This window comes from Simochromis diagramma, unplaced genomic scaffold, assembly GCF_900408965.1.
Source record: "Simochromis diagramma unplaced genomic scaffold, fSimDia1.1 OVJJ01000669.1, whole genome shotgun sequence".
NCBI classification, from domain to species: domain Eukaryota; kingdom Metazoa; phylum Chordata; class Actinopteri; order Cichliformes; family Cichlidae; genus Simochromis; species Simochromis diagramma.
Genome location: NW_024387458.1, coordinates 5090062 through 5162150, shown reverse-complemented (window position 1 = coordinate 5162150; position 72089 = coordinate 5090062). Strand labels below are relative to the sequence as shown.

General features: G+C 40.7%; 2 protein-coding genes across 9 annotated transcripts in view; one reads left to right on the top strand and one right to left on the bottom strand.

Annotated features, from left to right (window-relative positions):
- The first annotated feature begins 24983 nt into the window (after window positions 1-24983).
- etv4 (ETS variant transcription factor 4) lies at window positions 24984-64713 on the top strand. 8 transcript variants are annotated; one of them, XM_040014007.1, is made up of 15 exons: window positions 24995-25111; window positions 25321-25440; window positions 25597-25682; window positions 28412-28519; window positions 29124-29214; window positions 29358-29405; window positions 35883-35936; window positions 52020-52149; window positions 53568-53750; window positions 53847-54265; window positions 57965-58033; window positions 58597-58644; window positions 60084-60256; window positions 63418-63519; window positions 64191-64418. In XM_040014007.1, exons 4-15 carry the CDS (start codon window positions 28463-28465, stop codon window positions 64416-64418), a joined length of 1602 nt encoding a protein of 533 aa, XP_039869941.1. In that variant the 5' UTR covers window positions 24995-25111; window positions 25321-25440; window positions 25597-25682; window positions 28412-28462. The 8 variants fall into 8 exon arrangements, with proteins under 8 accessions (XP_039869940.1, XP_039869943.1, XP_039869941.1 ...); XM_040014006.1 differs by lacking the exon at window positions 25321-25440 and having other exon boundaries at window positions 24984-25111; XM_040014010.1 differs by lacking the exon at window positions 28412-28519 and having other exon boundaries at window positions 24996-25111; window positions 64191-64713.
- Window positions 64714-70224: 5511 nt separating this feature from the next.
- The window catches only part of dhx8 (DEAH (Asp-Glu-Ala-His) box polypeptide 8), a 9672-nt gene continuing 7807 nt past the window's right edge, over window positions 70225-72089 (bottom strand). The window contains exons 20-23 of the mRNA XM_040014005.1: window positions 72074-72089; window positions 71457-71653; window positions 71164-71343; window positions 70225-71062 (exon numbers count right to left, since the gene is read on the bottom strand). The exon at window positions 72074-72089 is cut by the window's right edge and continues 113 nt beyond it. Coding sequence (XP_039869939.1) covers window positions 70843-71062; window positions 71164-71343; window positions 71457-71653; window positions 72074-72089 — 613 coding nt within the window. The 3' untranslated portion in view covers window positions 70225-70842. The remainder of the gene's footprint in view (window positions 71063-71163; window positions 71344-71456; window positions 71654-72073) is intronic.

Below are 72089 nucleotides of genomic sequence, written 5' to 3'. Positions count from 1 at the left end.
GATTTTATACTGCGTGGACCATTGCAACAGACTTTATGACGGATTAACCGACTGCAGTTGGTCCAAAATGCTGCAGCTCGACTTTTAACTGGCACGTGCAGGCAAGACTACATTACTGCCATCATACTGGCTTCTTCTTCACTGGTTAATTGTGCGGTTTAGAATTGATTTTAAATGGACTGGCACCCCACTATCTCAGTGATCTGTTGACTATACACACACCAGCTAGATCACTAAGGTCTGCTGACAGTATCTTCTTGTCGTTCCCAGATCCAGGCTGAAACACAGAGGGCAGAGGGCTTTTGCAGTAGCTGCTCTGAAACTGTGAAATAAACCGACCCTGCATATTAGAACCTGTCCTTCCTTTTAAAAGCTCATTTAAAACCCCATTTTTATTCACTGGTCTTTAAACCTCCCTTACAGCGCTTTGGTCAGCTCTTGTTGTTTTTAAATGTGCTTTATAAATAAAATTGACTTGACTTGAAATATTTTGAGATTGATTGTTATCTCAGCTGGTTCATATAAAAAAGACGAGTGAATAATGAAAAAAAGTGGTAATTCACAATCGATATAGATGTTTTCATAATGTAGCCCAGTTTTAATTCCACTGTTATCTTGGATTTAAGTGTATGTGGATATCTTTTATGTTGTGTCTGAGTAGTAGGTGACTCATACTGCATAAACATTCATGTGCAAGCCTGCAGGAAAATCACGCTCTACTATAAGTAGCCTCACGGTGGCGCCTCTGACTACAATTTGACCTGCACTGACTGAATAACCGTTCAGGTCATCGGCCCCTGTTTCTTTTGAAAGGCTTATTACTGGAAACAGCCAGCAAACAATAACCAGACCAACATCATAGAGATGCTGAACATGTTCCACAATCATTAACATGAATATGACAGACTATCACGCAGCTACCACCATCCATCCTCCAAAAATATTTACTCAAACCAAACATGGCACCAGCAGTTTATCTCTCACACGCTGTGTTGCCGGGGGATGTCACCAATAAACCTTATCGTCTTCTCTCAGTTGATCACCTCTGCCATCTGCTCTTGCTCACATTTTGCATTGCCAGTCACTTTCTCAGGTAGCTACATGGTGTTAAAGTGGATTTAAGTAATCACGGTGTTGTTTTATGCCAATCTTTTTTCCATTTCTTTGGCACTTTGTGTTGTGTTGACCTAGAAGCTGCACTGATAACAAGAAAGGAAAACACAAAGACTGCACGTCCACATCTTCCTTTATATTAAAAGTGAAATGCAGTACTGTGTTAGTATGACAATGATCACACTGTGGACAAGCATGCCTAGATAAAAAAACAGGCACGGACTGACCTCCCCGGGGCCTGGATCTCAACATTATTGAAGTGTTTATCAAATGCAAGGTGGTCTTAGCAAATATTAACATTCAAGTTTTTTGCCTAATGTCTGCATGTTTCAATAAACCACTGCACCCATTTCTCATTTTCCTAACAAAGTATAAAGAAATGAGGGATTGCTGAAAGACTTACAGTGGGATAATGTATTAAATAAGACTTGAGATCAAGGAAAAGATAAGTTTATGTTACTTATAGGTAAATAATGTTATACGTATCTCATAGCCAGCTATTATATTGTATCTTTGAAATCAAATCTATGTATTTGAGTTTTGTTTTTAATTTTAAATAACAGCACTTATAAAGGGGGTATACCTGATGCTTGCTAGCTCAGCCACAGACATCACAGTGATATAACTGTGTAGTTATTTTACTACTTGGGGCAATGGAAATACACTGACTCACATTTTCAGCTGATAGCAGCAGCATTACCATTTATTTGGAGTCATGTGTCTGTCCACAGGCAGATAAAAGTCTAATCTTGTTTACACTCTTCTGTTCTCCATTAACTCTCGAAGGAAAAGTCAGGTTTAGCTGCTCAGTATTTAGTGACTCTGTTCTCCCGTGCAGTCCAACAGTCTTCCAGCCGATGATTTGGACTCACTGCTTTGATGTAGGCCAAGTTTCTTTTAGCATTATCAAACATCTCCTAACATATGACACACAAAGGGGAGTTGACATGCCCTGTCCAGCTAAAGCCAAAATAAAGGTAGCTGTCGCAACTGTTTTCAGCAGCTTTTTTTCAACCTATAAATACTTACTCTCTTTGCCATCAGTTTTTAATTCATCTGTGACAAACCCAACCCTAACCCTACTTCTACCTATGACCCTAGGCAATCATAATAAATCGTTGTTGTTTTTATTAAATATCAGGGAACAGAAAATATCATTCTGACACACATCAAACACTAGATCAGTTTTTTCCAAAAAAGTCAGTTTTGCCTTTCTCCGAAGTACAGGCTTAAGGTTTGGAGGCTTTGATTAAACAAGCCTAATTCCCAGTAATATCTCAAACTGTTATAATTGTTAATATCTCAGAAAAATATGAGGTGCTTTTTTTGTTTTTGGAATAGAGACTATGCATTTTAATGACCCAGAACACCTGAAATCAAACTGAATCACTTGTGGCCAGTGAACCGAAATTGGTTTGAGACCCCTCCTTCACTTAGGGGGAGGGGTAAAGCATTTGTAGAGCAATGCTTAGTCTTTTTAAATTCAGTTCTAGTTCTCTATAAAAATAACTCTAGGCTATAACGTGTAGTTTAATTTCTGTAGCTGTGATGCTGTTGAATATAAAGCTTACTGAGTCAAGTCAATCAGTCTTTCTATCTTTATCACACAATCAATTCCCATGTGAAACAGGACTCCAAGCCAGATCAATCGGCACGGCTGTCAAAACAGGTCCTCTGAAGATCTTAAATAACAAGTGCCTGAATGACTCATTTAGAATCACTTGTGATTATGCAATGGCATGTGTAACCGAATAGCACAGGGAAAATGTTTTCACTGAACTAGACCCTCCCGTATCAAGTGTACTATGTGTCATAATATGGCGTTATTAGTTTAAGGGATATTGCAAGTTTGTTGTTTTTCACATGTCGTACAGTGGTAGGTCAAAAAGAGAGGTCACTTAGCAGCTATAAAGGCTCAGTGTGAGGCACAGTCCCACAGGATTCATCCAATGGGGACTATGAATATCCAGGACTGTCTATAATGACACGTTATTTCAGTTTGAATCAAAATAATGACTGGTACTGGCATCCATAGTGCTAGACAGTCAGTGCAGGGTAATAAATGTAGTATAACTAAAGTATAAATCAGAAATGAAGAAAAGTATATGCTTGAAATAATGGGTTGAGCATTCTTTGTCTCTGTTTACTTATTAGCTGCATCACCCATGAGAAACTATAACGTGAAAGATATACAATACACCTGCACTTGGATTATACGTATATGTCAGGAATGTGTGGGAAAGGCTGTGAACAATACAACCAAATGTATGGTTCAGCTGAAAAGGAGGAACTTAAGTTGTTGTTATAGACATTTTCGGTGTACATCCTGTTCACATTGGCTCAGTAAAATATCACTGAAGACGTTGGGTTTCATCCGCTGGGGACTAGGAATATCTGTAGCCAACAAATGTCATGGCAGTTCATTTAATATTTGAGAGATTTTGAAGTGAAGTGATTAAAAGCTTGGGTAAAATGTTCCTATTCAAAAACTAAAAATCATAACTCAACTTCCAAAGTAGAAATAAAAGCAGGGTTTGACTTGTCTGTCTCGAAACATCAACTCTGTCAGTGCGCCCCAGGGCAGCTGTGGCTACAATGTAGCTTGCCATTGCCAGTGTGTGTGAATGGGTGAATGACTGCATGTAGTGTAAAGCGCTTTGGGGTCCTTAGGGACTGAGTAAAGCGCTATACAAATGCAGGCCATTTACCATTTACCATAACTGCATCTCCCATGTGAAAGTAGCACTAAGGACACATGATATACCTGCACTTGTATTATACATATATGACAGGAATGCGTGGGAAACACTAACAAACCATGAAGCAATACAGGCTGTGAACAAAACAACCAGCAAATGTGTCGATTACCTGCGAGAAAATAATCAGGTTTGAAAATGTTATCCATAAATTTTGACTCATAAGTTTGTCAAAAAAAAAAAACATCTTCTGCAATATCCTAAAAGCAAAGGTTCAATTTTAGTTCTGCTCGGTAACAATGAGTGGGATCCCAGTAAAATCCCTCCCCAGTGTTGCCAGTAAGGTGATTATGGAGTATCATTTCCTCTAGCTGTGGAAACCCATTTTCTGGGTCAGTGGACCCCACCAAAGGACTGATTGAGTCTTAATAGGGGCTCCCTCAAGCATACATTTGCTCTCCTTGTATTTGAGACAATGGGCCCAACGCAGCAGTTGAGCAACAGCACCCTTACTGTGAAATGCTGTAACATCAGAAGAATAGAGCACAACGCAGCAATCTCATACAGCCTCAGCTGGATTTAAATGTTTACATTTTAAAGTGAATTAATGGAAGATTTTCAATTTTAAAAAAACCTGAATAACCAAATAATATTTCGAGCATTTTGCTGAATGGTTCAAATGTCCACCTCCAGGTGGCAGACAGCGTGATATTACCATATGGAGGTTGCTCCTAGAACAATATCATAGTTGCTCCAGAAGCATCAGCGCTTCTGGTCAGCGGCTCAATCTCATTTAGTCAACATAATTTAATTTTAAAGTAAAGATGCTTTTAAGGTTAGATAAAGAGTTTAGGATGAGGTGAAGGTAAGGGTGAGACTGGGTTTAAGTTAAGGCAGGGTTTCTCAAGAGGTTAGAGCCTCTGCAGGTGCGGCGTGAAGGAACAGAAGGAGTGAAACTGAGCTGAAAATATTTTTTAACCTCAAGTATAAGCAAAAAAAAAAGGTTTATCAGCATTTATTTCCCTAGAATAAGCCTTCTTTATTGTTCATTTGTGATTTAAAGTAAAGAGGGGGGACGTGAACTTCATCACTTCTTAAAAATTGGTTCATTTGAGAGCCATGCAGGGAGCAGATTGTGAAAAACAAAGAGTAATACTGACTTTGTGTACTTTTTGACTTTTAGTTTACATTTTTTGTATACTTACTGTATAGTTGGATTAGGTTTAGGTCTCACTAGGTGAAACTGGGACACATTTTTCTCTAGTGAAGTTGCCACAGGGTCACCAAGCCTTAGGAAACTCAACTCTTGGTTGGGTTTAGAAAGCAATCGTGAACTGTTATGGCTCCAGTGACGGAGCAGGTCAGTTCTCCCCTTTACTCTGAAGTGTCCAAAACACTAAAATCAGTGTTGTTCCTGCCATCCATGGCAGACCAGTGCCATGGATGGCGGTTCCACAGTGTGACTGGGTGCATCGGGAACACATTGTAAAGTGCAGACCAGTTACGGTAATGGTTTGGACTGAAATTGACCCTTTCACAGCTTTAAATATGTTTTAGAAACCCTTGGAGGCAAATATCCCACATGTGCTTTTTCTCAACAAGTCACAAATTTATAACATCAAATGACCAGCATGGATTTCTGCTGGATGTCCTATGTAGAGCTTTACAGACCATTATCTTCATGTTGCAGCTATCTATCAGCAGTAATAGTGTTCAAAATATGTGGCTCAGCTGGTCAGTGGGCTTCTCTTGATGGTGTTTGCGGTGCTATTGGTACTATAGCTTAGCTCAGCTGCAAAGAAGACCAAAGTGAGAATACAGGAAAGGATATAATTTCTTTTTCACTTCAAAATTAAACACATAATTTTGCTTGAAATGTTTCCAAATTTATTAAAAATCAAAAACTAAAATATAACATTTACATAAGTATTCACAGCTCAGTACTTTGTTGAAGCAATTAAAGCCTCAAGTGTTTTTGAGTATGATGCTACATGCTTGGCACACCTATTTTTGGGCGGTTTCTCTCCGTCTTCTTTGCCGAACATCTCAAACACCATCAGCTAGGATAGGGAATATCAGTACGAGGCATTTTCTGATCTCTCCAGAAATGTTCAATCTGGACCAACACCGAAAATTATCTATGTAGCAAAATATCTAACCAAACAGACACAAACATGACATAATGAAAGTCATGATGTTGTAGGCAAGAAAACCATGACGAACTATCCATTCTAGAGCAGAGGTTAGATGACAGCAAACGTCATTTAAATATAAGATTTATAAGATGCTACAGTAATTAAAAAATTCAGATAAAAATAATAAGAAAGTCAAAAATAAAACATGCTGGTGCTTCTTCAGAAAAAGTCAAAAGACCACAACCCAAAAGCATTACAGCAACTTATTCAAGGTCTGGCTTTATGTCAGTGTGGCGAAGACTGCGTTTGACCTCTTTATTTTCTTCTCCATCTACTCATGATTCGCCCTCAGAAGCACTCACGCATGGCATCAGCAGTGGAGGAGGGAGGAGGAGGAAGAAGGGAGGGATCCGTTGCTCCCTGTGTAACGAGATTCCCAGCTAATCAGTGACTTTCCTACCTTATCTTTGCTATCAGGACACTCGGGAGGCCGAGTAACCCAGGATGAGCTGATGTCATGCCGAGATGGGTACAGAGGGGGGCAGGAGTGTGTGTGTGTGTGCGCAACCCATCCATTTGTGTGTGCCAAGGCCATGTTTCAGACATAGTTTGTGTCTGTGTGTGTGTTTCTCTGAGATCAGGAGATGAGGTTAAGTCATATGACTAACGGTGCCCCCATGGACCTCATGATGTAACACAGTCAGACCTGGTGAAACGTGTGTGCGCGCATATGGTTCAAACCACTGTGAGGACATTGCTACCATGTGGGGACACTTTGGCTGGTCGACACAACATCAGCGAGTGTCCTTTCAACAAAAGAAGCAGTGTGTGCGTGTGTGTGTGTGTGTGTGTGTGTGTTCGGCCAACACTGTAAGGGTTTTGTTTCATTTTGTGTGCTGCAGTGTGCTCTCAGAGGTACTGTAAATGCACAGCCAGGCTATGCCTGTTAAAGTATGTCAGTAACTATGCATGTCCTCAGTTTACTTTCAAAAGTAACTTGTTAATTCAATTCAATTCAATTTTATTTATACAGCGCCAACAGAAGGAAGACAGGATAAAGACATGCTGTGGAAGAGAGCCAGAGATTAATAACAAGCATGATTCAATGCAGAGACGTCTATTAACACATAGTGAGTGGAAAAGCCGACTGAAGAACACAAACCAAACCATACAATATTTGTAAAATTTCAACTATAAAATCACATGTACAGAAGTAACAAGTAACAGCACAAATCTCAAAAACAAAAACTTAATAGGAAAAATGGCACACGTACCACTTCAGATAGAGCTGCTCTCATTTCTAGATATTTGACTTATTTATTAAATACCCCAAATCATGACTGTCCAGAGTTGGGACCAGGGAGCAGAGTAGCAGTCATACATGCTGCTCTGCAGATGTCCCCATCCCCATACAGACTGTTTCTGCTCCCATGAAACCAAAAACCAGCAAAAATAAAAGTAATAATAATTAAAAATTCACAAAGAACAATATGACATCCTCAAGTCCCCCAAAGGGTAAATCAGTTACGTGTACACTATTATTCATACATTCGATCTCTCTCTTCTAAGTGCTTCAGAGTTTCTATCTGATTTCTGACTTTAATCACATTTCATGCTCGGTTCTGATAAATGAATTGTTGCAGGTGATTTTAAGTACAGGTTGAAAATGACAGTCTTAACATTATTTATTAAACTCAACAAGCTACTCTCAAAATGTACCCGATCCCATTCATTGTTTTAATCATACTCTGGATCCTGTTCAGATATACGTCATAGAACCTGAGCAACCTGAAGTAGATGTCTTTGTGAAAGTGCTGTAACTAAATTAATGGAAGTGACTCCTCCGCCGTTATCTTCTTCAATGCCACGCACACAATGCGGAGCAGCTATCTAAACTCTAAAACCACAGAGGTCGAATATCTTGTTAATAGAGTTACATCCTCACTGCATACAATTCTGTTTAGTGTAGTTCCTTTGACAGAGAAGGCAACAAATCAGAGACGCTTGACTCCCTGATATAATGCTCAAACGTGAACAGATACGACGTAAGCTGAAGAGGAATTGGTTGAAAGATCTTCATTCAGCCTAAAAAAAAGAGTGTTTTGTGCTGTAAAAACACTTTTCTTAAAGCTAGGACATCTGACTATTCCTCAATGTAGCTAGGCTGGCAAAGACGTTCTGTTGAGCAAAGTATCCCTTTAACCTTAACTAGTAATGACTTCATGAATTTCTTTCCAAGAAAATGTAACCATTAGAGAAAAGAATATTCACAGCCTTCACACAGATGTATCCTTAAGTACAAAAATTTTAATAATGGCTTTACTTGGAGTCTTTATTGAGTTTTCTCAGGTATCTTCAATAATTTCCTCATCTAAACCATCAATGTGTCTTTTAGACCCCCATCTTAAAGACTGAAGTTTTATTATTAATTAATGCTGCAGTTTAAATATGACGTTGATCTTTATGAAAAGGCTAAGTACAAGGTGGCAGCAATTAAACGATTACTTGAAAAACCTTACTTCATCAAGCTTAGCTAATAACAAATTAGTTTCTAACCTTTTTACTTCAGAAATTCTTGTAAGAGTAGTTGCACAGGAACTGCACTAGTGAAGGTTTAACATTACCCTCTTGTGGCCTCTGATAATGCCTGCTTGTCTCTGACATCCCTGCTTGTCCTGCTAGACCTTAGAGCAGCATTCGATACCCTTGACCAGAGTATCTTACAACAGACATTAAAACACATGGTTGGTATTAAAGGAAATGTGCTGCAGCTCTTTGAATCGTATCTTTTTGGCCATAAATGAAAAGTCTTCTTCACACACAAAAGTTAGTCACCAAGTTCGACAGAATTCTGTGTTGGGACCATTACTTTTTTTATTATACAAGCTTCTCTTAGGCAGTATGATTACAAAACACTGTATATGTTTTCATTCCTATGCAGATGATACCTACATTTATTTATCCAGGAACACATAAAGACAGAATTCAACTAGTTAAAATACAGACATATCTTGAAGACATAAATACCTCGATGAACTCTAATTTCCTGCTTTAACTTTAGATAAAACTCAGGTTAGTGTACTCGGTTCTAAATATCATATCTAACCAGATACTTTAGATGGCATTACCTTTGCCTCCAAAAACACTGTGAGGAATTTGGGAGTTTGGAGAAAGTTTCTTTGTTTTGTTTTGTTTTTAACCAGGCTCTGTCTTTCAGTGAGCACATCAAACAAATATGTAGGACTGACTTCATTTGCGCAATATTTCTAAAATTAGAAACATCCTGTCTCAGAGCGATGCTAAGAAGCTAGTTTGTGCATTTATTACTTTTAGGTTGAACTGTTGTAATTCATTATTATTATGTTGATTTTAAAGTTATCTGAAAAGCCATCAGTTGATCTAAAATGCTACAGCGAGAGTACTGACCGAGACTAAAAAGCGGAACCATATGGGAGGCAGAGGCTTTGGCTTCCAGGCCCCTCTTCTTTGGAACCAGCTCCTACTTTGAATTCAGGAGACAGACATCCTCCCTACCTTTCAGATTAGGTCTAAAACTCCTTTTTAGAAGTTCTAAAATCTTTTTCCTACATTTCAGTTAAAGTAGAATAGCTGTTACCTAGCTCAAGGTGTCGGCTCAGTTTCACTCAGCAGTGGATTTACAGTGTAGACACACGGATTTAATACAGTACAATAGCATCAAGTCTAAGTTCATATTTACATATCTAATCATATTTACAATTTCAAGAGTGAACCATTTTTCTTATTTGTTTTTGTGTTGTTTTGTATCTTTTTTTGGTATCTCTGTAGGTTCTCTTTGTTAGATCATAGAGCATGTAGTACATACAGTATGTGCTTTCATTGAATTACCTCAAGCATTAGGTATTTTAAGGTCCACAGTGTATGTCGAATGATACGCCCACAAAGACCATTAAACAAAGAAAAAGAGAAACTAAAACCATGACCTGCATCGGATACGCGCCTCGTGTCTTTGGAATGAACTGAAAAAGAGTTACTTTCAGGCAGACAGCTGCAAGCAGACAGGCAGGTAAGTAGAAAGGCAGGTAGACAGGCAGGTCGATAGAGAGACAAACAGGCAGACGAGCAACATCTCCCTGATTGCCACAAGAGGTGTCCCTTACATTGCCCCACTCTCCAGTCAATGGAAAAATGATCTCACTCCTTCAAACGCCTCTGACTTCATACCCTGATGTTAGACTGAGAAAGGGCTGACATCAGTGCAGCTTTACCTGAGCAGAGCAAATAAATAATAATGACATGAGTAGGGAGTGGCCACTTCAAACCAGGCCGAGTTTTCTCAGGGGAATGTTGTTTTTATTGCATCATGTTGCATGGTGTTATACATGCAAACATGGGCTGGGGAACAATTACAATAAGGTGACATGAAACATGAAACTGCTCAAAAACTGTTTCAAATGCACGTTTCTTAAATACATGGCCAGGCAATCTTTAAACAAGGACTCTGGGGAAATCTGGTATTATAGTCCTAAGTTGTTCTTATTTATTTTTTGTTTCGATTTCAATTAACTTTCAAGCATGTGCTCCAAGTGCTGGTTGTATTAATACATTCAACCAAGATGACAAATACAAACTCTAAAGACATTAACTGTGGGCTTTTATTTTCTCACGTCTTTGATTTCTTTTCACTTCAAGAAAACTCCAAACAAACCAAAGTGCGTCACCGCAGTGTGAGAACGTTAGTCTGTTTATTGGCCAGATACGTCTGTGGCGGGAGCAACAAAAGTAAATACAGGAAGAAGATGCTCTGTTCTGGATTTACTCCCAGCATTTAAATTTATCTGGCAGTGCGTACTCTTCATGTCTATGGTCTGTTGCATCCCACAATTCAAAGCATCTTCAGTAAGGTGTTTAGCTGAAATTTGAAGTATTCACCTAGTAGTGGGGTCAGCTCTAGGTTACATTCTCACCATAAAAAAATATTTTTGAAGTAGACCAAGACCAATTCCTCCAAGGGGTCTCTGTGAGGTTGTTTGGGTCCACACCCAGACCCCGAGTACATTTGCTATATTCAGATTTGCACAAATGGACCAGAGTTTAAACAAACTGAACAGCAGAGATGTGAAAGCACCTTTAATTTTATAAGGGCTGTAGCAGATTTCTTGTTTTAAGCTTTTATTTTATTTCAGGATAAAATAATCTTGTGGATCTTTTGTGCAAGCTATTTAGGGTACCTGTTAGCAACAGCTGAGTAGACTGATGCGAAACGTGTGCAGGTGTTGTCCTATATTGATGTGGCAGAACTCGGAAAACTGGAGGTCTACGATTCAAGGTTACTAATAAATATTTCTACTTAAACCATCTCTTCTAGCTTTAACCAAGCACAAAACATCAGCTTCCTAGCTAAAAGTCAAGTGTGCACCTTTCAAGCACTGCATTCTTCCCTCTTTTAAAGTGTAAATACTCGTAAATGTAATTTACAATCTTAAAAATATTAGGAGCAAAACAACAGATATGACGGTTTAGATGAAAGTCTTGAGAGAATTTTGTCTATTTCACTTTTTTACTTTTGCTTTAGCTTCCAAATATGTTTAACTAACTACGTCACTTTAATAATTATTATTATCATGAATATGTCCGTCTATCTAATCAGTTGCAGTCCACGTGAAATCCAATCAAATATGATGTCGGGTATAGACAGATGTGTCCTGATAAATGACAAACCCTGATTAGAATTGAACATGCATAATGTCACATAGAGCTCTATTTAGAGAAACTGTTTATAAGTTGCGCACTTACTTCTGGGGACAAACTGTTTTACTTCACTTGGAATTTATTGTATCAGGAAACCCAATAAGTAAACAGTATATGTTTATTGGTTACACTGGCTAAGCACATTTTCAGTATCAGGTCAAAGTCCCAAAGTCTACATTCATACAGCCCCTCCTATCAAGTCTCAGACAGCTCAAGACTGTCCTGTGAAATCAGCAGGAGCTTAAATGCTTCTTAACCAGTTATAAACATTGCATAGGTTCATAGAAGACAGAAGTTAAAAGTTGGCATTGATGGACCCCAAGTTATTAATACCTACGTACGTCTGCAAGCATTCATTTTAACAAGGCTTTATTAGCTTAATATCGATTTAAGCTGATTTGACACATGCATTGCAGACCTGAACTTTTTTGTGCATGATCCAACTGAGCTGCATGGGAGAGTGCAAAAGCCTGATTCAGTTAGATCTAACATAAAATGGTCTTAAATGAACTTAGTACCCAAAGGCTGTGTCATGTTAGACTTTTGTAATCTAAGAATAGAGCAGGGAACTGTCGTCTATTCTTACATGGCCAGTAAATTCACAGCAAGCATGTAGGGCATCCTGTTTCCTCCCTCCTGCATGCTCCGTTGATGCAGCACCCTCACCAAAATCAAAGGAAATATTACCAGTAATATTAGTATTGCATTTAATTCATTTTTGTGATGACTACTTTGTGGTTATTTCAACACTTTTCCTAAATTCTGCTCAGTGTCTTGCGACACTAACAGCCTAAAATAGAAGCCCCCAACTACTAGAAATTCATTTTTATTGTTACTGACAGGCATCCAGCATGTGTCAAAGAATATTTTTCATTGATGCAAAATTGTAGAATCTCCACTCCCAAGGACAAAGCTTATGTCAGAGGCCCTTAAACCACATCCTATCTGCTCCTGGACAATCAGACCTACATACAGTGCATACTCCTCTATCAAGGGCAGTCATTCACATTCCTGCTCTGGTGATGGCCCAGATGGCACAGGATGGCGTGGGTGCTAGTCTGACATAGCCTGGTGGAGAACTTCAAAGACAGTGTGGCGTGCCAGGCATTTCATACATGTGGAGCATTAGCTGATTCTTACAGGTGCAAAAGGTCACCTTGTGTCTTTGGACTTCCTGTGACAGTTGTTTGCAGGGTGTGTGTGAATGTGTGTTTGAAGAGGGGCATCTCTGTAGTGATGGTAGGGATGTCTCATGTCATTTACTTTTTAACTATAGCTGCAACTTCCATGTTTAAACATATTTAATATCTAATAATACTTTATTTGTCATTGTTTGAAAATAAAGGCAACATTTGATCTAGAAACATTACGGAAGGGTTTTAGATAAAGAACATCAGAGTGAAATATCTCGACAACTACTGGATGGATTGCGATGAAAATTTACAGACAGTTATGGTCTCCAAATAATAAATCCCAACAACTAGAAGGCTGAAAGAGAGGATTTGGTTATGTTCACATATTTCACGCATGTTTCACTTATGGAACTAAAGAAATTGTTGGGAGAATTAGAACGGGAAGTTTCTTTTGCTTGAATGTAGCTTACAAGGGGAACGATTCCCTGGAAATATTTCGGGATCATCTGCCTCCATCTCACATGTCCTTCTTTCCTACATCCACAAATCTTCTCTATGGTCTCGCTTCCTCCTGTCAGGCAGCTCCATGTTCAGCATCCCATGCATTTAGATATTTAAAAGTCATGGTTGCACACTGTTTATTTACCATACACCTTTTAAATGAAATATTATTGTAAAATGTGAATATAAATTTTGATGTTTTTGACAGGACACAGGCTGAAATGTTGAAAAGTATGGTTGCCGAGTACACTACCAACCTATGAGGTATAATGTTAGTTGCATTATGTTAGCTTAACCTCCTAGGACCTGGCGAACCACATTTGTGGACATCACATTTTGGGTTATTTAGACCAAAATACTCAATTTTGCTCAACAAGGGCCTGATATCCACTTAAAAGGACATTATAGTGCTACTGTTCTATCGAAATTTAAAACAAATATCCTCGATAGTGGCTCTCATTTTTCTTAGAAACAAAAATTAGGTAAAAAAAATAAATAAATCTGGTAATTCTTTGTTTTTACATTTATCAGAACCCCAAGCAGCCCAAATTTCAAAGAGAAATTAAAAATGCATGCCGCGGAAGAGTTCAGGTCTTAGGAGGTTAAGCATTTATATAATGTTAGCAGACACTGTCAGCAGTTTAACCTATGAAGCACTGTTGATTAGGACAGACCATCATCCACTTGCAACATTTGCAGAGGATAGACGAGGACATTTTCAGGCGAACCATGAATTGTAGTCCACCGAAAAAAAGATTGGTGCTGTCATAAAACCCGTTACTTATTTCCATCTATCCTTTACATTACAGTCATATTGTGGCAGCAGTTTGCTATTGTCACTAAAAGCACCGCTTGCCACTGTACTTACTGAAACTGTAGCTGGCTCCAATTTACTGGTGTGTCCATTCACCAGTAACAATGACTTGTGCTTATTTTTAGCAGTGTGCACATATCCATTGTGGATCAACCTTCTTTCAAAGTAAACTAATGGGAGACCAGCGTGCGAGGGAAGCTGTCACTGGTTCTACTTTCACTTCTCTGAGATTAGTTATGATCTGCGCTTTGTTTCAAAACCCATTTAGCTTTAGCAAATAAATGAGCGTCAGTGATTTAGCATTGCAACAGATGAGTTTCCTCTTGATAACCACAACATGTGTGATGTAGAGGAGATCGAGTAATAAAACTACTTTAGTACATCATCAAGGAAATCTCTGACAATGAAAACAGAAGCTAAGTCGGCCAGGTGCAGGCTCAGCAGCACTTTCAGATTAGCATCTGTAAGAAATCACTTGGTCCAGCAGTTTTTATAAACACTCCCCCGCCAGTGTTCACCGTCACTCCCTTGTAGATATTGACAGTCACACACTGTGTAATATGGATGATTTTTTAAATTAATATATTTTATTTTATTTTTAAAATCAAGATTTAGGCTAGGTTTTGTTGTTTGTTTTATTGTTTTTGTTTTCAGAGCTGCATAATCCTCATAGGACAGCAACAAACATGATTTATAGGATATGATGCTGAACATTAAACAGAATATAAAGTATTTTAAATGAGATAAACTTTAAATATATGCAGGAGTAATATTGATCATTTAACACTGATGTGGATCTTTTTTCTGCAGAGGAATTATTTTTACTTTGTATACTTTATGCACACGTTTTGTGCGTAGTGAAGTGTAGTTTAAATAAAATTCCTCCACTACTTGTTGCTGTCAGCTACTAGTCAATAGTTTTTGGTAAAATAACAGGTGTTTATTTAGCTATACAAGTAATTAATATTTTACAATTCTTGACTTTCAGGTTTTGAAACTTAAATAAGTCTATCGCTTTTTAACCAAGCTCCTTAGACTACCATAACCTGGATGACTGAGAACCTACACAGAGATATCCAGCCAGGAAGGAGTGCAGAAAAATGAAGATGTCCACGCAGACTGCAGACAGTCAGCATAAAGGGTTTGTTTTAATCTGATCTGACTTGTCTTGTTAAATTGTTAAATAGTGGACGGAGAAGATTTTATTTGTCTGTATTTTGTGTGGAAAAAACATCTACACAGACAACAAAGAATATACAGAATCATATAGAAACTTTAAGACATTCCTTGGGATAGTTTTCCCTGACCCTCACATCCTATTAAACTCACAATCACCCATAGTAGGACATCTGCGGTCAAGCTGCGTTATCAGGTCTCCTAGTACCGGATAAACCCAAACTAAACACAACCACCCACTTGTTCAGGCCTCCAAACAGGCTTGTGTGTTGTTTTGGTGGAAAGATCTGGAGGCATTGTTTACACCACAGAGTTAACAAGGATTGAGAGTCATTACAAGCAGGAATCCAAGAAAATTAGACAGGCCCCCTTGTGAAAACAGCACAATACAGGGTTGCAAAACCATGAAACCCCAGCAGAAAATGTGGAGCACAGCTCAGGAAAGCTAAAATAACTTGTTATTAATCTGTTTTTGTTCTTTCGATCTCAATGCCAGGCATCCCATAACAGACATCTTTATCATCAGTATGCCAAACAGTCCTACCATCTACATGTCCTGCCTTTGATTTAACAGAGGAGGTTTTGATGAAGGGGTGCCCATGCCCCGAGGCCAGCCCCGCTGGTTTTCCCCTTGTATGGATAGATAAACCAGCTGCAGCCCTATAAATGACATAACATGGGATTTTTTTGTCTCCTGAAATTAGCATGGAAATGAAGTGGAAAATGGGATATAAATGGAAATGTGGGTGAAGAGGGGGCTGCTGGCAACAATAAGAGGGTTTACTCAAAACCAGCCCGATGTGAGCAGTGGGAGAGTCAGAGAAAGAGACATAACAAGGCTCTTCTGTGTCTTCTCAAAGCTATCCTGCTTTTAGAACAAAACAGCATCTCCCACAACTGACTTTGGTCTCCATGATGGATGTCTGGCTAGTAATAGAAGCCCAGTTTTATGGTGTCGGTATGTCAACCATGGATAAAAACGCATTTGAATGTATCTTTAACAGTCTATAAATGACCGGATGCAATAGCAAGTGGTTTATGTTGCGAATAATAAGTAAAAATATCCTCCTTCTTTAAAGAATAATTAGTTGTGATAATCTTTTGTATGTTTTTGCCATAATATAGAGAGTGTAGACTCGGTCATCATCGTGCTTAAAAACTCAAAACACCAGATTAACTTAATCTACTTTACTTTCTTCCTTTTGCACAAATGACTGAATCTGAATATCACAGTTCTTTCAACATTTTATTAACTTTTTCTTCTTCTTTTATTTGTTTACTTTTGATTTTGGTATGACACCGTGTAAAAATAACATGCACACTATCATGCATGATGAGGAATCTGCATTTGGGAGCATGTTTGGTTTAGTTGACCACCCCTTTCAGTTGGCTGTCTGTAGGCAAATACCACTGCAAACAGACCCGACTGTGGTAGCATAAATTAAGCATTAGGAGTACGAATGCACTGGAGCTTTATCTCTTAGCCTTACCTTAACCTCCTAGGACCTGGCGTCCACATCTGTGGACATCACATTTTGGGATATTTAGACCAAAATACTCAATTTTGCTCTACAAGGACATTATACTGCTACTGTTCTATCAGAATTTTAAACAAATATCCTCATATGTGGCTCTCATTTTTCTTAGAAACAAAAATTAGGTTAAAAAAAATATCTGGTAATTCTTTGTTTTTACATTCATCGGGTCCCAATCAGCTCAAATATCAAAGAAAAATTAAAAATGCATGCCGTGGAAGAGTTCAGGTCTTAGGAGGTTAATACAAACTTCCATGCCTCCATAGACTGGCCTTTAAAAAAAAGTTGATATCACCCAGCCGTTTAAGTACTGCAGCAGTTAGCACTGGCACCTCACAGCAAGAGGGCAGAGTCGATTTGAATTCAATCTGGGACCTTTACGTGTGCATTTGGTCTGTTCTTCTTAAGTCTGCGTGCAATCTCTCTGGTGTCACCAGCTTCCTCCCACAGTCCAAAGATGTACATGGTGTTAGGTTAAGTGGTGATTGTAAAGGATTGTAAGGACATACAAGAGAAAAACACAAATAAAATCAAATAACAAATAAATACGGCATAGATTACATTTATGTTTATGATATATTCTCCCATTTCAAAGCATTAAAATTGGTATTTTCCAATGTGTATGTATGTGTGTGTGAGTGGGAGTATCTCTGTGGGGGAGACTTTAGAGTCAGCTTTGTGTTTGTGTTCCTGGCAGCTCAGCTGGGACGGTGCAGCTGCATGGCAGCCACTTACAGGGCCACCAGTCAAAAACAACCCTATAAATGCTATTGTGCTCACCTGATTGATCTTTCACAAGCTCAGGGCAGGCCAGACAGGCTGACTTTGGAGAGGAATGGCAGGGAATGGTTGGTGAACAAACAAGCGAGCCAGTGTCTGCAGCAGAGGAGGTTGGGCCGCAGGTGGCGAGGAGGCACGCTTGGGTTGGCGCACTAGCCTTCGTCAGATGCCAACAGTGACATTTCCTGACTATGGCTATACACAAGCAGGCATCCCAGCAACGGTGCAGCATCCTGGGGGGAATGAAGAAAAGGACCTTGGGTGGATTTTACAGCACACATGGGCGAAGGAGGAGGGGGAGTGCACATACATGGTAGTATGCATTAAACATGAAACAGACACTTCCTCGTAAACACACAACCTCTTTTAACCTCTCTCTTTTCACAGACGCACCTCCGATGAAGCTCATCTGCTGCAGCTGAGGCGAGTGAAGCCTGTCTTTGGTGCTGGCTGCACATCACTGCCAGGAATTCCACAGGGTGGTGCACGGGTGGGAAATCACTTGGTATGTCTCTGTGGTCTAAAACCCAGCAGGCAGTAACAATCCTCTGCACATTGCCAAAAGGCGTAAATCAAAATCCTGGAACCAGCCTCAGAGTTAAGAACCAAACATGTCAAGCAAAGTGAATCACAAATCAGCTCTCAGCTTTCTTGTACATACAGGCTCAAATGCAGCATGATCACCATCAGTTTGTCAAAGCGTAGCAACGTGATATAGAGTCTTTTAACGCCTTAAACAATAGGATCTTTTCAGGAAGGTTCCAAGTTTCAATAATCCCGCATGACCTTTGGAGGAAGTGTCCTGTAAAATCATACAGCAAACATAGCTGGCTCTATTTTGTCTAGAGTTATTTTCAGGTATGTATTGTTTGCAAAGGAAATTGTCCTGGATGTAAATCAGGCACCTTGGGTTTTGCACAGGCAGGACACGAGGCAGCCCTGGGGGGTCTAGATTTGGCAACATAGCATACTAAGGATGTGAGATAGTCGGGAGCGGAGGTGGAGCTGATATTATTTTTGGTCACCTTGGGGGGGAAAAAACTGGAAAAGGTGTCTTGCGTGTTGCAAGGACATGTAGGACATGCACACAGGCAGTACACACAGTTGTTCTTGTTTGCATTATGAAGGATTTTCCAGTTGGCATGGCATGTCAGAGAGGCTGCTCTTCCTTGCAAGCCTATTCCATATTCCAAACAAACCGAGCTCCCTGTTAGCTTCCAGCCTCAGAGTGTTTGTTTTAACGGTCCACTGTCCGTGAAGACATCTGATGTAGTATGCTTCAAGATATAGAAGAATGGCTATTTTATTTCTGTTTTGCACTGGAAAGTTTGAGTTTGGGCCATTCAGAAGATTAGAATATACAAACATTATGAAATACACTTTTCTACTGCCAGGTTGGACCGTTTTACCTTCAGAACTGCCTTAACTGTTCATGGCACAGATTCAACAAGGTGCTGGAAACATTCCTCAGTCATTTTGGTAATACTGACAAAAGTGCAGCGGATTTGTTGGCTGCATACCAATAACGGGAACCAAACAATGCTTTGGTGCATAAGCAATGCTCAGATGCTACCGAGGAGCCTAAAGTGTGCCCAGAAAATATCCCTCACAGCATTGCATCGTCACGTCCAGCCTGAACCTGACCTTTCCATCCAAATGCATCAGCATAAATCGATCAGGCAACACTTTTCCAGTCTTCTGTTGTCCAATTTTGGTGAGCATGTGTGAACTGTAGTCTCAGTTTCCTGTTCTTATATGATAGGAGTGGCACTCGGTGTGGTCTTCTTCTGCTTTTCTCTGTTTTTTTCCCAGTAGATCAGCAGTTTCTGAAATACTCAAACAACCCGTAAGTTTTTGATTCAGTCATGTTTGCATAAATATTTAAATATTTAGTACTGATTAAATATTTAAACGTTTGCATAAATATTTACTTAAGTAGCACTTAATCACAACAATAAGGCTTTTGTGGACCAAAGAAATCTTTTCATTGTTCCAATATTTCTTGGCGAAAGTCTTCGCTTCCTTGTGTATCGTCACTTCACACAATTCCTTAGAAGCCCATTTTTCTTTTCATGCTCTGACTCCAGTGACTAATGTTGGTGTGATGGGAATGGTCTAGACATAAGCAAATATTATTGCAGTGTCGGCATATCTGGAAAAAAAATCCATGTAAACATGAGCTGAGCAAGTAACACTAAGGAGAAATGGACCAACAAGGAAGGCTTCACAAAGCAATTTTTACTCACATTTCTTCTTAATTTGCGATCTTTGGTGCTCACACACAGTGAGCAAAAGTAATTCAGAGAGAAAATTAGGAAACTGAGAGTTCAGTTATTTCTCTCTTGTCCTGTCTTCATTCCTTTCCCATGCTATAAATATTTACATGAATATTCTGCTCCAATTACGTACCTGCATGTGTTTTCTGAGCCTCTACTCTGCTTCCTTTAAATTCACTGTGTTCTGTCACTGTCCCTTTCAGGCCCTCCTCCTCCCACTCTCCAAGTCATTCAGATTGTCCAGAAAAATATCCACTTACTCAGCTCTACCACCAGTGGGTTATAGTCACTATCACCTAACTTCATCTGGGATAATGCTCTATGGTGTTGCATCTCATGGGAGTCAAACCACCACATTTTGCATACCTGGCTAAAACACTACTTTTACAAGTCCATTGTCAGCATGGAAGCCACAAAAGACAACAAACACATGTGGTTGTTGCTACGCTAACCTCCAGCTCCACCTTAGCATCCCTGTTCTCACTAGAATCAGAAGAATTACTAAGAATACACTGTTACCCTCACTTAGACCTGTTTGATTTGAAAGATCAGCCATTTGAAAACACTTTAAATTTTGAGAACCTTACAACGCTATAGATAGAAACTCTATGATCCAGTGATCCACTACAGGCAAGAACTTTGTGACAGCAGAGAGGAAGAGCTCACTTTTAATAGGAAGACATCTGCAGTAGGGAGCACAGCCAGATGGGTATTGTTAGAGAAATAAGAAGAGACAAAAGAGGAAGACAGAGAGACGACTAAAAGGACAAAGCACACACTGGGGAAGAGTGAAGGCCGACTGGTTGAAATGACATGGCATACTAGCATATAAATGCATGGGGAGTGAAAAAAAGGAGCATAGAGGAGAGATCCTCAGAGGAGGTCTCTCAGCAGGATAACTAAAGGATGATTTAAGGTCGTCTGATCCAGCCTTAAGCTTTCTCAAGAAGGAAAGTTTAAAGCCTGATCTTAAAAGTAGAGAGGGTGTCTAACCCCTGAACCCAAAGTGATTACAGAGGGTCTCTAACCCCTGAACCCAAACTGAGCAAGGAGCCTGACATAATCTATTTTAACTAAAGTGAGTGAAGACAGTAAAAAGAATGAACAAATAAACATAGTTTTATTTGCAGGGAAGATTTGCAAGCATAGATTGAACCCATATGTTTTAGTTTTGGATTCCCCTTAACAACCACTGCCCAGCAAAGCAGAACAATAGCTGTTATGGGGAATCTATTACATTCCCAGTAAAGCTGCAGCTGCTGCATGCAAACTGTCGACAAATGCTTGGTGGAAATGGGCAGCTTTGTGAAATAAACTGACAATGAAGGTTGCTAGCAAACCCACATATATACACAGGATGTGTTGAATTCATATTACTCAAGTAATGGAGACCAGGGTCAGAGTGTTTTTGTCAGAGAATGACTAATGGCTGGCAAGTGCTCAGGGTGGCGGCTCATCACATAACATTAGGAAGTAGAGTTAATATTTAAATCACTTCATCTTCATTTACAGCATAGAAGACAAGTCAACAAATACCATATCACCAACAAACTGCTTTAAACTAAAAAGGTGCTCCGTATTTAAATTTCATTGCAAATGTTTTGATTTTAAAAGAAGAGACATTATTCTATCCTGGTATATCAGAATAAATAAATCTGTGTTTTTTGTTTTTTATTCCCAAGTTAATGTTTTCCTACTAAGTCACAGGCTTTCAACAACGACCCTTTCACCTTCCCCTAATATGCTACATATACCCCATAACTGTTAAACCCACTCTACTAGGTTGGACTTCAGAATTGCCTCACTTCTTTTTGGCATAGATTCAACAAGGTGCTGGAAACGTTCCTCAGAGATTTTGGTTCATATTGACATGATAGCATCAGAGTTGCATTAGACAGTTGCTGCAGATTTGTTGGCTGCTCATTCATGGTGTGAATCTCATGTTCAAACACATCCCAAAGGTGCTCTATTGGATCGAGGTCTGTGACTGTGGATGCCATTTAACTACAGTAAACTCATTGTTATGTTCAATAAACCGGTTTGATATCATCTAAGGTCACTCACTGTGGTCATAAAGGGATGGACACGTCAGCAATAATACTCAGGTAGGCTCTCACATATGAATGATGCTCAACTGGTTCTAATGAGCCTAAAATGTGTGAAGTTTCCCACACTATTATACCACCACAGCCTGAACCACTGATACGAGGCAGAATGGATCCATATTTCTGTCACTCAAAGCAGATTCTGACCCTGCGATCTGAATGTTGCAACAGAAATAAAGACTCATCAGACCAAGCAACATTTTTCCAATCTTCAATTGTCCAATTTTGGTGAGCCTGTGTAAACTGCCTCGCTTTCCTGCTAATAGCTAGGGCACCCAGTGTGGTCTTCTGCTATTACAGCCCATCTGCTTAAAGGTTTGACATGTTAGAAGCTCTTCTCTTGGTGGGAACCAGTGGTTATTTGAGTTACTGTCAGCTCAAATGAGTCTGGCCATTGACCTCTTTGACCTCTGACATCAACGATGCATTTTCTCCCAGATAACTTTTTGGATATGTTCTCTCTTTTTTTTTTTTGACCTTCTCTCTAAACTCAGGAGATTGTTGTGTCTGAAAATCAAAGTAGATCATCAGTTTCTGAAATGCTCACAGCTGCCCATCTGGCACCAACAACCATGCCATGTTCAAAGTCACCTAAGTCACCTTTCTTCCTCAACCCTATATTCAGGTTTGAACTTGAGCAGGTTGTTTTGACCATGTTTACATGCACAAAAACACAGAGCTGCTGCTGTGTGACTGGCTGATTAGATACTTGCAGTTGAACACATGCACCTCAAAAACTGGCAGTGAGTGTGTGTCCATTTTAAAAAAACAGAAATAAATGTTGAACGCTTATACCTGCACGTGGTGCATTTATGCTGACATCGACCAAAAGTCTTTACATTTTTCAGAAATAATCTAAAATTTGCACGACAACATGACAAGAAATCTTCACGTGCTGATAAAGCTCAAATACAACAAACACTCAAACTTGCTCTGTAAAGTTGTTATTCTGGGGTTTTGCTTTTGTGATTTCCTGTGTTTAAAAAAATACGATTAGGTTAAAATGCCTGAAAGCAACATCATTTTAATACATTAATACATGCATAAGAGTTGGTGAGGGAAACTCTGTAGTATGGGTGTGATTGTTTTGATTATGCATCGTGATTCCAGTAAATCCTCAGGTGATGTTGCCCTTGTTTTATCAGAGTTCATTTTATGTTTATCAGTCACCATCAGCCTTATCAGGAGCGAGGGAGGAGAGAGGAAAGACAGAGAGGTGTTGTCGACGGCCCTTCCACACACACCCATCCCCCCCACAGACGCCTTCTGCCCCCTCGTCTCCCTCTGCATCAGTTTGTCATTCCCGTCATGCATTTATGCTTTGATTTCGTTCTTTATTGAAAGCATTTCACTCTTTTGGAAAAATTTCTGCCCATTTTTCCTCCATTTCAACACACCTCACTTCTTCTCTCCCCATAGCGGCAACAGCTAAAGCTATAATAACATTTCATCCATCCATCAAGCACAGCCAGCTTTGATCAATAAGCACTTTGAGTCCACTCTGCAGCACCGCACTGAACTTAAAATGTCTCCCCTCTGTCTCTGTTAGTACTTATCTCTCTGCTGACAAAGCTATATTAGACTGAAGGGTGGATGACTATTACAATAGATTTCACAATGCTTTTCAGCACTATGCGTGTGTATGTGTGTTCTGTAAATGAAATAGATGGGAGGTGATCTATAGCCACTGCCCATGTGCTTCACTTCTCCATTCATCCTAAAGGACCTAAAGAAGTTGTAAATCTTGCATAAGCTGTAGCAACAGAACTGTATCAGCACAACGCTAAATGTAGGTGTATCACTGTGTAGGTACTTAACGCGCTGTTTCTGCTCCTTTCTCCTCTTTTATCCAATTTGAGGAAGTCGAATTAAAAACATGTGTGCTTTCCGAGCACGTGCCACATCTCCAAAGTCAACTTTTTTTTTTTCCATGGTGCATTGTCTGGAAGCACATGTGACAGTTCCCACTTTAGATGTAAAAATGTTGACTCGTGGGTGAAAAGTAACAGTAAGCCAAAGAGAGAGGGGGTTTCCATGTGAGGATTTTGAAATAACAGCGTCGTTTTTCACATCTGAAAAGTTCATTTTGCATAAAGAAAGAGATCATTTACAAACACAAAGATCGTCTTTTTCACAGGGAAAAGGGGGAATTTTCACATGTCTTCCGGTCACATGTGGATTGTCACATCTGACTTATTTTTGCAGGTATTTGCCAATACTCTGTGGTAACGGCACCATAATGTTGAGTGTTGCTTTAATAAAGCGCAGTGTAGTGCAACCATCAGCAAAAAAATCTTTGTTTTTTTCCAACCGGTCACTGGAAAAGAGCTGGTTATGTAAAGCCCGGGCTTTTTAGGTTGTGACTTCTCTGGGGAACACTGGTGAGCTTTCTATGTTGGGTTTGACTCATACGTTTTCGGCCTGTTTTTGCTTTTTCTGTTGTTGTTGCTGGGGTTTTTTTTTTTGTGTGTGCGTTTCAAACATTGCTTTTAATACTGACATGAACAATTAAATCAAAAGATTTTAGATGTTTTAAAATATAGGTAATGTTAGAGTCTATGGGTTTTTCTCATTTTTAAGCATTTTCATTTTGACCTTCTTTGCTATTGAGAAGCTCCAGGTTTTTGATTAGTAGTTGTATCGAGTCAATTCCAGTTTGTTTCTGTATTTTTTCCTATTTTTCTAGTTTAGTGTTTATGAAGCTTGTCATTTGAGATTTGTTCCTTATATTTTGGTATAATGTTTTTGTCTCCCCAGCATCCTTCGTTCAGTGAGTTTTCTTAGTTTAAACCTCTAGTTATTTCCTATTTTACTTTATCAGTTAGTCTCTTGTATCTAAATCTGAGTTTGACTGCCTTACCCATGGTTGTCTTTATTGCCTTCACCTGTGTCCCCTTTGCCCCAGCTGTCTCCACTTCCCCAATTACTCCATGAGTATAAATAGTCCAGACGGTTCCCTTAAATTTTTGTATCTGGAGAAGGGTGGTGTACTGAGAATTTGAAGGTTTTTACAGTAGGTGCCTGGACAACAATGTAATGCCAGATGTGCAGAAGTTGGATTATAACATGCAAATCTTAACTCGCTACAAGATCTTCTTACATTTTTGCTTTATGCAGGTAATATAAATGAGGACAGCCTGTGAAAAATATCCATTTATTATAAAGTTTGGAAATTAAAAAACAACAGTAACACACACACACACACACACACACACAGGGCCATATTTATTAGGTGTGTACCTGTGCACCCGCTTTGGACTCTAGATCAACCTGAATAAAAAGTTTGCTTCATTTTCAGTTACATCTACCTGACCTTGTGACCACAGGTGCAAGATTCATGGTTTAGCAAGCTATATCAAGATGGAAGTCAGAGCTTTGTTGTCACAAAAGTGGCTGACCTTCTACCTGGCTACATCACCGTGATAAACTACTGAGTACTTAACCTGGTCAGCAAGCAAGTTATAGTCAGGTTCAAAATCAACTGACACTGACTGTTATATTCACAGCATGTTTTCAGTGCATTGTCGTTGTTTTATAGGTGCAAGTTCTCAGGATTCTTCTCATAGTGTTTGTAAAATGGTTGCATTTTATGTTCTTTATAGATTTTTCATCATCGACCACTGATCGGAGTAGGTGGCACTCATTGGGATCATTTTGTGCAGAAGAGTCATATGACGGCCATTTTTATGTAAGTGCATACGGACCCTGAAGCAGAAAGCCCTGCTTAAGAAATAGAGAGCTAACAATCATCACCATGATACCCATTATTGCCAACTGGAGTTTCATGTTTTGTTGAGCTAGTGAAGGCAAAGAAACCCTGGCTATGTTGAACATCATTTGCAGTATAGCCCTCTGCATTTGGGTTCTTTATCCTGTGAACTTGACAAATACAATGACATTTGTATACCACAAGTTTACCCTCAGTGTTTTGCATATTAGCGTTCTGACTGACACTAGACACAAGTAGGATTGTCTAAAGAGATAAGGTTAGCTAAGTGAACACCAGTGTACCAAATATTCTAGTGAACAAGTGATTAGTACACGTTATCAGAAACCACAAAAGCCACCCTTGAAGTGGTGCTAGAGGAAAGTTAAGAGGATAACAATGTCAGACAGATCCATCCTCTTTAGCCCACAACTTAACGTATAGAACTTCTTGAGATATTTTACTGGATACGTCAAAACGTGGAGTACCCAGTAGAGGTATATGAAACAAATGACAGAATTTGTTTGGAATCATAAATCTTGGTTGAGTATTTAGCTGCAGTGCATATAACTGTTGGTACATATTGACCCAAATGGCCTGATATGTTGAAATGACTTGTATTTATGGATAAACGGCACACCCATTTTCATAACTCGCACTGTGTGTTATCACAATTCATTTTTGCTTTTTATGCTTTATTTGACGATATACACCACGGACAAATGACTAATGAGAGCCTACGCCTGTCTAAGCTGTAGTCTTTTGACCTATTTAAGGTCATACACTGACACACAACGTTGAAAATCCATCAAAACAACACGTAAAACATCCCTGAAGCTGCGTGCTTTTATAGGCAAATCCATAATGGATGCAGAGTATCAACCTCCCCTAGTTTATGCAGTTTGAGATCCAACAAAGATTGCAAAGGTATGCTGCGTCTTACGCAAAAGAAAAACAAAATTGTGTAACTTGATGGGGGTGTTTTTTCACCACTTTATTTACTTTCATCTTCCAGCATTTTGAGGGGCATCAAACCCTCACTTGAGACCCACTGTACCATCTTATAGAAGAGCACTGAGCGGCTTAAATTCAATTAAATTATCAGAATCTTTTCTAATTTCCTCGAGTCTGTGTTCCTGTTCTGTGGTGAAACTGCTCAGTGCTACTGTAGCAGTACAGAGCAGAGCTGATGCAATATTTATAGCCTGTTGTGTACATCTAAATGTGCATCTAAATATCATTAAGCAGGAAATAACCTGTACAGTATCCCTTGTTATGGAGACTGAATATCAACAGAGGAGAAATGAGGACGAGGAGGGTGCACATGCTCTTATAAGGCTCATTGCTGTATCTCTGAATCTCGTTCACCGCTGAAACTAAACGCAAATCCCTTTAGGACTTGATTTCCTGTCTCTTGACTGGCCTCTCTCTGTTTTTTCAAACTGTTTCTGTGGCTTTAATTTGGCAAAATAGTTTCATAAGCAGTGAGCACTTCCCCATTCTCTCAGCCTCGAAGAGCTTTAAATCCTGTGGTTATCATGTGGCGTAGAGTTAAAACCACAAAAACGTAAGAATCCTTAATCCTGAATTCATTTGCGTCACTTTTTTAAAGCTTATTTTGATCTATGTAACTCCTGCAGGGCTAGTTCCACTTTTTCCTGGCCTGGCTGTGATCTCTTGTTATAAATATGGGGGAGAGACATGAAATGAGGTAAACAACATGAGGTTCTTTGAGTTTGTCTGGGCAGAAAAGAAAAACATGTCAGGACTTTCGTGCCAGGGCAGGTTTTTATGAATGGACGGGTTTTTTTTTTTCCTCTCTCTTTTTTGTGAATGAAAAACAACTGGAAAATCCAGTATAAAAGCTAACAGCCTGCCGAGATATGATTGGCTGCTAAGACCCAAACTCCACCTACGGTTGCTAGGATCCTGACTACCAGGCCTCTGATTGGCTAATAGAGGGGACCGAGACTTCATTCATAAGCCAGTGTATTCATCCGGACAAAGGCAAGAAATTCGAGCTCTTGAAGAGGAAATCCACCAATCACGAGTCTCTCTGGACCGAGCCAGAAAAGCACGTCTCCATATTACCCCCAAATCATCTATGCTGGAGAAGTGACAGCACAGCTGGCGTTCAAAGTCACCACACTTCGGTATAAACTTTATCTAAGAGCGTGCGTCAATCAAATCGGGTTTAGTTTAGTTGTTGCCTCTCGACAACACACGCTCACAAAAAATCCAACATCTGTTTTCCCCTCGCAGTTTCTTACAAAAAAAAAAAAGTGGAGCCTGGCAATCTGGGCAGACGTGGCAAAAAGCCCACGAAATGTCTCAAATACACACATCTTATATGTTGTGCACTTTTCTAAACATCCGAAGTGTTTTTGAACCAGAAAAGGGAACTTTTTTGCGCACATTAACTAACAAATCTGCATCCTTCTGCAAATACAAGTAAATAGGTGGTTGCTCGGGGTTTTTTTTTTTTTTGTTGTTGTTTTTAACTTTACCTGAAACTTGCAATCTGTCGAGCTGTCTGTCACACTCACACAGACACACACAAACGCAAAAAGAAGATTTGTAAAGAGGGCCGCAGCCCGCTGGGTAATCACTCGCCATCGCTTCCCCTTGGCATTTTTTGTGAATGGAGCTCATTATGCATGCAGCCTCCACGCAGCTCCATTCACAAGCAGCGCTCCCTCCTCTCTCTGCAGGCTGCGTGGATCTCACTCAACTCAGCCTAAATGACCACAAACGGTTAACGGATGGATTATAAGATGGATGGATATCTGGACCAGCAAGTGCCTTACACTTTAGCAAATGTACGTATATTCGGATTAACTCTCCACTTCTCTTTTGCCTGGTTTTTTACGTTTCTGCTACCGGGTTTTGTTTTTGTTTTTTACATTTCTCTCGGCGTCGCGTCTGCACGAGTTTTGGCTGGAGCAGCTGTGTGTGCGTGCGCGCGATAGGAAACTGTTTGTCAAGCCGCTTAAAACTATGAAAAAAAAACCCCACTCAAAGTAAAGGATATAATGTGGCGCATTTAATGTTTGTCCGCGGGGTTTCTTACGTGAACGAGTTTGTTTGGAGAACGTGTCAATGTGTGCCAAATGGTCACGTCGTTCAGACGCATACGGCGCGTTTGTTTTTCCAAGATTGCCTCCACAACTGGGAAATCAGTTGTTTTCAGTGGAGCTTGACGCTCACCAACTGCAGTAGGATCTCATTTGTAATCCATGACACTGTTATCATTATTATTATCATCATCATCAGTCCAAGTGGTAGCTTTTGCATCACTTCATGCCATTTTTTCTGGCCATAGTAAAGAGCTGTTAACTGCTTTGACACTGATGTGCTTAAAATGCCCTGTTGGGAGTCCATTTCTCACTTCTTTTCCTCTCTTAACCTCTATGGCTTTTGCAGAAGTCGCAAGGAAATGGGCCCCTAAATAGACTGTTGATGGCAGCGAAAAGGAAATACATGGACACAGAATTGCCCCCTCAGGAATCTGAAGGTAAAGTGAAAGAGTAGAAGTTTTGTCCTCTGGTCTTTTTACATGTTATACATCATGATCTATGGTTGGTGTCAGTCAGTCTGTGTCATAGCTACTGTGTGTCGATGAATATTCACTCTTTGTTTTTCTGTCTTTCTGTTCAGACCTCTTCCAGGATTTAAGCCAGCTCCAAGAGACGTGGCTCACAGAAGGTGAGACTTGGCTGACTCTTAATGTATAATTTCTGTGATGTGACTTTGACAGCCGTGGGGGTTGATGCTACATGTGTCTGGACAGATCTGTAACCACTGAAACCACAAAGAATCGTTTTATTTGATACTAAGATTTGCTTGAAACATTCTGAGACTACTACAGATATGCATGGCTCCCTGTTTTTTGTGCTTATGCCACAACATTTTGCACTTTTATTGAACTGCTTTCAAACTTTATGACAAAGCTAATCGGGTTAGTTTTGCTGCCATACAGGATCTCGATTTTTCTGACTCAACACACATGCTCATAAAATGCTCAGAATCCCCCCCACCTCCAAAAAGTGAACACAGACGGGACATTATTAGCTTTGAGCATACCCTATTTTGGCCATGTTGGCATGTAGTATGCGTGCGAGTTAGGGGCCAATGCAAACAAACAGGCTGTTTGGCTTGTGTCACTCAAAGGCACATAGCGATGAAATGAGGCCCAGTCAGAGGTGATTGTCAGCTAGTAGACTTAATAAGTGCACTGATGACGTGAGCTGCAATGGAGTAATTATACTGTATGTCAAGAGGGGGAAAACAACACAACCAGTGAGTCACTGAGTGGGTTATTTTTTTTTTTTAGTGGTAACCTGGAGCACAGCAGTGGCAGGACAGTGAGTTTAAATTTGCAGAAAAGCTGCAAGTAAATTGAGAAGATCATCACTGGGTGTGAATTTTGTTGTGTCAGTTGCTTTGATGGGGAAGATTAATAAAATATGCCATTCACTCCAATGTGAGCCAGAACAACCTGATAAATGCTGCTTAAGGTCATTTTCTACTCTGTTTGCTTACTTGAATGTTTGAACTTCACCATGCAGAATGAATGTGCAGACGATTAAACTTGGACGCTTTTTTTTTTAATGTTTGTCTGCTGCATATGCAGCTTGCATATGCACAAAACTAAGGGTGGTCTAATATGCAGTGAGAGGGTACTTTTCCTTGAAGTTGGAGATGCGTTATATTCCTCAGTTAAATTTGGGAATTGAAAAATATTAATGTGTTCATAGGCTCAAGATTGTTTCATGCGCTGTGCTTTGAATTTTGGGGAAAGTCGTGCACAAATTATTGCTCCGAGCAGTGTTTTTTAGTGTCTTTGGTTTCTTTCTAAACTATGGTTCTCAAAGGTTTGAGGGCTAAAGCCAAAGGGTCAATTTATTTATGAGTACATTTAAAAAACAGGGATTTACTAAGGTGCTATATAAGTAAAAATGCATTAAAATAACATTTAAAAAAAATGGATATCAGTCAGGTTTAAAAGCCAATGAATGAAAATGGAATATACAAATAAAGACAGTTTGTGCCACACTTTAGGATCAGCTCCTGTTAATTTAGTTTGCCATCAATGGAAAACTCATGATGTATCATTAAAACATGTATGCCTATAGATAGATGGATAGATATAGTGTCCATCACGTCCTCTCACGTCATCTTTGGGCCAATAGAAAGCTTTGATACATTAACCTATAAAGAAGTTAATCACTTTTCTCAAAGAGCAACAAACCTTCCTGTTGCTATGTAGATCAATTAGCCAGCTCATTTTGACACTATGGACTCAACCTAAGCCACACGACAAAATGCCCTACTAGGGGATATTTTCATCTCCGTTGTGTTTCCCGATGCACGTAAAGTGGTAGTTGTTTTACATTTTTTGTTTTTGTTTTGTTTTTAAAAAATATTACTTAGTCATGTACAACTGTAAAATAAGCCAAAGCAAAGGGGGATATGAATAAAACTGCTGGTGTAGCTCAGTCAAATAAGGCAGCCAAAATTATATTTTAGTCATCATTTCATGGAAAGTGGTAGCTAGCAACTCCTTCTTAACGACACTGTGCATGCAGTGAAAGAGTGATCGGGGAGTAGCGTGCAGTCTGTCATGTTTCTTAGTCACAAAAAAATGCTTTAAAAAATATTGTTCTCTAGTTGGCTAATCTAGTCTAAGCCCATGTTTAATCAGCATCTGTTAACATTTTGGTCGACCAGTTAACTCATTTAGTAGGATGAAAAGAGTCTTTTTTTTTTTTTTTTCCTTCCATGTTCCCCCCAAAAAAATGTAAAATCTCTTGTAAACATATTTTTGGTGGAACCTGAATGTGATCAATGTGTGTCTTTTGACTTGATTAAGGATCGTTGGATTACTTTTAACAGTCAAATGGGACCCATTCTGAGTCATCTGTAGTACATAGGAGAATAAGGGAGGTGAAGCAACTTTGATCTGAGACCTTGTGGAAGCGCTTGTGTCTGCCCAAACAGCAGACGGATATTTAAATAGATCCTGCTTCTGAGCCAGCTACTGTTTACAGCAAACAATGTCGTTTCCACGTTAGCTTCCACACCTTTTCACATGCGGCGTCAAATACCTGCAATTTCTCTTCACACCAGCGTCTCGCTTTAACAAAAAGACAAGACCCCAAACCAATAAAGTGCAATAATGAAAGTCACTTCAAAGCTGAGGCCCTGTTTGTATTCACACATTTGGCTATTAAAGGCCACACTTAAATGCACCTTCTCCACTTACCTCCAGTGGTGTTAAGCCATTTAGATATCTTTGCCAACAACTTTACTACATAGAAGCTAAATTAAGTTTAGTTTGTGGCGCTCACAGTCTTGAAATGTTGCTTCCCAGATACAGTGTTGTGGTTACGCTGACTAATTCACGGGGCCTTTTTAGTTTGCATAGCAACTTCCTACCAAAGAAACGGTCCCTTTGAAATCTGATAATGGACGTTTGACTGTTTCAATCTCAGTTTTTCAGACATTTAAGTCACTTGTAGAGTTTTCTCTAGAGATCCTGGAACAATAAAACCTAAAACGGTCTGCATGGCTAAACACCACAGAAAGCAACATTTAAAGTGAAAATTAGGCCCTTTCTATAATTAGATAAACCAGGCGTTTAAAGGAATTTAAAACATTGTTTGGCAGCTTATTGTTGAGTCACGGAGAGTGAAGGAGGGGGTGGGGGAAAGACCAAACGAAGTGTGTAAGTGTAACTTTATCAAAGTGTTATTTAACCCTAAGTATGGGGCTTGTTTTCAGCTTTCAGCTAAGACCTCTCCTTTCCTGTTGCATTAATTAAAGACCTTATCATGAGTGATTGCAGTTGTGAGGGATCCACCGAGGTTGTAAAAGCTGGTTTGCTGGAGGGATTTTTTTTTTTCTACCAAAGGAGAGCGGAAGCAGGAGTGAGACAAAAAGGGTGAAGCGCTGAATGGCAAGAGTTCAGGAGCTTGTCACATCTTGTCTGATTTCTGGGCCTTTAGGTTTGTATGTCTGTAGCTGTTTAGCTCCTCCCAGGATCTCCCACTGTGAGAAGAAGGGGGGGGGGAAGTCATTCAAGGTGCCTGGAAGCATCGAGGAGAACATGCGTCTGTGCCCGAATAAACACACTTTCCTTCTTGTGCTGACTTGCATCTCAAAGTCCCTGATGAGGTGTTCCTGGAAACAAATCAGATACACGTGCAAGCGCTCATACGCACACAGGAAAGTGTGCAGACACAAACGCGCACACACAAACACACAGGATGATGCCTGATGCTCATCATTTGTTTTCCCTCTCCCGCGTTTCTACGAGGTCCAGCATGTTCCGCTTTGGACATGTTGAAACTAGTGGAAATGATTGATTGTTGGATGTGCAGAACTAAATATTGGCCCCTGCTCTGTCTCATACGGCAGCTTTATTCCTCCCCCCTGAGGGCAAAAGACTGAAAAGTTAAAAGGGGGTAATATTATTATGGTATAGTAAACCACAGGATGCGGCGTTATATAAGAAATCGATGTCATTTATCAGAACATGCTCCAAAACGGAGTCATCCGGTTTCCTCTGCACAGGAAGGAGGAGTGTGACAACAAGAAAGTGGATTTGAATTTCTTATTTCCTCTTTTTGTCCTCTGCCTCTGCTGCTCGCTCGCTGTCTGAGTTTTGTTGTCTCCACTGATGAAGTGAGAGAGCGAGCGATGAGGCCACTGAGGTCGAACGCTGGGTCAGATTGTGGTTCTTGGGTGAGGTTACAATCAAAAGTCCTGTTGCAGAGTTGCAGTGCCATCTGCAAATGTCTTTTTGTAAGGTTAAAAAAAAGTTGCTCTTTATCTAAAAAGTAGATACTTTTCCTCTTTTTAGTGGGTAAATGATGCTTAAGTACCCACAGTGTGTTTTTTGTAGCTCATTACACCCCTGATTGGGTTCATGATATTTAATGATACCCATCAAATTTTCCTTACCAGTTAGGTTGTACCATGACGTAAGTTTGAGTCCCAAGCAATGGAAACACTTAAAGTCTACACTCTTGTGTAGCTGGAGCATTGCCAGATTAAAAAGGTTGCGAGCTCTGGCTCTGCGCTACGATTAGGGTTAGGTCATTAACTCGAGGGTTGGCAAAAGAAATGCCAGTGCGTGTATCTGACCTCTTCACCCTTAGTAGGGTGTTGGCAGTCCAACGATTTAGGCTTTTCAACTGCGTTTGTGTGACTCAAAGTCCAAAGCTCCAAAAGGATAATTGTGAATGGGGTTTGGAAAGAGTAGCACAATAGCGTCTGTCTAGCTCTGCTGCACCTGGGCTTGGCGTCGCTGGCTCTGCTTATTCAGTTAGATCCTAGATGAGATTCATTATGAGAGAGTGCCTAATCAGGCCCACTGAAAATGTACACCACTGCAAGTCATTACAGATCAGATGGAGATATCACATATCACCGTATTGACTCGTCTATTTTTACAAATCAGTGTAAGTTGGGTGTATTTTGTTTCTTAGATGCAAACTTTTCTATCACTGAAAGGTAACTGAATATGATTTAGGGTTAATATATTACTCGCATTAAATAGTATTCACTCTCACATATGGAGGGCACTTTACTAAAGTCACATATCCATTGTCTCTAATGCCTTTTATCAATCTACACAATATTTGGGGGATTTAAATCACATCATGTAGCTTTTAATGGGACTGAAACTTGGCTGGAATTTGGGGATTTATGCTTGCCGATTCATTTTTATTTTAATTACTCACCGGCCACTTTAAGTATAACTGCTGGTCTACTGGAATTTTTGCACACAACCTTTTCAAGGGTTTACAGTGAACGGTGCAAAAAGCAAAAATAACCAACGAGCGGCTGTTCTCTGGGCAAAAATTCCTTTTTGATGTTAAAGGGATGAGATTGTTTTGAGGAAGGCAACGGTAACTCAAATAACCAGGCATGCAAAAGAGCATATCTTAACGCACAAGATGCGAAACTTTCAAGTAGAAGACCACACCAGGAGTCAGTCCTGTCAGCTAGAAACAGGAAACCGAGGCTACAATTTGCAATAGCTCGAAAAAATCGGACAACAGAAAATTGTACAAACATCATCAGGTACGAGTTTCTGCTGTGACATTTAGATGGTGAGGTCAGAACTTGGTGTAAACATCACGAAAGCGTGGTTGCATCCTGCTTTATTACCGACTGAGCATTGTTTCAGTATCACGTCATATGGACCAAAGTCTCTGAGGAATGTTTCCATCGCCTTGTTGAATTTATGCCATGAAGAATGCAGTCCTGAAAGCAAAATGGGCTCCAACCCAGTGCTAGCAAGGTACACTTAATAAAGCGGTCGGTCAATGTACCGGTAGCTCTATTATATTCAAGAGAATACAGCCAATATGGCACACCAAAACAATCTAGATCCTTGATAACCCTACAAGCAAAAAGAAAAATATCTAGACTTGATTTTGTGGGGAACTATTCACGTAATCTTCACTTGCTCTTGTTTCGCTCTTCCACTTCTTCTTTTTGCTTTTAGTTTCCTTGTTTTCTCTCTACTTCTATTTTAAGCCAGTCGCCTTCTCTGCAGAAGATGAAATCCAGACTGCTTTTAGATTGTTAGACAAAAGTCCCCAACTCTTTGGAAACAAATCCAAAAAGAAAAGAGCTGGTTTGTCACACCATGTGACAGATCTCTTCACTGGTTTGGCCAGAGCGGCTTGTATTGTCTGTTGGGATTTCGAGTAGAAACTAGATAACACCTGCCTGTTAGTGACGGGTTTGAGACGAGTGTTTTTAAAGAGGCGGAGGGAACTTTCACTTATAGACAAAAACATTGTGAAATCGAAGCGGGCAGGCTGGGTGGGGGAGTGGGGGGCTGAAGGACTTTATTTCCTCTATATAATAGTCTTAAAGCAAGGGCAAAGAAAAATTTGTATTTTCTCCGACTTGGTGTGACTGCTACAAATGCTACACAAAACCAGTTTGGCAGGTTAACATCTACAGTGTATCCATGTTGTTGTTTTATTGATTTATCGATGAGTAAACTGCTGGCATGCTACACACACAAATCATGAAGGTCACCTGAATGAGCACGACTCAGATTTCAAAGAAGAGAAGAAAGTTACACCATCAGAGATGAAAGAAAGGTAGAGAAATATTAGATTCTTGTCTAAAACACAATCTGTTTCTTCTTACTTTCAGCTCAGGTTCCTGACAGCGATGAGCAATTTGTTCCTGATTTCCATTCTGAGAACTGTGAGTACATTCAGTTTTTGTCCTTTAAACGAATGTCTGGAAATGCGCTCTGTGTCAGTTTCATAGAAAACAAAACTCTGGCCTTTTGACCACACTTTGTCACAAAATTTCTAATTCAATCAGTATTGAGTCATGTAACACACAGTGCTGTACATGCCCGTCTAACCCCATCTTTCTGCTTTGGCATTTAGCCTGTTCATATAATTCCTGTTGAATTTTGCATGTTACGAGAAAGACGGGATGAAAGCAGCGGTCAGATTTGGGCTGTGAAGCCACCAGAGGCTTACGTGGGGATACTGTAACTCGCTGATGTTACAGTAATCTCTTTGGGAGGCAAAGCTATGCAGAAACAGAGGGGCTAATGACCCAGTCAACATGGAGTGAGTTTGGATCCCGGCATTATGTGCTGCCGCCATCCATTTGCATGCCTTTGAAAAGTTGAATGGAGACGGCCCAGGAAACCAGTAAAAAAATTATTCAGGGCCCAGGTACAAAGATGGCCTTTTGTCCATATCGGAAGGTGTAAAATAGAAAAGCAAATTCCTGGGCTGCACAACTGAGCGCCTATTTGAATGAGTTTCCCTTTCTTGTTGTGTGTTTTAACAATGGCGATTCAGGATATGGGTGGGAGTACGTGTTGCTCTACAAACAGTTTTTTGTTTTTTTTCGGCCCCATTCAGCACATTGAAGGCTTCTCCGTCTTAAGCAATGACACCGAAATGGCTGGAATCTTAAAGGAATCTTAAAGGGAACTTCTAGAATTAATCCCACCCCCTAAGTAAAACTGGCAGCTTTGGTTCCCGGTCAAAGGCGCTTCCTCCATGTGACTTTTGTGTGCAAACATCATGTGATTTAACCAGCTCCGTGTCACCACTGTTCAGCCCCTCGGTGACACATGCCCTGCGCAATATTGTCACCGTGTCGGCCGACAATGCGGAGGAGGATGTGCGGATGATCCCCGGGCCACACAGAGGTCATGTCTACTTAACCCCCTGGACTGTCAGCCAATCAGCTGTCAGGCCTCCACTAAGGGTTGACCTGGGTATGATTTGCAGGGTCAGCGGGGCTTCAATTTGACAGGCAGCTCACTTATACGCAGCAGAGACACTCCTGCGTTGACAGACAGTGTCCCTGCTGATCACGGTCAATAGCCGCTGAGTCCACTTAGAGCATCTCTATTCAGCTCTGACTGGTGGAAAACTGAAGCTGACAAGCGACTTTAAATATTTGCGCTTGTTCTGTTCCCATGCTGAACTGAAAAGGCGTTCTCAGCAAGTGTTTAAAAAAGAAAGAGGTGACTCACCTGTTTTGGAAACTCAAAAACATTGAAAAAAAAAAAAAAACATAAAGGAAAGCCTTAATCCCAGGTGACCAGAATATAATTGAGGCCTCCACTGAATAAGCATCCTAGTAAAAAATTAAACATTGTTGTTTACCGAGTCAAGTTGTTACCTGCATGGGTGTGGTGCTGACGAAGGGGGGAAATGTGGAGCGAGTGAAATGGCAAAAGAGAGGCAAAAACATTGGAACATGTTGGAATGCTAGATTAGAGAAGAGGAGGGGGGCAAAGCAGGGATTGTGCAATACCTGCACATCTGGTAAATCTATCTCATCTGGTCCATTCTCCCTCAGTTCACAGCTAACAAGCATGCTCTGTCTGCAGGCCGCCACTGAGGGAAGGTTATGCAAACATGCAACTTTTATGTACTTGCTGACCTGCCTGTGTGTGCTTAAAGGTAATTGAGCCATTGGCGATAACAGTGCACCCTATTTTTTTCCATCGACTTCATGTGATTGCCCGTGAGGATTAATGCTTGTTTTTCTGTGGTGACAGCACCTTCAAGGGTTAGGCTGACGCTACTGTCAGACAGATTACTTTGTCTGTTTACTGCCTTCGGGGGAGAAACACATGGAGGTGTCAGTCAAATTTACAGTGCACAAGCGTAATTAAAATAGTTTAGACGCGTCACTAGTTTCGCACTAAAAGGCCACAGTCGGAGGCTTTGCCGAGGCTTTGCCTGCACTGAGAGCTTGTTCTTTGTTCAAGTATGTTGTTTACACTTGGAGCAGCTCGAGAGATGTGACCCATTCATAAATTTTCTTCCCTGTGTGCGTAAAAGGAAGTGTGCCTCTCCCTCCCCCCTCTTTCTCTCTCTCTCTCTTGCGCTTTCTCCCTCTCTCAGTCCTCTCCTTCAGTCTTCATTCATAAAAAAGCCCTACAGTACTACAGACCCCCCCGCCTTTCTGACGCCCCCCCCTGCTCTTCAAGTAGATACTCCAAACTCCTCCCTCCCTTCCTGTGTCTGTACAAACTAAGTCAAATTTAAAAATCTGGACTCCCCTTTCCCTTTTCTCTCTACCTCTCTCTGTCTTTCTCTCCAAACACACACATTCATGCACACACTGAGTGTTCCAAGATGTGAACTAATCCAGTGATTTTAAGAGTTGTGTGGGACGATTGTTTAGTTTTGTGCCTTGCAGTAATTATATAGGAAGTTGTGGCTATAGAATGCTGTTACAGTTCTTCTCGGCGAGTAAGTTTACCAAGGGAGAGAAAGCAAAATGACAAAGAGCGAGAGTTTCTGAGGGCAAAGGGGGAAGAAAAGAAAAAGAGATGAACACATAAAACTGAAAATCAACTTTGTCAAAATAATTTCTACCTTTCGTCCTTCTGGGGTCCTTACACATTGTCTACATGCAGCTGTTTTTCCATTTTATTCTTTGCAACCTTTTCTTTAATTGTAGCACACCATGCTATGAAATAGGGGCTGCATGATCCGTTTCTATACACTGTCCAGAAAGTGTCAAAAGGTGTCTGAAAAGCCCAAAGGCATCATTGTCAGATTGCTTGTTTTGTCTGACCGACATTAAAAGGCTGAAGTTATGCAAGATATAATCACAAACTGTGTATAAAACATAGACGTAGCCACCGCAGTGGCACCTGTTTGTTTTGCGAACTCTTATTCTGAAGCCTCAGTTTTAGCATTGTGGCTATCTTGGTGTTTGGAAGCAAGGAGAGGCTTTATTTTGGCAAGCAGGTGGAGTGTTGGGTTATCTGGAAGAGCTGAGGAAGCTTGGTTAGCACACCGCATCTGTAGACTGTATCCATGCATTGCACAGACACCTGCAAATCTGTGCATTAAATTCTAGACGTATTTATATGCTAGTTGGCACTAAATCTTGAGCAGAAGAGGATGGTGGCTAAAGGTACCTCTCACCACCTGTTAAGGTAGCCCAGCCTCTAATGATGCATTGCAATCAATCCCAGTCAGTTTGTGGCACTGAGCACAGCTCGTCTGCCACCCATCTCTTTGCAATGGTTGACTGTAGTTGATTGGAGGAATTTCTGAATTTTGTTTCAGATTAGAGGGTCTGTCTAGTAATAGAACGAATAGACTGACTCCATCTTACTGCCTTTTTGATCAGTCTTTGACAGAATCAGAATAGATTTGACACGTTTGCCTAAAAATATAACTATTTAAACTGTTACTAAAAGTTGCTGATTCTCTTTCTAAAGAAAGGAAAGAAGGTAGAAAAAAGAAGAAAAGGTTCCAGTAACCCAGCTCTAACTAAATCCTCCCAGCAGCGTGGCTCTCTGGCTCCCTGTGTTCTGCTTTGTCATGAATTCACAGCGTTCCTCTTGTTTCAGTTGTTTTTCTGGATCCGAACTGGCCCAATCAGGCCCTATTTGGAGCGTGGGGCGATGGGTGAATCGAACCCATCCCCACCCCCTTTCCCTGCTCCCTCTTTCCCCAAAAGAGAAACATGCAGCTCTGTGTTCTCCACTTTCCAAAATACAGCTGCTATGCAACAAAGTGTGCAAAAACAGCCAGGTGCCTGCCAGACATGCACAGATACCGCTCGCCTTCTCGCTCTGGGGGAGGCGAGCCTTCCTCAATGACTGTGTTTGTTGCGGCATTTTGTTTTGTTTATGAGTAAAACACTTGATTTCTCTAATGTGAACATATGATTTCTTTTGACAGCTTCTCCTCCACTTACTCACGCATGTACATAAACACACTTGGGCTGGTATACGTTTTGTTTTTTTATACACAGGCTTCAGCCCTGCAGTTTTATGAATGGGTTGGTTGTGAAAGACTGGCTGAGGCAGCACATTGAGTTAGGGGGAGTAAACCTTCATTCATGACATTAACATGAGTTATTCCTCTACCAAAACACCTATAGAAGTACAGGCTTCTTTTCTGCCAGTCTTTGACTGACTACAGTGATACAGAGAGTTTGTTTTGCTAGGTCTTTATTTGTATTTTCTCTGATTGGTGGAGTTAGAGCCACATGTTTGGTTTAAATGTCCTAAATTCAGTTAAGATGGGACCTTTTAAATATACATAAAAGTTACTTTAGGTTTACAACATCTTTTAGTCATGTTTTAGGCAATCAAATCCACTGAAAAGGAGTTTGTAATGTCTACAATGTAGAGGAAAAGGCGTTTAATAACTTCCAGTGGGGAAGTTAAAGCTGAACTCCTGTGTTGATTCAGAACAGCCCTGTAAAAGCCAGGGGGCCATGGGGGATTTGAGCCAGGCAGCACAGCCCGCATGTCAGCAGCATAGTTCTGTGAATGGACAGCAGTATGTGTTTTATTACAGGAGAGTGATGGGAGGTGTATGTGCAAGGAAAAAAAGGGTTGATGGGATGCTCATATGCATGCCTGTCTCTTTCTGTGTTATTTACATGAACAGCTTCGCTTTCTGCAGCTGGAATTTTTCTCTTTTAAAGGAGAGCACAGACCAAAGTGGGGAACAGATGCCGTGGAAGAGGGTGAGGCCATAAAAACAACAGTAGCTTAACTTGATTGAATAATAATAGGAAGAAGCAGCAATTGCAATGACAAAGGCCAGTTTGAACATGTTGGCTGTTATGATAATCAGTGTTTATTACAACTTTAGTGTCAATTTGGATTTGACAATTAGGCATCTCTTTTAAGTACACGTTACACGTTCCATAAAAGCTAAAAATAAGTCGGTGCTTACTTTTGGCTTCACACGAGACTCTGTTACTTCCCCTTATTCCCTGGACCTTTAGAGGGGAACGTAACAAGGCGTATGATTCTTGCTTCGGGTGCGAGACGTCCCGGACGAGCCCCCACTTGTTACGTTCCCCCCTAAAGGTCCTGGGGATGAGGGGAAGTAACAAAAAGTGTCCGGATTGAAAAAGGAGAGAAAGAGGCAAGCTGGTTTAATTAAAAGGCTTTATTAAAGTTTCAGCAATACTAATTCAAAGAGACGGTCAAGCCGCTATCACTTTTTTAAAGGGAAACACAACAAAACTCAGTAGTTGGTCAAAGCCCTGGAAAGTAAGTAAAACAAAATGTTAATCACCAAACACACTCCTCTCCACAGAGCAGGAGTAATCGAGCAGGATGCACACACAGTTCACCAGCTGAGCCTAGAGCTCACCTTTCTCTGGCCTTAAGTACCTCTAACTGCTGATTGGAGTCAGCTGTACCCAACGGACAGCACTTAGGCAGAAGAGACCACACCCACACCAGGGCAATTTCAACAGACTCGAACCCCATTCACCTTGGTGGAAGTCATCTGGAGACTTTACTCACCCAATCCGTATGAAAAGACCTGTGATTGGCCCGAAAACGGAACCCAGGGCAGGTGCAGGAGTCTAGTTTACCTTCAGTCCACTTCAATCACAATATCCTGAAAGTTTATAGGGTTTTGCTCCAGTTAGGGCATAAAAACAAGTTGTAAGACACTTAAAATAAGAGAGAACTGGTAAAATGACCATCTACAGTACATATACAGTTGTCCAGTATAATTACAATTATTCCCAACATTTTCAGCTCCACTTCTTCCCCCTCGTCTTCAACCCTTTCTGAAGTCATAATCACTTTAAGTTTGTAACTTTCCCAAACAGAAGTTTTGACTGTCCATGACAGAACTCAGACTTTAGCACTGTTTATACTTTACTTAACCCAACCCCATCTAAACCATTATTTGGCTTTGTCCCTTGTATGGTGGCCATCATCATGTGTACTGCAGCGCTCAACATTTTTAGACATTACCCAGCTTAGCTGCTTGAGAGAACACAAAGCTCCAACACAGTCAGTTGAGGCGTTAAGGAGTCTTTAACCTGCCGGCTTGTTAGCACAAAGTACTTCTTATGCCTAACTGAGCCCATGTGAGAATAACTTGGACAGTAAAAGTCTGGTGAATTCCCAGTAAGCAAGTGGGCATCATGTGCTCCCTTCTGCACAGGCTACCCAGACAGCACCGTCATCTAAGAGACAAAGCCTGACACTGTGCTAGAACTGAGAGGGGGCAACTTCAGCTTTCACAGCTCATGTAAGAAAATGACTTTGATATTTCGCAATTTTGCAAACTAAATTTGTCTTTAGAACCACCTGTGTTGTCATTCCTCTCCAATTTGTTTTTCTTGTACCAATGCTGCTGCCTTTCCATCAGTTTTACGATAAAACAAAGAAATTAGTAGATGCATGGCCAACCAGACAGTTCAGCAAACACAGTTATCAACACACCAAACACGTCCAGCTTCTGAGCAGAGGAGGTCAATGCATAGTAACCTGCTGACACACAGCAGAAGGTGTGTAGCGTGAGCTGAGAGCTGGCGTACGCTGATATTGATCCTCGCTAGTCCAGGAGAGGAACAGGAGGAGATGGAGAGGGTTGATGGATGACTTGATAAAGATAAAGCAGAGATAAATCAGTCTGTAGGAGAGGGAGGGGAAAGTAGAGGGCTAGGAGCGGGTCAAACGTGCCACGAAGCATTACGGTCAAGATCACTATCGAGAGGGCCGGGGGTGGGGGCTTTCTGAGAAGTGCGGGAAGAGCTGTGGATGTGGCATGCTCACTGATAATTTCAAGCAAGGTGTCCCGGCCTTTCAGTGTGTTATCTCCTCCTTCTGATGAGGCAGATTTCACCTCCAAATACGTAAAGGCATGCATTCTCGCAAACACGTGAACGACTGCACACTCACATCCACGAGATGCCCCGGTGGGCAGCTCATTATATCATTTCAGTAACAGTGTGAGGGGGTGGATCGATCGCTACATTAAACATTAAGAGGGGACAGCTATATTGGGGGCTGAGGGATTGAGAGTCGAGAGTCAATATTGTTCCAGATTAATTACATCCACCTCTCGCCTGTGACGGGATGTCCCTCTCATGGCACGTCCCAAGACAGGAATGTATTGTATCGCCTGCACTAAACAGCAATAAGGCTCCAAGATTTATGGCTGTTCAATGGCCATTTATAAAAAGCCAGCGCTGCACAATTGAAAGTGAAGTGGACAATAGGGAAAACATATGATTTCAGAAGATTTACCAATTAAATTCTGATCCCCTGATACTTTATTTTCTCTCCCTCGTACTCAGTTTTTCCCATTTCTCTTATAACGAGAGCAATATCGATACAAATTGATCCAGTTCACTGAGGATTCAAGGTTGTACTGTAGGAGGAATTCTGGGGGAAGAAATCTAAGTTTAGTTGTTAAGACAACAATTACACCCCTTTCAAAAAAATATTGTTTCGATTTCAAAAAATGGGAAGTGATACTATGATGCTTGCAAAACTGTAGCGTCACTGTTGTTCCCATGTTTAGTGTCATTTAGATCTACATCCTGTTAGCCAATGCAACACAGTGCACCAGAGGCGTTCCAACGGCCAACAAAGTCCAGAAAACATTTGTCAGAAGTGCCACTGTGCTATCCAAAGAAATCATCTCTCCGCCCTACTGATACTATTGTACTTTCCATCAATCTCGTTAGGCTTGTTTGGCAGCTATCTGACAACCGTTCTTTAAATATTCAAGTAGCCTGAACCATTATCAGATGAGAGAAGATGATCTGTAAATCTGATAAAGCAGACACTAATGGAGCCAACACTCCTGGGCCTCCCCCGAGCAGACAGACAGTGAAGCCACTCCTGAGCCCGTTGGCTCCCAGAGACGAGGGTGAGTTCGTCTTCCTGATTGTGCAGCGGCCTTAAAAGCATGCACACATGCCCAACACATGTTTCCATGCACCACCGGACAGGCTCGAAACGGTCTGGATCACATTGGTTCGCCTAGCCTCCCTCGCTCTCTTTTTGCTCTCACTCTTGCACATTTTCACACATAAGTAGAAACTTGGCCAAAGTCAGTACCACATTGTGACCAGATTTTGACTTTTTAAACTTCCCCCTTTTAAGGTTTTTGACGTGCACTAGATAAAGACAAGTAATTTGTGCAGTCAAAAGTTACAATCTTGTGTTCTTAAATACATGTGGAAGACACTCATTTTAGCTATAGTTATAGCTTGTCTTTGATAAATGAGATTTAGGTGATTTTTAAGATTTGCCCTTGGTGCTCTATTTCACAATTACTGGGCACTTTTGACTCTTAAAATGCACATGAAAAATGCAGCCCTAAACTGGGAAAAATGAACAAGGAAAAGAATTGAAATTCATGATATATTTAAGTGTGTGATGTAATGCACACATAACACATAAGATGTATATATTTTCTACAAAAAGATGTACTCTAATTTTTAAATATCATTACAAAATTTAGTTTAGTGAAACGGTAAGGAAGACAATTAAACAAGGTTCCTGCAATTGTTACTAATATGATTGCTTATAATAATATGGCACCCATGATTTAAAAAATGTGTTCTAGCTGGTAGCACCTGTATAAGGATGGGTCATTCATATTCATTGATCATGGTTCATTTTTACTGGATAAACTGATGTAAATTTCAATTCATTCATCTGAACTTTACACAGAAGCAAACTACTTCTGTTCTATTTGTCCAAAAAGTGAATTTCTTACCTCAAATTACTTTTGCCCTTGAATCTCTGCAGAAAGAAAGTAACACAGCATTTCCACAAGCAGAGAGGGAATCCTAATGAGCATGTGCAATCACACTAGCTCGTTTTTGGATTGAGGAATTGCATGTTAGCGCTATCCCTGGTCTCCATATGTACATCGACTTGACCGGTTTTTGACCATGACAAATGGTGTAAAAATTGAAAGAAGTAATGCAATAAAGCATTTGTTTCTCTGTTTACTAGGCCAAAACATTCACTTCAACATGCGGTATTAGTCATTTAATATGAAGCTCAAAAATCAGGTACACAGCTGCGATCTATTTATTTTTATCTGTTTAGTGTTTAAAAAAAGAGAACCCACACAAAACAAACTATATAAACTTAGAATTAGACCATACGCTTGGTCTCACAAAGTAAAATCCACCAGTCTGTGCAAAACTTTGACTGTCAACACATGCATTATAGGTTTGATGTAACCTACACTTTAAATGCTTTTAGATTCTTTTATACTGTGCCAGGCATTCTCCTATTATGTCTCCACCACAATGTATTCACTAAGCAAATAACGTGATTCACAGCCTCTGTAAATCAATAACTTCCTTTTTAACCTTTAAAACCATCGTGGCATAATTGGCATCCTTGTTATTATTGATCACTCACCACAAGAGATCAATTGGAAAGAGTGGGAGACCAGGTGTAGGCCATCTTTGCAGCTTGCTTTTAACGTGGCTGTGCAGCACGCTGAGGCCACGTGTCATTCGTTCTGCACATGTACAGCACATTTCATGTGAGACGGGAACCAGATCTCCAGATAACCCCGAGAAGATCCCTCCAAGAGTCCGACTTGAATCTTATTTGTATGATTGGACGCATTAAGTGTGTATTTACGTTACGCTTCACAAGTTCCTCGCTTTAGCAAGATCCAGTCACCCTGTTTGACACCGAGGCTGATGTCCAATGAGTTATTGTGAGCGAGGCTGTCGTGTGCTGCAGACTTCCAGAGGCTTAGCACTTGGCCAAGCAGCATATAAACATCCAACGTAAGACTCTCCAGATGCACTCCTGTCTTCAGATTGGATTTCCCTACACTAGAGCCTTTAATGGTAGGAAATAATCTGTCCAAAATAAGATGGAAGAGTTCATAGCCAGGTCTCGTCAACTGCACGCAGCAGCTCCTTCACTTAAGATATTAAAATATTTTTGACTGATACAGTTCATGAAAGTTTAATCCCATCATTCTGTCTCTTTCGATCAAGGCGATCGTAGAGATTTTTGCAAAAACTGGTTTAAAATATCAGTCGGTGTCAGTACTATTTGTGTTTTTGTGTGGAACCCCAATAGTGTTTCCTGACATTTTCACCCCAACTCCATATGGCTCAGCTGAGGAGACCATTGTGTAGTGAAGAGTCTGTGTGGGGATCGTGCTTGCTTATGCCATTTGTTTGTGGTAGGTGTCTGTTGAATGGAAACCTACCCAATGTAATTATCCCTCTACTTCCTAAAGCACTCAACCATGACCATCACCTTTCACCCTGCATCCTCCCCCTCTAAGAGCCAACATTTACATATGTAAGAGCGCATCTCCACCCTGTCTTTAGCTCAGGGTTATCCCTTTACATAGGGCTCAAAAAAGGGTGCAAATGGCAAAGAATACGACAAAATAAGGAAGGAGGAAATGAGATGTGTTTGGATTGAGGAAGAGCCCTTTGACCTTAAGAGGTGGTGGGAATCTAACAGACGTTGCACACATTTTATACACTCCTGTGCATGAAATGTGGAAAGGCATACACATCAATACACTCGCATACATTTATTTTACCATATATACTTCTGTGTTATCTCAAAATTGTCTGATTTACAACGCAAAAGCTGTTGTGTACTGTATCTGTCTCTTGACTTCTAAACACCTTTCAGTTTCCTCCGTGATCCATGTTTAAGTTCACAAACTGTCCCTCCCCCTAAAACCATGAAATATGAGGGTCTCTGTGATGATGTAACATTTAACAAAGCAGTTAGAGGAGGTTATACTGCCCCAAATAAAAGCAGGAAGAGAAGTGAACGTGGAAGAACATAACTCTCCCTGGATCCGTTTACAAGACTGCCAGCACCGTATAAACTTTAGCTGCAAATTTGACATCATTTGGACAGAGAGATTTACTGTGATATACCAGAGAGTTTGTAATAGTTGGGGGAGACCAGAGTTTGTTTTAATGACTATTCCTGGAGCTGGATGTTACACTTATTCCCAGATTATGTTTTAAGATACACCAGCAGCTTGGCTTTAAAGATGGCAATGTCCCAACATTTTTTTTTTTTTTTATTGTGGCAATCCCCAATTTTTCATTCTAGCTCTAATATATCAAAGTTTTACTGTGTCAAGAAGAAGATTTTCTGCATGCACATGTGCACCTTAAACAATATACACTACCTGGGGGAAAAAAAAGTCCCCACTTGGATTTCACTAAGCAAACAGGTAAGAGCCTTCCACTGGATAATTACTGCAGTGAATAATATGTTTCAGCTGGCAACAGGTTATTTAACCCCAACTGATGCACTCAATAGCTTATTTCTTAAAGCACCATGTAGGAAGACACATCCCGTGTTCATGGAAAAGATGTTATTCCACGTCTGAAGAGTTAGTCATTGGTGGCCCACATCAAGTGAAGAAAAAAAAAAAAACCTAAGAAAATCTACTGAAACAAATAAAACTGAGTTAATAATGCTGTCCATTAAACCTGGAAGGACATAGTGGTGAATAATAGTCATCTCTGAGAAATAAATGCAGTCAGAAACGGGAGGTTCATTAAACACTTGGTGAAATAAAATCATTGAAATCAGCAATAAAACTCTTGATTGTGTTTAACAGTGAAATTAAGAACATTTCCACGCTCACAGTGTAAAAAGAATTCGAGGGATTGTGACTAAACAGCTGTGTAGCCTTAAGAAAACCACTTATCAGTGAGGCTAATCAAAATTAAAGGCTTTAGTTTGCTTGGGGAGCATAAACGCTGGACTCTGGAGCAATGGTAAAGAAAACACTGTATGGTCTGAATCCAGATTTGCCCTGGTCCAGACCAATGGATGCCTCTGGGTAAGAAGAGAAGGGGATGAAGTGATGTTCCCATCACGCCTCGTGGCTACCGTACAAGCCAGTAGGGGCAGTCTTATGATGTGACCTGAAATGAGGTCAGAAAAAAAAGACCAGGTTTTTCCATTTTAAATGGAGTTTTCTTTTGTATTCGCTGCTGGCACAGACATATTCCAGGATGATAATGCCAGGATTCGTTCAACTCAAACAATGAAGAAGTGGTTCAGGGAGCATTTTCACTCATGGGTTTGATACTACAGATACAGGGATGTGCTGGAGAAGCCGTTTTTAGCTCCAGTCAGCCCAGTGGACCACTTTATCTAAAGCAAGTTAATATGTTAAAGACTTAACTGGTCTTAAGGGTTAATTACAAAAACCCACCCTTTTCCAATTACGTAAGTACACATGTGAAAACTGTTAGAAGTGATACATTTGGCTCATTGTATGATGTCTGAAGCATCGCCCGCGGGGGTATTTCTTTTGGGGAAGAAAAAACAAAAAGAGCTTTCTTTGTACAAGAACTCTATGACAAGTTTCATGAGAAATTCGAAGCAACAAAATGTCCACAAACGGAAACAATACAACTTTGTGTGCTTCCTTAGCAGAAAGATACAAAGTGGCCCTAACCAGAAAAGAGAGGCCATCAGAGCCTTACAGGTCCTAAAACTGATGTCATGGTACTCTTAAGAACTAGATTGTAATGTCTGGGGAGTAGCACACATTTTAGCATAGCTGAAAGAATTAAAAAATGTAAGATGATAAATTTGAGTAATGGAGTGCAATCTGCCCCAGGGCACAGGAGATTTGGCTGCTTAAAATAGGCCTCTGAACACTTATGTATAGTAAACAGTCCCCAGATTTCATAAATCATTGTCACTTGTTAGTGTAGATAAACATTAACAATAGATGGTGTAGATGGATCCATCTACACTAAGGGACCCAGCATGTTTAGGCCATTGTCAGCACAGTGCTTTTCCAAATCACACGTTATCATTCATTGCAAGTGCGATTGTGTTCCTTTAGTGAAAATGACTGCAGATTCTCTCAGAAATTGCTGTATTCATGTTTAACCAACTCTCTGTGTGTGTGTCTAATCGAAGTCCCCATGCGACAGCAGTCACACTCGCAGGCAAATTACACAAACACACAAATCTGCATGGTGCTCATTTACCAGATTAATTAATATTCCAGAAAGGTCACACACAAATAACTCAAACACACACACATACCCAGACCCTTCTGAGTACAGCTGACGCCGTTACCCGGCCGGTCTCTTTGAAATGGAACATCATCATGAACTGAAAGCCACATCAAGGGCAATATTCCTGCCAATCGCATTAGCGGCTCTGCTTGGCCGCGCTGTGAGTGGACTCTCTCTGAGGATTGTCTGCAGTTCATGACCAAGACAGAGAAAGATGGGGATGTCAACAGACAAACACGGCTGTAGTATTAGAGCAGCGGTCATGTGCCAGCCTCTGTGTGCTAGCAGACAAACTGTCGGAGACTTAGAGGAGGCTGGAATCCCATCGCGTCTGTCTGGGAAATCTGGGTAAATGCTCTCTAATCCTGTTGATCCTCCACTAAAGCCAACACTTCCTCACCTGCCTGCCTGCCATGGGAGAGTAAGTACAGACCAAAAATAGGAAGGATATGATGATGAGCAGCGCTCTGAAATCACATAATTTATCATTTAATGTGTTTGCTTTCTCAAAGGCATTCAGGTTAAAGTAAAACAAACACTCGAACAGGAATTGCAAGTTTGAATCCACAGCAGTTGGCAGAGGATTTTGGATATGCGTAGGTGTTATTGAAAATGTTTAAAAAGGGTATTTGTGACACATGCTCAGAGAGGGGAAAATAATAAAGGGCAGGGCAAGGTATATTGGACAGCAGTTGATGTCACACCCTGTAGTATATTTTTGTTTTGTTTCTTATTTTACTGTAAATGGGACCATATATAAAATGTTCTGCTGTGTGTGAAACTAGTGAGTGAGAAGCAAAAAACTCGGGTGAATTGTTGGCATTTCCAAACTTTTTTTTTATCAACTAAATATTATTATTATTATTACTTTAGCGATAGCGTTGTGTAAAGGTATTACACTTGTACAGTCCTGCAAAACTAAGTACATCCCATTATTCAGTAACTTGTAAAAACCACCTTTAGCAGCAATGTTTTCAGGTAATTGTTTTCTATATGATTTCATCAGTTTCTCAGGTCACTGTGGAGGGACTTTAGCCCTCTTTTCTTTACAGTGTACATGAGTTCATCAAGGCTTGCAGACATTTGTTTATATCAGTTTCAATCAGGTTTAGGTGTGGATTGCACCACTGCATCCATCTCATAGGTTTTTCTGTTGTAGATTTGCTGCTGTGCTTGGGATGACACTCTTGTATGTCTCTGTTTGGCCCAAGCTTTAGCTGGAGGGCAGATGGCCTCAATGACTGCAAAACAAGCCCAGATCATCATATGTTGTATATTGTACCCAGACATCTCTACTTTGGTCTTAATCAGTCCAAAGGACACTGTTCCAGAAGTGTCGTGGTTTGTTCAGTTGTAACTTTGCAAACTTGAGCTCTGCCACCAAGAGGTCGTCGCCTGGCAACCCTTCCAAATAATCTGTCTTTTTCTAATTATACTCTCATGAACGTTAACGTTTAACACACCGAGGCCTGTAGAATCTGCCAAAAAAAGGTCAAGAGCTACATCTCAGTTTGTTAAGCATTGAATGGTAGGACTATGGGGTGGAATTGTGTTAGCACACACTGGAAAGCTTCAGACCAGCAAACTGACAAAGCTTCTGAAGAGTCCTGCAAAATAATAACTCTTTTCATGTGACTACATATGTTTGTTGACAGAGTGTACAACCATTTAATGAAAACTATTTTAATGTTGCTTTTTTATTTCTTTTTTTTTTTTTAACAGCAGATCCCTGAGGCAGTTTGTGGTTTATGTCACTGTAATGTTGTGTCAGTTTCCATTTTGTTTCACTTTCTACCTCCTGCTTTAGTGGGACAGTCATTTTGGGCTTCATTCAGTAGAGCCAGACTTCTTTTTCCTCCTCTTTTTGTGAATGGACGATGCTATATAATTACCTGGGTTGAGCTTTCAGTGTGGTCTGCTCCGTCAGCTCCACACCCACTGAACACACACCCACACCCACACACAAAAGGGATACACACTTTTATGCACGCAGCCCACTTAGAGACTAGCCGAGATTGCTAATACACACGCGCGCTCCTGCACACATGCGCACACTTAAATACATGCCTCCCCAGCTGGAAGTGCGCAGCTGCTGCTGTTTACCCTGTCGGGACCAGAAAAACATCCTGTACAGTTCTCCGGGTGAAAACCTCCCCTCACATAATAAACACAAGCCCTCGGCACATTTTGAAGCTCCACTTTGGGTGGTTTCTGTGGCCGTCGAGGCAAAGGTCCCCTCCAGCAGTCTGGCTTGATGGACAGTTTGGTGTGTTAAAGATTGAGTAGATTCCTTTGGGGGATCATCATATGGAAAAAAACATTTAGTTAAAAAGAAGCTGAAACTTTTTTTTTTTTTTTTGTAGCACATGACACATTATCAGGTTATCTGTTATCGCTGTCTGTGCTTTCTTTTTTTATCTCGCCATCAAATGCAAAAAAAGAAGGATACAAGCAAAGGCTGACATCTGGATACCAAATCGGAAAGAATGCTGAGTGTATATGCCGTTCTAACAGAGCTGTGACATTTGCTTTCATCGCTCCATAGACATCTCTCTGGCCCGTACAGTTGTTTAACTTGAAGTTTAACACGAAGCTTAACTTTGAAAGAGGAAGTTTTGACTGCTGTTGTGTCTGGAAGAGCGAAGAAAAGTGGGCGAGGACACTCTGCGCTTTCAAATGACTGCTGGAATGTGGTCGTGTGCGAACATGTGTGCTTTTGTGTGCCTGTCCCTGTCAGTGTTTATGTAAGTGTGTGTGTGTGTATGTGTGTTTATACGTGTCTATCTGCTGCCCTGTGTTTTGCAGTTGACAGTCACTAAAGCATCTAGGCTGGCATGTAAAAGAGATTCCTGTGCAGACAGAAGAATTTGTTTTTGCCGTTTTTGCCTTTGAGCTTAATAGCAGTAGTATCAGGGCAGGGCTGGATGACAAAAGAATATACAAAAGTTGTCCTGTGTGTGTGCGCCAAGTTTCATCTCTGTTTACTGTCTCTTGTAGCGGTGGCATTTCACAGCCCTCCAGTCACCATCAAGAAGGAACCGCAGAGCCCGGGCTCCGACCCCAGCCAGTCTTGTAGCCACAAACCGAGCTTCAGCTACCCCAGTGGAGAGCAGTGCCTTTATGCCAGGTATTTACTGTAGTGCATGTTTAGTCATGGATGACTTCACCCAAATAAAAACGGTGCATTCAACTTATCTTTATCTCACTATGAAGATAAATTCTTGGTTGAATCTGTCGAACTTTTAATATTTTATCTCTGGGATTTCTTCATCAACAATGCCATCAAACATCAAAAGTTACCTTCATGATTATTCGAGACAATCCAGACAAAACAGTCTTGTTTCTTCAATATAGGATAGTTTCAGTCACAGTAAGTTTTTTGTACAACACCTTTAAAAAAACAAAAACAAAACAATGGAGATCACAAAAGTAATAATGCAAAAAATAAAACATCAATTAAAATAAAGAAAATACGATGTCATGTCACGAACTTAAGTGTTTTGAAGCTTGATATACAGGAAATCACTGCAAGCCTCATCCCCCTCGGGCAAATTGTTCAAAAGCTGAAGGGCAAAAGCACCGCCACCACCGTCGCCTCTAAATTTAAGCCTCGGCACGCAACAGCACAAACAAAAGCAATGTCACCACTACTCGTGCTTTGGTGTTGTTTTTGGCTTATGGTTGACACATTAGAGAGCTGCTCTCGCTTGACGTGCGCTCGACTCGCTGCAGTCTAATCCTGGTAGTAAACCTGAACAACACTGGAATAAGGATACAAGAAGTCAAAACAGGGAGGAAAAGTTTGAAGGTGGTGACATTTTTCTGCAAACTTTCCAACTGTAGCAACAACTTCTCTGTGATGGTGTCATCTGTATCAGAGAGATCTCTGTGGAGGGGAATCAGCAGGCTGGCACAGACTTGTGCCACGTTGCACAAAATGGGAGACAACACCAAAGTGTGCAGTATACCAGCAGTCATTGCATCACTTTTGTAAACGCTGCCATGCATGATGATGACAATGGCAAGTCTTAAATTGCCTTTATCACACCTCCCAATTTTGTGAACTTGCCCGCTCAATGGGGCCAGTGTGGCTGACCTGGAATCAAAAGTGTGCAACCAAGTCTGCGGCTATAAGCATTTTTTCTGCTAAACGATGGGCAATGAGTAAGCACACCTCAAGCAATGAGTATTTGTGGCAACCGTAACAACTAATTTCTGCTGTATGAAAGTGGGGGAGGAACTCTGAAGTGACACAAGAGGATGATTAATTGCCTCCTCAGATATTTAGACATCCACTCTTACCAAAGACAAAATAAATGCTTATTTTACTTTTTCTCTCAACAAAAGTGTACAATGACCAAGCCCAAGTTGGTCAACCCACATGTAAACTCTTATCACACGTTATTGACTGAATCCCTGCACATGAACTCTTGCTTTGTTTGTTGTATTCATTGAAGAAACAGCTCACCCCTGTTGTGACATGTGTAGTCATGCATGGATGGTTTTTTTGTCACGAGTGTATTCATGTGTTATTTGACTTCACAGTGCCTATGAGCAGAAAAGGGCAGCAGGAGGAGCAAAGAGCTCCTGCCCAGGGACCCCCATGTCTCCCATGCAGCAGCATTACTCCCCCAAACCTGCCACGGCCGGACGGCCCGATGCTGGTTACATGAACCCAGGTGCCACCTCCCAGCCACTTCCCAGCAACAGTTACCCCATGAACGCCAGGTGACACGGCACTGAAATCTTACCATTGGGAATTCTGGATATTATGTTGATTTCTCCTGACGAATGCATCCTAAACTGCCTTATTTCATTTCCCAGTTCCAGGTTTCAGGGACCTTCAGGAGACCCCATGTGCCCTCAGTTCCCCCAACCAGCGCAGGCCTTTCAGCGCATGCCATCTGCCCCAGCTGGCCACTGCACCACTGGTGGAGGTGGGGGTGGCGGTGGGGGGCCAGGGGGCGGAGGGGGTGGCGGTGGTGTTGGCTACCATCGGCAGCACTCTGACCCCTGCATGCCTTACCTGCAGCAAAGCTTTAAGCAAGAATACATGGACCCGCTGTATGAGCGGGCAGCCCATATGGCGGGGCCGGGTCATGTGAGTGGACAGGGGCATGGACACGGACACAACCATGGCCATGGACCACACCAACACCCACAGTTACACTCGCACCCACATCGGTTCCCACCAGCCCACATGATGGTCAAGCAGGAGCCCACAGATTACACCTATGAACCAGGTGAGCAATAAAGACCCTCTGCAATCACGCTCTGATTGGTCAGGTGGCATTGCAAAAACAGGACAACACAATTACTGGGTGTTGATTAAAGATGTCAATGTTCAGGACTTAAGCAATGCCGTGGACTAAAAAATGACTTGAAAGTAACAGCTGCTTTAGTCAGATTTGTTCCACTGTTTAACAAAGTCAACTGAAAAATATGTAAAAGAAGAGGAAAAACTTTATTTGGGACTTCATCCATCTTGAAATGCAGTGGATGTGACCACAGAGATTAGGAGAGAAGGAAACAGATGGGAAAGTGAGACACATTGTGCCAGTATGTTACATAGTGATGGAGATAAGGACCGTATACAAAGCATTCTCTGCAAACAAGGCATTGCAGGCACAATGATACAGTGTTTTTTTGTTGTTGTTTTTTTACTGGGAGATTATAACTCTGTTTGGCATGGACACAACTGTGTTTTCTTTTTCTGCGCATGTAAAGGTTTTGCACAAGAGCCAAAAGACACAGTTGAAGAGTATGTTAAAATTCTTTTACTCTATTAATTTCCAAGACCTGGGTGGCATGTCCTAATCTTTTTTTGTCTTTTGATCCAGAAAATAGTTCACGACCAGTTAATGGTCATATTAGAGGAAAAAAAGCATTTGAGGGACTCAAAACAGCAAATATAGAGCATTTCTCCTTGTTAGACTGCTTGCGAATCAATGGGTTGAAAACCCTCCCCTGTGTACATTGCTTACTCTAGAACAAAATGTCCAAAAGGCAAACAAACTTCTTCACTGTATCTGCACTCCTACTCAACTCCCTCTTAGCCTCCAAAACTCCTCCTTTCAACCCTCTGACACTTTGCAGTGAAAAGGGAGAAAAAAAAATGTTTTTTTTCTGCTGTAGCTACACCCCTCCCTCCCTCCCTCCTTCCTTATCCCGCTCCCTCCCTTCACCGCTCTCTGTGAGAGAGAGGCAGAGGAATTTCATTGAGAAAATGGAGGGCACTGGAAAGACTAGAGTCCCCGGTGGAGTGCTCCAGGGTTTCATGTTGCACCAGCGGCTTCCTTTTTCTGCAGGCAGATGAACTCATAATGGAAAAATGAGCGTGGCCACAGTAACTCGAACCTCTCACTGGCCGGGCTTTGGGAGTGGGTGAGGGGAGGGAGTGGAAGGGTAATGGGGGGAGGTAAGGGGTGGGGTAGCCAGCTCAGGCACTTTAACAACAAGCACTACCAGCAGCGAGTATACAAAGTAGCTCTTCTGTTGGCTTCTCCCTGAATCTAAAATGAGCGAGAAAAGTAACACTTAGCATCCTCGTTCACCTGTATTAAAATGGCTAAAGGGCTGACAGCGGTCCACATGTGCACATGTGCTGAAAACGGCTGAAATCCAAAGAAAACAGAATTTCTGACTGTTTTGACTTGCTGTTTTCACAGTAACAATGGCAAGAGTCACACAACCTTGAGAAAGAAATGGGGGAAAGTACCAAAGGATGTTTTTCTGTGGATAACTGTTAGGTGGAGGAGCAAGTTTTATTTGGTGGGGTTTCCTTAAAAGACTCTCTCTGATATGGGTTTTAACCAATCCAGAGGCTGATCTGACATGAAAGATCAAAGTTTATCTTTATTTTTGTAGACGATTATACAACAAGTGACTGGACTGTGTGCAGGATAATAGAAAGTGACAGGGGCCTAAAACTTGGATGTGATTACCAGTGAATTTTCTGCACTCAAGGACATGTACTCTCTCTCTCTGTTACTGAGCAGTGTTTAACATCTGTATTGAAAAGTCAGTCACTGGATCTCAGGTGGTCTAAAACAGCGGTCCCCAACCCCCGGGCCACGGACCGGTACCGGGCCGTGACAGTTGTGGCTCAGGTGTGAAATTTATGGTTTTCAGGTTTTTTTGTAGTTAACTAGGTTTCCCTGGGTCTTTTCCCGTGTTGTAGTTGTGTGTCTTATTTTGAAAGAAATATTTACGCGTTACCATAGCGACCATAGAGCGCTAAGGGGCAGAGAGGAGGATGTTACTCTCAATGTTGTTGGCGCACTTCAGGAGGACGCTCCTAATAAAGTTACACAATTACACCGAGAATTCACGTTTATTATTATATTTACAAAATACCACAGTTTTTGTCTTGGTCGTATCATTTTATTTTGTTGTATTTATCCGCGACACCTTAAAAGTCGGTCCGTGAAAATACTGTTTGACATTAAAGCGGTCTGTGGCTCAAAAAAGGTTGGGGACCGCTGGTCTAAAAGAACCTTTTTCTTTTAACACGTCAATAAAAATCCAAAAGCATTTTGCAAACATTTAAATGGAAAATGATGTTTCTTTTAGGCAGCTGAATTGGAGTCTTCACGATAGAAACCGCATCCCAAAAATGTCCTAAGCAATGATTGAGGACAGTTGTTATTGCCTTTTTCTTTTTTTCTTTTTTTAAGTGATCAAGTAGTACATACTACACACTTGTAGATCGATCTTCTTGAGCTTCTTAATGTGCAGCATACAAAACCCAGCCATGCCAGCCGCAACATCTGCAAGGTTGCATACATACAGGCAGGTCTGAAGACACTTTCCTTCAGTTATTTGTTATTTTCTGCTGAATTACAGTGTCACTGTAAGAAATTCTATCCCAAAATTTTGATGTCAGAAGCACGTAATGGAAAGCGAGTAATAAAAAACACCACCAGTGTTTTCTTTCACTCTGCACAATGTGAACAATGACAGTCAAATGCCGCAAGTATACAGTCTCATTTTAAAAGCCGGGTAGATAATGAGACTCGTAGTTTCACATACAAATTGGCATTCCATCGCTTAATCACTGCTATTGTGTTGAATCAAAGACGCAGAATGGTCATGCCACGGAGCAGACAATTAACCCCAGTGCTCTCACACCCAGTCTACCCATCAATCCCTGGTGAGAGCCTGCCATCTCTGGCAGACATATTATTTACAGTATGATCGAGCGCCGCTGCCCTGGAATGGAGGTTTGATTTTCCCCAGTGGCATCTTATCACAGTCGCAGAGATGCAGCTGCATTCCCCAGGAGTGAGTCACGGTCAGAGCCAGAGGCAAAGAGCTGCACCTTTCAGTTTTATACACTTGCTTGGCTCATTGATACAGTTGACAGACTGTAAAAAACAGACAAACAAGCTCTTATAATAGGCAATGAGTCACCTTTTTTTTGTATGCTTAGCCAAAGAAAGAGAAAAACACACAGACAAAGGTTAGTGGCTCGGTCACAGGAAATGGAAAACAATATTCTCACATTACATGTGAAATGCACTTCACAACTGTCCCAACTTGCAGAGAATTTTGCCGGAAGGTTTATGAAGAGCAGTGTAAAATCTATATCAGTGATTTGAGCGAGCCAACGATGTGCCCAGACAAAGTGCAGACACTGTATACTGTACCACTTTTCTGGTCTGGTGCAGGTGCTTGCTCATGGCCTAAAAATACCACCAGGGACAAGAGAAGTGATATGATAAATGCAGCATTTGCCCTTGCAGGTCACAATGATCCCACTAAATCCAGCTAATACACCCACTTTTCTCAAACAGGTAGTGCTTAGGAAAGCACATTAGCAGCCAATCCTTGCATTTTAATTTGACTTGACACCTTACAGGGATTTCTAAATGGTACACTTTATGCCATAATCTAAATGTCGGTTCAATTTGTTAACCTGTAGTTCGTTGTTTCTGTTACAGATGTGCCTGGATGTCCCTCTATTTACCACCACAATGAGGGCTACCCAAACCCCCAGCATGGCAACGAAGGTAATGTGAATGTTTTGCATTCTACTGCAATAATGCCCTTTAAAGGCCTCCAATAAAAGTTATTATGGAGTTAAAGGAATTTAAGTGATGTCAGTATACAGAAATTGCATGTACCCAATCTGCCCTGTCTCAAAAGCTTTATCTACTCTGGTTAGAGGTCTGCGGTCATTGGCTAACCGGCCTAGAGTGTGCGTGCTTCCATTGGCCAACCAGTGGTGTGTCTGTTTCCATTGGCAGAGGCTCTCGCCTCACCCCTGCCTCAAGAATCCCTGAATAAACATAAGTCCTAGAAAAAGCACACTATTTCCCCAGCAAAAAGGAAAACAAGCCCTCCCTTCTTTACCATTGTTTGCAAGACCATTTTCGGCAATTTGAAATCTCATTCAGATGCACTCAGCATATAAGATATCACAGGTCTAGTATACTAAAAGGGCATTAATGTTGCGAGTTATTTTGGTTGAACAATATTTAAAGCTTGCCACTGGTTCCAGATGAACAACCTTGTTGTGCCAGGATGAAGTCCATTTGAAATACTGACACAATTCTCCCCCCTCGTCTCTTAGGCTATCTGTTTGAAAATGACTCCCGTGTGGTTCCAGAGAAGTTCGAAGGTGAGCCTGCTTACCACATATCCCCTCTGCATGCACACACACAACTTCAAATGCACAGCACACAGGTGTTACTTAGTGACAACAGGAAGAAAAGAAAATCACAGGAAACACAGTCACTTACTTCAATCTCTTACATGACTGATTCTCTGCCAGAAGTAAAAGTACCCCAAGGGTATCACTACAGTCGCTGTGGGGGGACATGAAAGGATTAACTCAACTATTACAATTTTAGTGAACCTTAACAAGTTTGAGAAGAAAGGTTAATGGTTTATTTAAAAAAAAAAAAAAAAAAAAAAAAAAAAGTAAATGGCTAAGCAGAAGAAAAAGAAATGCGTTTAATGATGGTCAAAAAGCAAGAAAGTGGTATACATTTGCAATTTGCTGCAGAAAGTGAATTGCACTTTAGAATCGAAGTGAACAGAGCAGCAATAATTATTATTTACACGTCATTTTAATGTTCACAGTGTACTGACAGTATGGAGTAAAACAACGTCTAGTTTTTCTTACACAGAAGCCAATTTTTCCCATTTTATCTGCGTGCAAATTGGTTAATGTGGGGTCATGGTGGTTGCAGAAAATGAAACTGCTGGAAACCGAGGTACATCATAGTACAAAAAAAAAAAAAAAAAAGTTGGGAACTACTGCCTTACTGTCTATCATATTATACACACATCAGAAGGATCCCGGTGTCCTCAGAAACTGAGTTAGTGGGTTTGGTTTCCTTGTACCCTCCAGGCAGGGCTCCTCTGTCACAGAAACAAGCTTTTCCCATGGTGTTGTTGGTTATTGATGCTAAGGGAGATTGAGTGAAGAGCCTGAGGCCGTCAGCACTCGTTGAACCAGTCAAGTGTGCAAGTTCTCTGAGAGACGACAGCAGTAACTTAGCTGTGCATCTCGTGTTCCAACACCTGTGTACAACATATCAAGTACCTGGTAAACAACCGAGAACCAAACACCAATCAGTGTCCATTTACCTTACTAAGTAGTAAGCTTGATTTCTTTCTTTTTGCCCTGTACTGCCCCTTACTTTTATCTCTATTTGCCTCTAGTTCAACATGCTCTGGCTTTTTTAGCTGCAAGCTGACATTTATGGGGATTTGGGTTTACGTCAGTATGCAAACATGGGGGGAAAAAAAATCAAGATTAGATGACCTACGGATGCACTTATCCTACTAGAATTAAGCCACTTTTAGGCTGTTAGGGGTCAAATGTTTCTTGTTTGCACAGCAAGAAGTACTTTAGACCATAATTTAGTGATTGAATCTTAATGATCGGATGCATTAATGTGCTGAAAATATATCAACTATCACATTAACTGGCTGGAGATAAACCACAGTGCACATAGGGCAACAAATCTCTAAATTCCTGGTTACATGAAATAGATGGAAAGCATTTTGAGGCCTATAAACATACTGAGTACCTCTGTATTCCTCGTCCAGGTGAGGTGAAGCAGGAAGGGGGTGGTCTTTTCCGTGAGGGTACACCTTACCAGCGCCGTGGCTCTTTGCAGCTCTGGCAGTTCCTGGTGGCCCTTCTGGATGACCCAGGCAATGCCCACTTCATCGCCTGGACAGGCCGCGGCATGGAATTCAAACTAATTGAACCAGAAGAGGTAAGTCTGAACTATAAACGACCTTTTTTTTTCTTCAATCAAAGATGGTGGGGAAGCGTTGTCTGTATGCGCTATAATCGACCAGGCTAGCCATCATGATGTCACCCACTGGTCTTACTATTTTAACCCGATTTGATAACAGAGGATGAATCAGACTGTGAAACCACACACTCATTGGCTAATGATTTGTAACTGAAACGGTATTATCTACTCTGGTTAGAGTCTGAATGATCATCCTTTCTAACTATTAGAATGACCATAAATTGCAAACAAAATTAAGGGGCTTCCACACCGAAAGCGATTCTCTCATTTCCCGTTTTTCTTGTTTTGTACTTGACAGTTGATTATAACCAGCAGACAGGATGTGGCTGCTTAGAAAAGTGTAGTGTAGTGTAGTGTAGTTCCCACATCACATGTCTATTACCAGTATCCTTCACCATCACCGGTAGTCACATGAATTTAAACTAACGACTAAGCCCATAAAATCATCAGGAAAGAGTTCGCTGGCATCCCAGTAAAAGTGAGTCAATGGTTGTTTCCAAGACTTCAATACAAAATGAAATTCTTTGAAACAAGAAGAGCCGCCCCCTGCTGGCCATTACAAAGAACAAAGGTTTAACCCTTTAAAATCGATCGGAGCGGGCACGCTCTGTTTTGCGTAACTATTTTTAAATCCTGGTAGCTCTGCAACCAAGTAAACTAGCGCAAAAAAATTTTTTTGCATATGAAACCGGAGGAGTTGTACTTACATCTTATGCCATCAGCCTGCCCGAAGTCACAGTTTCCTTCCACATATAGCTTTGCAAAAACTGCATAAAAAGCGCTTGCAGGAACAAAAACATAATATTCAGAAACACGCTTTGCTGATCCGATCAGCTGTTTGTAACACTTCCTATGTTGGAATAGACGTCAGCGCGAACTTTCACATGTCTGCCATGACCTGCCCGAAACCGGAAGTGGCGTCATTTTCGCGGAAATGTAGTTTTTTACCATCAGGGCCTCATGAGCCTATACTGGTGTTTTTAAAAGTTATCTTTGACTTTATGACTTTCTGTGTCGTTTCTGGGATGCTTAGGACTCATATTGCACTGCTGGAAATAGTTTATTTTGATGCATATGCTGTTTTTTTTGCAAATTTGCACTATAATATTTTCGTTTTTCCTGCAATGTATAGAAATTGGTGTATTTCAAAAATAAAACTATGAAGACACTCAAAATAAATTTCCTGTGGTAGGAAACTATTTTGTGCAACTTTTTTGTATTTACAGTTTTGAGGGATAAGCCTCTTAAATTTCTCTAACTAGAAATATATGTTAAAAAAACAAAAACGATTTTCAATTTTTTGGTAGTTTACTGCACTTTTTTGCAATTTATGTAATTACTATGCACTTAATGCAGACATATTATTAAAACTTAGGCTGCAATGGTTATATTGATGTATAGCAACTTGAAATGCTCCCAAAAATGGCACAACAGCATGTAAAAATATAATATAAGCTCTGGCGGACTTGGTTCTATGGTAGGTCTTAAAGGGTTAAGGCATAGCGATGCTTGCTAAACTTTTTAAGGTCCAGTAGTCATGTCCATCTTTTACACTTTTGTTTACAGAAGTACAGGGGCAACCTTTCAGAAGCTCATTCGATCAGTGCTGCAGGTCTCTTCCTGTTAAACAGGAGTTCTTCCTTCCCACAGTCACCTAGTGCTTGTTCAGAGGGGACTGTCTGATTCCTGGGATTCTCTCTCAAATGTTGTAGGGTCTTTACCTTAAAGCACCCTGAGGCAGAAGGTGTTGCGCAGCACTACATAAATAAACTAGATTTAATGCATCTTTGAAAATGGCCATACACAGATGCAGAGGCTGTCTAGCTCTTAAGAGAGACATCTTTATGTTTCAGTTTGCTAAGTTCCTTAGACTTTAATATCCAGTGAGTGTCAGACATATGTGATCTCACATCTCACTTTGTTGGGTAACTTTAAAAGAAGTTCTAGTTTAACTGGAGCTTTCTCTGCAGTAACAATATCACTTTAAATGTTTGAAAAAAATACTACTGCGATATAAAATGCATTATTTTTAACACATTACTGTGTGGCCTTGTCCACTGATAGCACTGGTAGTGATTGTGACATTAATATGATAAGGATACTCTTTAAATAAATTTAGTGAGGGTTTGCTGTAATCTAGGTAGCACCTTCAATGAGAAGGGGGATTTGGCCACTTTCCTCATAGGCCTATTTTCTGATCCATCTTCCATTAGGCCCCCATACATTATTCAACACGCACTGGATTGATAAATGAAGGACAAGCACTATCACAGAAACATCCAACACCCCTGTTCTCTCTCACCTCCTCACATTTCTTAAGTCCAGACATTTTTGCAATGTTTAAGTCTGCAGTTTGATTGGATATCAGAGCGCCTCCATTTAGGTGGGCCCTAATACAGACAGGCCTATATTGTGTTTTCCATTATCTTTTTACTGTACATTAAAAATGAATGGGGTAAGAGTTTTACAAGCGCAATTAGAGCTGAGAGCGCACTCAGAGATCAAACGGGGCTGCTGGGCCACTGTGGGATACAACCTGTCTTCCTGAGTCATGAATATCAATGCCCCCCCCCCCATCCTAAGCTTTACGGTTTCTTCCTACATCCAAGGTGTTTGTCAACAGAAAATTTATCCACTGTTGCACAACTCCTTGATTTATTTCCCCTTGTGTGTGTGTGTGTGGGGGGGGTGGGGGGGGGGTTAATGTGAGGCATTCATTTCCTATAAGAGGCAGAGCTGCTTTATCAGCCCAGGGTTCAAATTTTGGGCTGTATTTTATGGCCTTCCCCCGACAACCCGCCCTGACTCCTGTTTCACTGCAAACACTGTGGGACTCTGGTTGCATTCAAGTGGTAATGGTTACATAAAAAGGAAGTGAATCCACATGTGAGGACTCGCCCTGGTCTTGGCATGTTGATACTGTCGAATTTAATAGCAGAAGGAAGTTTGGCTTGCTACTGAGGCCCTCTAGTGGGCAACCTGTGGAATTAACTACCTGTGTCCAACTATTAGCGCAAAAAGACTCGATCTTCTTGAAATGTAATTTGAGGAAGGTTATGTTTTACACTATTTAAAAGCATGCAAACACATTTTTAACTGATTTATTTCTTCTTTCTCAGGTTGCCAGGCTGTGGGGAATGCAGAAGAACCGTCCAGCCATGAACTATGACAAGCTCAGCCGTTCTCTGCGCTACTACTACGAGAAGGGAATCATGCAAAAGGTACAAAACGCAGCCAGCACTAAATCTACTGGGAACCAAAGTAATCCCACATAGGTTTTCAGTACAGCGCCTCCAGTTGTCAGAGGGCAGTCAAAGATGCACAAAAGTGCCCTTAATGTCAGTGCCTGATGCACTGGCAAGTTATTAAAAAAAATAGACCTCTTGCAACTTGTCACGTATGAATGTTTGCAAAGGAACCCCTGGATTCATGTCTCAGTACACTAAATACACTGATTTGCTTTGTTTTCACTCAGTAAAAGGCTGGAGAGGTGCTGATTTTGAGATTTGCCCTTTGTCTAAATATCACCACACACTGGATGCTCCATAAAAACAGGAACATAAACTCTCACACCAAATATTCCGAAAAGGCATCTTGTGCATTTGTCTGTGACAACTTAAGACAAAAAGTTAGTATCTGACGCCCTGGAATAGGAATATACTCGTGCACTCGTCTTGCTGGATAGTTAAAGGAAAAGGAAACAGTTTGGTGTTCTCTGTCAAAGTGGATATAACACATTTCCAGCACTTTTATATTTATATACATCTCCCAGTTTTCTCTTATACTGGGTGCTTAGTCTCTGCAGCCCTCAGAGGCTACAGAAACTGTGAAATATTAGTTTACAAATGCATTCGTATTTCATTTTAAATAATCCTCCTCTCTCTCTCTCTAGGTGGCTGGGGAGCGCTACGTTTACAAGTTCGTTTGTGAGCCCGAGGCTCTAATCTCCCTGGCCTTCCCCGACAATCAGCGACCCAGCCTGAAGGCTGAGTTCGAGCGCTACGTCAACGAGGAGGACACAGTGCCTCTGTCGCACCTGGACGAGGGGGTGCCTTACACCCCGGAACAAGCCCCTCAAAACATGGGCCCTCAGCCCTACTCCAAAGGCTACATGTACTAAAGCCAGCCCCAACACGCCCTCCTTTCTACCCCACCTTCAGAGATGTTCCCATTGTACCAACCCACCATCATACATGCCCCACAAAACCCCATGCACCTCTTGCACATGCCCACCCCATCCTCTTGTATATAAGGATATGGTGTTTTTATTTTAAATTAATCGCATTAGGGATTTTTTTTTTGGTTTTGTTTTATTTTTAAGAGCTGTATTCCTCTCACATTCGAGGCTTATTCAATCCATAAACCTGACTGTGGTTGAAGAGATTGCTTAATAAATACTCATAATAATATTCAAACTGAAGTCCTGAGAATTCTTTAACACAGCTGAAAGAAATGTTACTGAATAGTGATGAGAATTTTAATCAAGTGTTTCTTAATTCAAATTAGACTGACCCGTTGTAGCCAGGTACTATTCGTCATTCAGGAGGGCAGTTTAAGGGATAGCTGGAAGGGTGGAGCTGCACCATCTGCTGGTAAAACTGGTTATGGTACCAACCAAGGTATGGCCGCATACCTTTGAGCTTTAAAAGATGATATTTTAGCATAACTGAAATATTCTGGCTCATAGTGGGGAGGATAACATTTGTGAGGTGGTGAAACGTTTTCGTTTGGAGACAGCAACACAAAACCACAAAGATGAGGGGGAAAAAAAACAAACTGCAAAAGCTACCTGTTACAAGTTCAGTTGTAAAATGTCAACAGCTTTCTGGCTAAATGCATCATTTGGAGTTAACTAGCACTAAAACGATGCAAAGTCTCTACAGACACACTTTAAAACCCAAAGAGCTTTTAACTGGAGGTAGCAATAACGATTGCTACCTCCATTGTGTGCCTTGAAATTCTGGCTTGCCCTTCGATGTGCCTCAGGCAGGACGTTTGAAAACCACTGCAGAGAACAAAAGAAGTCGATTACAGGTGTTAGGCACCAAATTCAAGAAGGCACACTAAATCATTGCTTACTAATATAATAAATGCCATTTGAACGTGATAATTCATCTGACTCCATAATGTTATCTTAAAGTGACTATATATACACTATTTAATACATACTATTTATGGCCAGCTGTATAGCGTAGTGGCAAGACTACACACCTTTTGGAGTGGAGGATCACAAGTTCGGATTCCTTTCTGGGGGCATCTGTATCCATAAAATAAGTAAGGGTCGGTGAAACAACAAGTAGCTCACTGTTCCAACATGGTATGGCGAGGGGGAGCCAGGATGACAGGTCAGGGGGGAGATATCATCACCCTGAACTAAGATTGATTGATTGAATCAAATAGCTTGATTTAACTTTAAGTAAATTACTTCTAAAAAGTACTGGTAGGGTTGTGGACTTTGTCTAGCATACCGAGTCGTGTCTGGGTCCATATCTCTGCAGCACACCATGGGTCATGTACTTGATTGATACACACAAAACTGATAAATTAACCAACTTGAAATTAGGGTTGCTAATAGATGCTAAGGCTAACAAAAAAAAGCAACTACTTTGAAGTGGATAAATAGCCCTAGAGAGAAAAAGTTCCAAGTAAGATCATATACAGTTGTGGTCAGAAGTTTACATCCACTCATCAAGGCACTGAATGGTAGTAATTTCTTTCAACTGTTTTCAGTGTGGAATAACCGTATAGATTACACAGACCCAACAAGAACTGGGTTCCTAAGTTTTAATTTATTTTGGGTTTACTCCAGTCCTCACCAGATCAAAATCATACATGCAAGATGAATTTTATACAAACACTCACTGAAATCTTTTGTTTAAAGTGGTGCTGAAGGGATTACAATGTCTTTTAACTTGACAAGGCCATTAAGTTGTCTTAAGTGATCATGATTGGCTACAACTGGTAGTTTTTCTTTGCTAGCATAAACTGACAGCACTCATTGGATTGACCAATACTCCGAACAATAGGAAAGACCAAGGAACTCAGAGAAGATCTTTAGGTATTCTTCTAACCTTGGCAAACTATCACCCTCGGAGACGAGAGGAAATTACTTGGGACATTCAGGAACAACCCAGGAATCAACCCAGGCCTGCCATGAACTGGAAACTGCAGAACACCAGTGTCACTGTCCAGTGAAGTGAGTTTTAATCACCATGGACAAAGAAAGAAGCCACTTTTTCAAAATTAGCACCTTTAAGCTCAGCTGAAATTTTCAGCTGCCTACATGGACAAGACAAATGTGTTTTGGAGTAAAGTTTTATGGTCAGTTGAGGCAAAGACTATTTCGCCACAATGACAAGAGGTATGCGAGGCTTTCAAACCTAAGAGTGATGGCAGCATCATGCTCTGAGGCTGTTCTCATGCCATTGGTACTGTTACATTGCACAAAGTGGATGAAATAATGGAGGAGGACTACCTCCAAATTCTTCAACATAACCACAAATCGCTCGATGGTTGAAAACTGGGTGTCCTAACAGGACAATGATCCCAAATATACATCAAAACTAGTTTGGGAACGGACAAAGCAGGCTAACATTAAGCTTCTGGAATGGCCTTTCAAAAGCCCCAACCTCAGCTCTACTGAAAATTTGTCGACTGCGCTTAAAAGCCAGGTTCACGCCAGGAAACTAACCAGTTTAAATAAACTGTGTTAAGAGAAGTCATTAAATATCGACAAAATTATGCCAAAAGCTTGTTGATAGTGAACAAAAGTATCTGGTCAAGGTGCAACTTGACATTTCACCAGATATGAAATGTCAAGGGGGATATGTATACTTTTGACCCTGTGTTGCTTAGAGAAAATCAAAAATAAATTCACGTGCAACTAATTCTTGTTGCTTTAAAGTCACTAAAGATGCATGCTATACAGTCGTTCCACTTTCCATTTTTCTCACCAGGCATTGTGACACTGTGTTGGCACTGATCTTCCAGTGAGTCTGAACATGTGTAAATTTCCAGCTAGATCCATAGAACAGTCTTCATTTTGTTTAATTAAGATGAATTGCCAAGATAATGAACTTCCCAACAAGATCATTGTGTATTAAAGTATGAGTCAGAGGTAGTGAGCAGGGCTGGAAGGAACTTGTAAAACCTCAGAGACCCCTCAGGCTGCTGAAGACAAGAGTGCATTACGCCTCTGTGTGCCAGTGGAAAGTCAGAGGAAGCCCTGATAATGATCTCCAGCTCTGAGGTCACAATGGAATAGGCCTGGCGTAGAAGAGAAATTAGAGTTTGATTTCTTTAAATTTCAAATCTCAAACAAGAGATTGGTGGTGTTGCATTTTAATTAAGTTTCCGGCTGGAAGTAGGTTTCTTTCAAGGATGCTTGAGAATTATTGCAAGAGAAAGACACTGCAAAGGTTACACAAATTTTGGGAATGTTCATATGCTGGTTTTTGTTGATTCCTACCAGTTACATTTCTCACCTTGCTTAGTCAAGAGGAACACATGTAAGGTACTTAAAACTGGTCCTCAATCGAGATTTGCCACTTAAATTTGCGCTATTTTTCTAGCATTTGTGAGCTCTCGAGACTATAAATATGGGAGATATCCACAGGGGCTGAAAAAACATACGTTCTGTTAGAAATTAAAATCAAATCAGTCTGTGTCACAATCTAAAGCCAAACTCACAGCACAATTTTTCTATAAGCAATTTTGAGCATCAGTGCAGAGTGAGGAAAAACAAGCTACCCTGGATGTTTTTCTTTTTTTGCAACTCAGTGCAGAAAACCTTCTAAGTGCATTTTGGGTAAACCTTCAGAGAGTTGTGTTACTAAATGAAGTAAGTCAAGAAGGGGAGCTGTCATATGCTTTATGTTCTATATGAGTGTGGCCATGGAAGGAATTCCTGCAGTTCTGCTATTTCAGTTATGATAGACTGATGTTCAAAGCTGGTTATAGAAAATCTTTGACTTGTAACACTGGCAGATGTGTGAAACGTCTGTGTGACTATCTCCTGTACTTATGAAGTTATGTGAAAATGCTGGAAAAAGCAAATAAGGCAAAACTAGAAAGTACCACAACTCCTAAATATTCAGAGTATGAATTTTGCATGGTATCATTAAATATGGTAAAGTTATTGTACGATAATTGTAAATAATTTCATTCTGAGGGAGTCAAGAGGGAATTCTTTTAGATTTGGTAGATTTCATATGAAGTGACCCTTAAAGTTTCCATATGTAGGAAATAACACATAACAGAACTGGAAAATGTCAGTAAGTAAGAAGTACATAGCGTTCACATGGACAATATCAGACAGTATACCTTGAGAACTGTGAATGACGTCTGCTGACCATTAGTCTGACCCTCAGGAATGGTGAGTACCATTTAACCACCTCCATCCGTCTCATCATCTGCAGTTTGAAAGCATAGAGTAAAAATGTATCCTGCAGTCCAACTTCAATTTAATTTTTTTGCTGTTTTTTTTTTTATTCACACTCCTGACTCACTAAAATATGGAAGCTTTTTTTAGGACAATCAAAACAAAAGGCCAACAACACACCCAATAAGACTTTTCTTATGCCAAGGCCATTATATTTAAGTAACCAATAAAGATATACTAAAAACAAACGTAAAAAAAAATATTTTTTTAAGTAATAAAACAACAGCAGCAAATGGATAAAAAATAATAGTAATTTAAGGTGTACTTACTATAAAGACGGCTCAATTTTCTGTCAGAAATGCTTTAAAGTCTTCAAATGTTGGGATTCTCGGTAAGACTGATCACAGATTCTGCTCCAACACAGCAACCTATGCTCAGCAGTTCATCCTAACTTTACACTCCTAGGACGAACTTTATCACACATCTTTACAATTAAGCAATGTCAAGATAACTAATTATGTCTTTATGAGTAATGTTGTCATCAAGATTCTCCAGCTCTGTGCACACCAAACACAAACGTGCAAGTTGTTACACGTCAAACGCCATTTCGCTTCTCGTGATTGAAGCTAAATGTTTCAGCACTGCTGCCCCCTGTTGGGCAACTCTACATAGCTCAAGGTTAATATGCATTAAGCGTGAGGTTTAAAAAAAATATTTTTTTGGCTTATGCGCTTATACTCACCTAGCCTTCACGTTTTATTTTTAACTCATTAATAACCCAATAATATACATATATATATTGATAATCCCATTATTAAAAATATATTGTAAGTGGCCTGTGGAATAATTCTGGTAATGAAAACCTCTGGTTACATTTAGTGTCTCTTTGTAAACATCCTAAAGTTTTAAATCTTGAGTTTCCATCTTCATATAAGACTTTTCATATATTTTCTTAGGTGTCCTTAGGTTACCTGTTAGCTTGTTACCACCGCTGATTCTTAATCCCTAGAATATCCACCCTTAACATCAAAGTCATCAAATTGATCTTTTTCGTGCATTTTTAAACATCCTCATTCAAATTTCTGTAATTGTTTTTCTTCCATTAACTTCTTTGGCTCATTTTTATTCTCCTCTTTGTGCCTAGCTACAATACCACAATTTCCCCCTCAGGAAAATTTCCAGTGTACCATTCTCTACCTTCGTAAGAAGAGCTTACGAGTAAACGGTGTTACTGATGGTTGTGAAGAGAAAGCTGAGCTAGAAGTTGAAGCTTTTAATTTACCAACTGATCAGGAAGAGTAACTTGGACATGCAGAGGAAGCTCAGAGCAGCCACCCCACCTTCCCATCCAAAACAAATCAGCTAAGGTGTTTTGGGCATCTGATGAGGACCTCTCCTGGATGACTCCCATTGGATGTTTTTCTGGCACACCTAACCCAGAGATCTGTCTGGCATTCGGCATCCCTCAGGAGGAAGGGAAAAAGCTCTGACTCGACTTCAGATAGCTGGATAAAAATGGATGAATGACAACAAAATCTCAACAGGCTTAGGAAAATTCAGTATTTAATGAGAACACGTTTTCATAGTTTCACTGTAATTCTTTGATACACCGACAAGTGAAAGTCTCAATTCCTGTACAAAATACATCAAACAAATGTTTTTCCATCCTTTTACTCTGACATCAGTCGATTAGTTAAAATATAAAAGCCCCATTATGATTTCCTTTAGGTCATTACTTAAGACTTAACATTGCAGTACAATATTACTGTTACAATTTAGAGAATAGAAATAAATATAAATTGTTTTGCAAAATCTGCAAACAGAACATTAAAATCGCCAATTTTTCCTGCTAGTCTTAAACAAAGGAAATACCTCTGGTGTTTCTAAAACAACTGACACCAAGACTCCCATCCCATCTCAATTTTTTTAAAAAACAAAACAACAACAAAAAGTCAAGACGAATACAGAAATGTGATCAGTAAGTTTTGGTGGAAAATGTACACTGTTTACAAAACTGAAAGGAGGACTGACTGCAGCGTCAAATCAAACTGTGACGCAAACCCTTCATCCTGCAGGGTTTTCCCAGTGCTGGTACGAGACCACACGTCCGACTTTGCCACTACTGTCCAAGTACCCGAGTTGCGCGTTTGTGATGTCACACACATTATCGGCGTCTGAAGGCGCGTGAGATTCTCCAAGCGTTGGGCTCTTCGTAACGGTTGTACAGGGGCTCGAGGCGCTGCTGTTTCTTCTGCTTGCTGAGGCGGGTGGGGTCGGACACTTTAAAGAAGGCAGGTGCGAACTCCACCAGCCAGCGAGGGTCGATGGTGGTCACCTCACGCATGTACTCCTTTGTAGTCAGCACCAGCTCGTGGTACACAACCCTATCGACAAAGAATTTGAGAAATCAGACAGTGCTCAACTTGCAAGAAAGATTTACTTCCTCTTTCGCTGTGGCACAGTAAAAACTGAAATGCTGACATACCACTCAGGCTGCCGGTTGAACAGAGCACTGGAGGGGTGGATGTAAACAACTTGCTGGTCTATCAGGGTTCTGTAGCCCTCCTGAGGATCTTTTTTGGCCGCATTCCTGAAGAAACCACTGCAGATGGCTTTCTGGACTCGCACAGTAGCTTTACCACAAGATACTACATCCAGTTTATGTCTAGAAAGAAAAGAACATGTTAAATCTTTCTAAGCAATATAATTTCTTGCGCTACCATTAACATTTAAAGTGATTTTTGATTTTTAGTATTTAACATTTTGGCTCTAATGTACCTGTCCATGATCCCCAGCATCTGTTTGCGGATATCCTGGGCTCTGCGCAGGGAGCGAGCCTGGATGAAGTTCTCGTAGCACCAGGGGTTGGAGAACTTGTTGTTCTTCCAGGAGTTGTAGACAGCTAGCAGGGTGAGGTGATCGCCCTCAGGTTGGTGGAACTTTGCCTTCTTCTGGTCAGCCAAGGCCTGCTTGTCCTTTAACACAAAAAATTGGGGGGGGATCATTGAATTCAGAATACATTTCAAAATCTTTTACTATAAAAATGTTAAAAACATCACAAACACTCAGCTGCAGCTCTCATAGCCACCTGCTCCCAGATTTCAACATTTGTAAAGTTTTTAATGAAACTTTGCATTTTCAAGTTTAAATGTTTCTAAAAACATCTGAAGTAAATAAGTCCTGAGGTTGCTAAAGATTTCCCGGAAGTGTTCATTTCCACTGGACATCCACTAATCTGTATAAAGTGGCCTTGATCTCAACTTAATGCAGTTAAACCGTAGTGGATTCAATGCTCCATTGATTCAAAGGAAGCGCTACCACAACACATTGCATGACTGCTTACACAGATAAGGAATGAGATGTGTAGAAATGACTGGACGGTGTTCAAAGCATACCTTAGGCCTGTAAAAG

Coding starts and splice junctions, on each gene's coding strand:
- etv4 (XM_040014008.1), top strand. CDS start 28,463: ATGGATTATAAGATGGATGGATATCTGGACCAGCAAGTGCCTTACACT. Junction 60,257..63,417: donor AACTAATTGAACCAGAAGAG/GTAAGTCTGAAC, acceptor CTTCTTTCTCAG/GTTGCCAGGCTGTGGGGAAT. Junction 63,520..64,190: donor AGAAGGGAATCATGCAAAAG/GTACAAAACGCA, acceptor CTCTCTCTCTAG/GTGGCTGGGGAGCGCTACGT.